Source organism: Triticum aestivum, chromosome 5D (genome assembly GCF_018294505.1).
Source record: "Triticum aestivum cultivar Chinese Spring chromosome 5D, IWGSC CS RefSeq v2.1, whole genome shotgun sequence".
In the NCBI taxonomy this organism is placed as follows: domain Eukaryota; kingdom Viridiplantae; phylum Streptophyta; class Magnoliopsida; order Poales; family Poaceae; genus Triticum; species Triticum aestivum.
Window position 1 is genome coordinate 8581089 of NC_057808.1, and position 72089 is coordinate 8653177.

Below are 72089 nucleotides of genomic sequence, written 5' to 3' on the forward strand. Positions count from 1 at the left end.
GAACAACCTTCGGTAACCACATACTATTTCCCATAACAACTCTAGCGTCACCGAACCTTAAGTGTGTAGACCCTACGGGTTCGGGAACCATGCAGACATGACCGAGACCTTCTCCGGCCAATAACCAATAGCGGGATCTGGATACCCATATTGGCTCCCACATGTTCCACGATGATCTCATCGGATGAACCACGATGTCGGGGATTCAATCAATCCCGTATACAATTCCCTTTGTCTATCGGTATGTTACTTGCCCGAGATTCGATCGTCGGTATCCCAATACCTCGTTCAATCTCGTTACCGGCAAGTCTCTTTACTCGTTCCGTAACGCATGATCCCGTGGCTAACTCATTAGTCACATTGAGCTCATTATGATGATGCATTACCGAGTGGGCCCAGAGATACCTCTCCGTCATACGGAGTGACAAATCCCAGTCTCGATTCGTGCCAACCCAACAGACACTTTCGGAGATACCTGTAGTGCACCTTTATAGCCACCCAGTTACGTTGTGACGTTTGGTACACCCAAAGCATTCCTACGGTATCCGGGAGTTGCACAATCTCATGGTCTAAGGAAATGATACTTGACATTAGAAAAGCTCTTAGCAAACGAACTACACGATCTTGTGCTATGCTTAGGATTGGGTCTTGTCCATCACATCATTCTCCTAATGATGTGATCCCGTTATCAATGACATCCAATGTCCATGGTCAGGAAACCATAACCATCTATTGATCAACGAGCTAGTCAACTAGAGGCTTACTAGGGACATGCTGTGGTCTATGTATTCACACATGTATTACGGTTTCCAGTTAATACAATTATAGCATGAACAATAGACAATTATCATGAACAAGGAAATACAATAATAACCATTTTATTATTGCCTCTAGGGCATATTTCCAACATGACTTACAAAGGATACGAGATAAATGGGAATACATTTTACACGATCGCCCAAGATCAAAAGAGCACCAACCAAAATAGCGGTGTCCGCTTTGATGCAGCAACCGAGAGGGGAAAGGACACATATTATGGTTACATAGTGGACATATGGGAACTTGACTATGGACATGATTTTAAGGTCCCTTTGTTTAAGTGCAAATGGATCAATCTGTCAGGAGGCGGGGTACAGGTAGACCCACAGTACGGAATGACAACAGTGGATCTGAAAAATCTTGGGTACACTGACGAACCGTTCGTCCTAGCCAATGATGTGGCACAGGTTATCTATGTGAAGGACATGTCTTCCAAACCGAGAAAAAGAAAAGATAAGGAAGCGAATACATCATACGATGAGCCAAAGCGCCACATAGTTCTTTCAGGAAAAAGGGACATCGTGGGAGTTGAAGGCAAGACAGACATGTCTGAAGATTATGAAAAGTTTCATGAAATTCCTCCCTTCAAAGTCAAGGATGACCCAAGCATCCTGATAAACGATGAAGATTATCCATGGTTACCGCGCAATAAGCAAATGACACAAGCGAAGAAAAAGTGAAGACTTTCTCCCGCAACTATTATGATGATACCATGCCAACTTTGTGACAGACGAGTATGATACCATTGTCCGTTTTGTACACGAAGTGCATCCAGTTTTTGCCGTAACCCTCTCAACTTTCTTGCACATGCTATGTGGATGAAATGATGATACCATGCCAACTTTCAACCTTTTCAGAGTTCATTTGAAATGCTTTTCAATTTCAGGGTCTTATAGCTCAAAATAATCAATAAATGCATGAAAAATAACAAATGAAGTCAGAAAGGGTTGAAAATTGATGATGTGGCTTTGAATGGTGCATTTTGAACACACAAAAAGTCAGGAGTTCAAATAAGTTTTAAAAAATGAAATCCCTTTGTAACAGACGAGTTTCCGTATGAAATCCTGATACTTCGAAAGAGATTGTCCGTTTTGTACACGAAGTGCATCCAGTTTTTGCCGTAACCCTCTCAACTTTCTTGCACATGCTATGTGGATGAAATGATGATACCATGCCAACTTTCAACCTTTTCAGAGTTCATTTGAAATGCTTTTCAATTTTAGGGTCTTATAGCTCAAAATAATCAGTAAATGCATGAAAATGGTGCATGAAAAATAACAAATAAAATAAATAAGTAATTAGAAACAAAATAATATAAACTTTAATAAAATATATAAGTAGAAACAAAATAAAATAAACTTTAATAACATAAATAAAATTTATGAAACTAAAATTATCAAAGTATTTTCTGTTCAAAACATTATAAGCAACCTCTAGTATTATTGAAACTAAAATTATATAAAATTGATGCAACTAAAATTATCGAAGTATTTTCTGTTCAAAATCATTGAAAGCAAAAAGAATTTTCATAAAGAACTTTTTTTTAGAAACTTTAATAGCAAAAGAATTATCATAAAGTAAAATAAATAAGTAATTAGAAACAAAATAAAATAAATAAGTTTTTTGTTGTAAGTAGAAACAAAACAAAATAAATAAAGCAAAAAAGAAAACAAAAAAAGGCAAAAAATAAAAAAAATATGCCACCTACTGGGCCACCACGGCCTGAATACGACTAGAAACCCATCGATGGGCCAGGATTCAGGCCTGCAGAAGGCCCAGTAGGCCCATCAGGCATAGCAGTGACAATTAGGCCCGTAAGCCTGCAATGGAGAGGAGCTCGAGAGGGGAGCGGCAGTGGGGCTTATAAACCACTGCGCGCCCCTCTCAACTAGCGAGGTGGGACTAAACTTTCGACGCGGGCGCAGCAGCACAAGGCCTTTGGTCCCGGTTGGTGGCACCAACCGATACTAAAGGGGTGCATTGGTACCGGTTCGTGGCACTAACGGGTACCAATGCCCCCCCCTTTAGTTCCGGTTGGTGCCACCAACCGGGACCAAAGGCCGCCGCTTCCCGCCCTTTGGGCTGCTGAAAAGAGGCCTTTGGTCCCGGTTGGTGACACCAACCGGGACTAAAGGTGGCATTGGTACCGGTTTGTGCCACCAACCGGTACCAATGGGTTTGCTATATAAGCCAGCACTTGTGAAAATTTCATCAGTTCTTCGATCCCTCCGACGACGCCGCCAGGCTGCCCGAGCTCGCCGTGCCTCTGCCGCGCCCCCGACCACACCGCCGTCGCCCCTGCCCCCGACCATGCCGCGCGCCCTCGTCGTGCCTCTGCCGCGCCCTGACCCGCCCCGCCGTCGCCGTCGCCCGCGCCCTCGCCCGACATCGTCACCGCGCGCCGTCCCTGCCCCGACGCGCGCCGCCCCTGCCCCGCCGCGCGCCGCTCCTGCCCTGACGTCGTCTCCGCGCCACTCCCCGCGCCCCTGCTTGCCCCGACGCCGCCCGCCGCGCGCTCCTCCCTCTGTGAGCACCGCGCCTCTGCCGGCCCCGCCGCCGTGCTATTTTTTACATGTTTTTAGATTTTCATATATGTATGTATGTATTTTTTAGATATATGTATTTTTTATGTATGTTCATATATGTATGTATGTATTTTTTTACATGTTTTTTGTATGTATGTATGTATTTTTTCAATTGTAATGATGTTTTAAAAATACATATATGCAAAAGTTAGATTTTTAGAAAAGTTTTATCTATATATGTTCTCTGATTTAGTACATTTTAGGTTAGTTTCATTTTTAGAAAAGTTTTATATATTTAGGAAGAAGGAATAGAAGGAAGAAGAAGGAAGAAGAAAAGTTTTATATATGCAAAAGTTACATTTTTAGAAAAGTTTTATATATCTAGCTAGGAAAGGAAGAAGAAGAAAAAGAATGAGAGGAAAAAGGAAAATAAGAAGAAGAAGAAAGGAGAAGAAGAGGAGAGGAAGAAGATGAGAAATAAATAAGAAGAAAAAAGAAGAAAAGAAGAGGAAATAATTCTATTTTCTCTTCTTCTCCTCTATTCCTTTCTTCTTCTCCTCTTTTTTTTCTTCTTTTTTTCTTCAATCTTCTCCTCTATTAATATCTTCTTCTCCTCTTTTTATTTCTTCTTCGTCTTCTTATTTTTTATCGGATATGTCGTTGTCGATATACCCCGTGTCCCGATAACTTCAACACGAGGGGGGGGGTTCGACCTACCCCCTCCCCGATAACATTATTTTCCCATGTATGTATGTCGTCGTTGTCGATATAACCCCCTCCCGGATAACTTCGACCGTGATAACTTATACCACGGGAGCACCCCCCGGCCCTCTCGCTCGACCAAAACTCTCGAGGACACCCAAACCCTAGAAAAAAACGATGTCGGTCTCCTACCCCCTCCCGCCGCGCCCCTACCCTTGAAGCGTTGCCGAGGCCACCCCAAACCCGGAATAAGCTAGGTCTACGTTTGCACTAATATATCCACCTGCTGTCATGTTTGTGTAATAATTGCCATGTTGTAATATTTGCAGAAACAATGGAGCACGGACGAGACGAGGAAGCAGAAGAGGTGTTGGGGGACATAATCTTAGCCGGAGGTGATGTCTTGTCGTATCTTAACGACAATGATGGTCTGGAAGAACAGGGTGAAGAAGCAGGCTACGGTGATCGAAGAGTGGAGGAGGAAAGACATGATTATGATGGCTCCGGTGACCCAATGCTGGTGCAAGAAGGAGCCCGTGGTGACGGCTCCGGTGACCGAACAGAGTCCGGCCAGGTAAATATATTAGTTAAGCCTGTGCTGACTAGCTAATTGATGCATTCATTGTTTTGGTATGTACACATATTAATTAACTCTCGTCTTTCTTCTTTTTTCTAGCCCTCCGGATCGAGCACAACTTCGGTAAAGAGACGAGGCCCGAAGAGAAAGTTGCGCTCGGATGAAAGGTTTGAGATCACAGCAATCGCGCGCGACGGCCAACCGATTGAACCCATCCGGACAAAGGAAGCATTTGCTGCTCAGTGCGGGGTTCTTGTTAGGGACAAGATCCCGATCAGCATCCACCAATGGTATAAGCCTAAGAAGGAAGACCCTGAGGTGTCTTATGTCAATGATATGCAGAAAGATGATCTTTGGACTGAGCTGAAGGCAAATTTCACCCTACCGCCAGAGGAGGATCCGGAGAAGCCAGTTAAAGAGCAATTAATCAAGTCTCATGCTCTTAAGAAGATGGCAGACCTATTCAGGAGGTGGAAGAATGAGCTGAAAACGTTTGTCGACAAAGAAGAGACACCAGAATTCATCGGCAAATATGAGAAGATCAGAGATCACTGGCCCGCATTTGTGGCCCACAAGACATCGGAAAAGAGTAAGAAGTTGTCAGCGACAAACAAGAAAAATGCTGCGAAGAAGAAGCTTCACCATCGCACGGGGTCAGGTGGCTACCTCAAAGCCCGGCCTAAGTGGGCCAAGGCTGAGAATGATCTGCTTGATAAAGGGATCGAACCAGAGACAATGAACTGGCCAGACCGTTGCCGGACTTGGTTCTTCGGGGCTGGCGGAACCTTGGACCCTGTATCAGGGAAGTGCGTTTGGACGGACGAGCTTTTGAGAATACCAGTCAAGAGGCTTCAGCACTATATCGATGCAGCGCAGCAAGGGACGTTCGTTCCAGACAGAGAGAACGACGAGCTCACAATGGCCCTCGGGAATCCTGAGCACCCTGGACGGACACGAGGCACGCCAGGCTCCGTTCCGTGGAAGGCTGGTTTTCCGGACGCAGGCGGTTACAAATGCCAGGAGAGGAGGAAAAAAGTGGAGCAGACCCAAATTCAGAAGCTGCACGAAAGGGTTCAAGCGCTAGAGGAACGAGACGTAGCTCGCAGCAAGCGACCTGCCGAAACTACCCCCGAAGCTACCCCGCCATCTCAGCGGAGAAGCAGCGTGGCTTCCACCGAGCTGCTTCAGCCGGAGCATGTCTTGACGGCTCCTGCTAGCTACCCCGTGGATGCTATCACGGAGTCTCAACATTGCCACCTTATGACGCAATGGCAGAACTTCAAAGTCAAGGCGGCTGTCGGCTCTGTTCGACCTCCTGAACCCGGCGCAACTTTTCACTGTCGTCCGATTCCAGAAGGATATGCTAGGGTGACGGTGGACGAAATAACGGAGGGATTTGAGGACCTCCAGCTTGACCACCCTACCGGTGAAGGGGAGACTCGGCTGGGTTCTGCTCTGAAGACTCCATGCCTATGGCGGAAGGAGCTCATCAACCTTCCGAACTGGACGCCTCCGCCTCCTCCTCCTCCGGCGAGTCAGGGCACTCCGCCTCCTCCTCCGCCTCCTCCTCTGGCGAGTGATCAGGGCACTCAGCCTCCTTCTCCGGCACGTGGCGGCACTCCGCCTCCTCCTCCGCCTCCTCCTCCGGCGAGTGATCAGGGCACTCAGCCTCCTTCTCCGGCGCGTGGCGGCACTCCGCCTCCTTCTCCGCCTGCGCCGGCGCGCCCGAGCAGCCAGCCTCCTCCTTCTCCGCCTCGTCAGCAAGGGCGGAAGAGACCCGCCGCCGCTCCGGCTGCTCCGGCGCGTCATAGTTCTTCTCCTCCGCCTCGTAAGCAAGGAAAGAAGACAGCCGCAGCCGCTCCGTCTGCTCTGCCGGCGTCTAGCAGTACAGCCAGAGGCGGGAGGCAATACAGATTCGGTCCTTCTCTGAAGACTCCAGAGAAGTTACCATACGAGAGGACCGAGGAGGAAACCACGAAGATCGTGCGAGCCGAAGTGACGAACTTCTTTGAAGGGGTGAAAGCAAAGAAACATCCACCTCCGGAGGAGAAGGTAGATCCGGTGAAAGCGAAGCGCACTCTGGCTGCCCTGACAAAACCACCAAAGTCTCCGCCGAAAGGCAACTATGAGCGCATTATTGCAAAGACATTTGTCGAAGCGGAGCGGTCGGGAAGTACTGTCAGTGATCAAAGGTTAAAAGAACGACGAGCTGGGAAAAAAATTGCCCAGCTCGGCGAACAAGCGAACCAATCGTGCCCCCCGCTCAAGGTGTCTAGCGACATCGTCGCTAATGATCCGAGGATGGTGCCCGGTTATAGCAATCTTGGAGATTACCTGCCCGACGATGTACATTATGATTTCTTGGAGGTGGACGAACACAAATACCATTACGGGAAGCCTCTCGTCAAAGATGAAAGATCTCTAACAACGATGATGCGAAGATTACATGATTGGTACATGAAAACCTGCAGAGAGTCTGGGGGGAGGAATACTTTGACGCTGAGAGTTAAAGAGGAGCATGACCTCGTTGGAATTGAAATGTTGAATGTTCCATTTGAGGAGTTCTTCCAGTTTTTCAATCAAAAGGCCCTCGATAAATCAACGATCACTTGCTACTGTCTGTAAGTAGTACTACTTCTGTCATTAAGTCTCTCTATATAGGTCAGCTCTTTCATTGCATGTATTTATAATTATCCTCACTATATTATGCAGATTGAAGATCGCCGAATTGAAGAAAAGACAAATCGGTGATATTGGATTCATTAACACAAATCTCATAGATGCAACTGAGGTTAAATATCATGCCGAAAATACCGAGGCCAACTTGCTACGATCGTTGGTAATAAATGAAAACAAAGATATAATACTCTTTCCTTACAACTTCAAGTGAGTGTTACTGTCTTGTGCATATTCGGTTTCCCTTATTAGTCCAGGTTATAGTAATGTAATTGATGACTTATGCATGCGTGCGCAGCTTCCACTATATTCTCCTAGAGATTAAGCTTGAGCAGGGACTAGTAACCGTCTTAGACTCGAGACGAAAAGATCCCCAGGACTATGCGGACATGACTCAAATGCTCGAGAAGTAAGTTAAATCGATCATTATCCACCATATCAGCAACTTTGTTCATTTCCTGATATCAAGTAATTGTTTTCTTTGTCTGGCAGGGTTTGGAGAAAATTCACCAAAAAAGCTCCGGGACTGCCGAAGAAGCTGCAATTTAGACACCCGAAAGTAAGTACTATAGTAGCATGTTCCGCGCATCTCCTAGTGATTCAAGCGCTAGTTTCATCAATACCATTTAGCATGCTTGCTTATCAGTTTGATTGACCTCTATTTCTTGTAAAGTGGTTGTGGCAGGAACAAGGGAATGATTTCTGTGGATACTACGTTTGCGAGTCCATCCGCTACACGACCTGTGAGCGGGGCTACTCTGACGAACAATATGAAGTGCGTAAGCAATAATATTCACAATTTTATTTTATTACCATCATTTGTGTTGAGTTTCATTTATTCATATATATATATGTATTGACCCCTTCTTCAAATTAGATCTTTCGGATGCGGGATGAACTCCTACCACCAGATCGTATGCGAGCAATTCAAGAGGAATTGGCGGCATTCTTCCTTGACCACGTGATCGCTGAAAACGGAGAATACTATGTGGACCCTGTGTACATATATAATTAGGAGATTATATTGTAAGAGATAATTATTGTATATATGTAGCCGGTAGTGTCGGATAGATATACGAGAACTTGTTGTTCGACCAATCTCTCGGAGAAGGAGAGGTGGTCGATATCACTTCTCTCTGTATGCATATATATGTTCATGACGATCTTCTGTTTCCTTCATTTGCTTACTAGCTAGCGTGTCTAGTCCTCTCTATACGTATATAGTACGTAGCGTCGACCAAGCACGGAGATAAGAGAGGACACTTCTCTCTATTAATTAGCTAGCTAACACAATATATGAAACACCTAAATTAACCCCCCCAAACCCCCCAACCCCCCCCCCCTTTCAAAAAAAACAAAAAACCCAGCCCCTGAAATGCTGACGCGTGGATGCCTATTGGTCCCGGTTAGTGCCACAAATCGGGACCAAAGGCCCTCCTGCCTGGGCTCGCCGCACCGGCCACATGGAGGCCCATCTGTCCCGGTTCGTGTAAGAACCGGGACTAAAGGGCTAGGGCATTAGTAACGACCCTTTAGTCCCGGTTCAACAACCGGGACAAAAGGCCCTTACCAACCGGGATAGATGGCCCTTTTTCTACTAGTGCTATTTCCCCCTTCTCCTAATCCAACAAGGAAGGGAGGGAGTCCTACTCCCAGTGGGAGTAGGACTCCTCCTAGCGCGCCCCTCTCCTGGCCGGTCGCCTCTCCCCCCCCCCCCTTGCTCCTTTATATACGGGGGCAGGGGGGCACCCCAGAGACACAACAATTGATCATTGATCTTTTAGCCGTGTGCGGTGCCCCCCTCCACCATAGTCCACCTCGATAATACTGTAGCGGTGCTTAGGCGAAGCCCTGCGTCGGTAGAACATCATCATCGTCACCACGCCGTCGTGCTGACGAAACTCTCCCTCAACACTCGGCTGGATCGGAGTTCGAGGGACGTCATCGGGCTGAACGTGTGCTGAACTCGGAGGTGCCGTGCGTTCGGTACTTGATCGGTCAGATCGTGAAGACGTACGACTACATCAACCGCGTTGTGCTAACGCTTCCGCTTTCGGTCTACGAGGGTACGTGGACAAAACTCACCCCTCTCGTTGCTATGCATCACCATGATCTTGCGTGTGCGTAGGAATTTTTTTGAAATTACTACGTTCCCCAACAGTGGCATCCGAGCCTGGTTTTATGTGTAGATGTCATATGCACGAGTAGAACACAAGTGAGTTGTGGGCGATATAAGTCATACTGCTTACCAGCATGTCATACTTTGGTTCGGCGGTATTGTTGGATGAAGTGGCACGGACCGACATTACGCGTACGCTTACGCGAGACTGGTTCTACCGACGTGCTTTGCACACAAGTGGCTGGCGGGTGTCAGTTTCTCCAACTTTAGTTGAACCGAGTGTGGCTATGCCCGATCCTTGCGAAGGTTAAAACAGCACCAACTTGACAAACTATCGTTGTGGTTTTGATGCGTAGGTAAGAACGGTTCTTGCTAAGCCCGTAGCAGCCACGTAAAATTTGCAACAACAAAGTAGAGGACGTCTAACTTGTTTTTGCAGGGCATGTTGTGATGTGATATGGTCAAGGCATGATGCTAAATTTTATTGTATGAGATGATCATGTTTTGTAACCGAGTTATCGGCAACTGGCAGGAGCCATATGGTTGTCGCTTTATTGTATGCAATGCAATTGCCCTGTAATGCTTTACTTTATCACTAAGCGGTAGCGATAGTCGTAGAAGCATAAGATTGGCGAGACGACAACGATGCTACGATGGAGATCAAGGTGTCGCGCCGGTGACGATGGTGGTCATGAGGGTGCTTCGGAGATGGAGATCACAAGCACAAGATGATGATGGCCATATCATATCACTTATATTGATTGCATGTGATGTTTATCTTTTATGCATCTTATCTTGCTTTGATTGACGGTAGCATTATAAGATGATCCCTCACTAAATTATCAAAGTATAAGTGTTCTCCCTGAGTATGCACCGTTGCGAAAGTTCTTCGTGCTGAGACACCACGTGATGATCGGGTGTGATAGGCTCTACGTTCAAATACAATGGGTGCAAAACAGTTGCACACGCGGAATACTCAGGTTAAACTTGACGAGCCTAGCATATAAAAGATATGGCCTCGGAACACGGAGACCGAAAGGTCGAGCGTGAATCATATAGAAGATATGATCAACATAGTGATGTTCACCATTGAAACTACTCCATCTCACGTGATGATCGGACATGGTTTAGTTGATTTGGATCACGTGATCACTTAGACGATTAGAGGGATGTCTATCTAAGTGGGAGTTCTTTAGTAATATGATTAATTGAACATAAATTTATCATGAACTTAGTACCTGATAGTATTTTGCTTGTCTATGTTGATTGTAGATAGATGGCCCGTGCTGTTGTTCCGTTGAATTTTAATGCGTTCCTTGAGAAACCAAAGTTGAAAGATGATGGTAGCAATTACACGGACTGGGTCTGTAACTTGAGGATTATCCTCATTGCTGCATAGAAGAATTATGTCCTGGAAGCACCGCTAGGTGCTAGACCTGCTGCAGGAGCAACACCAGATGTTATGAACGTCTGGCAGAGCAAAGCTGATGACTACTCGATAGTTCAGTGTGCCATGCTTTACGGATTAGAACCGGGTCTTCAACGACGTTTTGAACGTCATGGAGCATATGAGATGTTCCAAGAGTTGAAGTTAATATTTCAAGCAAATGCTCGGATTGAGAGATATGAAGTCTCCAATAAGTTCTACAGCTGCAAGATGGAGGAGAATAGTTCTGTCAGTGAGCATATACTCAAAATGTCTGGGTATAACAATCACTTGATTCAACTGGGAGTTAATCTTCCGGATGATAGCGTCATTGACAGAATTCTTCAATCACTGCCACCAAGCTACAAGAGCTTCGTGATGAACTATAACATGCAAGGGATGGATAAGACGATTCCCGAGCTCTTCGCAATGCTAAAAGCTGCGGAGGTAGAAATCAAGAAGGAGCATCAAGTGTTGATGGTCAATAAGACCACTAGTTTCAAGAAAAAGGGCAAAGGGAAGAAGAAGGGGAACTTCAAGAAGAACAGCAAGCAAGTTGCTGCTCAGGAGAAGAAACCCAAGTCTGGACCTAAGCCTGAGACTGAGTGCTTCTACTGCAAGCAGACTGGTCACTGGAAGCGGAACTGCCCCAAGTATTTGGCGGATAAGAAGGATGGCAAGGTGAACAAAGGTATATGCGATATACATGTTATTGATGTGTACCTTACTAGTGCTCGCAGTAGCACCTGGGTATTTGATACTGGTTCTGTTGCTAATATTTGCAACTCGAAACAGGGACTACGGATTAAGCGAAGATTGGCTAAGGACGAGGTGACGATGCGCGTGGGAAATGGTTCCAAAGTCGATGTGATCGCGGTCGGCACGCTACCTCTACATCTACCTTCGGGGTTAGTTTTAGACCTGAATAATTGTTATTTGGTGCCAGCGTTGAGCATGAACATTATATCTGGATCTTGTTTGATGCGAGACGGTTATTCATTTAAATCAGAGAATAATGGTTGTTCTATTTATATGAGTAATATCTTTTATGGTCATGCACCCTTGAAGAGTGGTCTATTTTTGTTGAATATCGATAGTAGTGATACACATATTCATAATATTGAAGCCAAAAGATGCAGAGTTGATAATGATAGTGCAACTTATTTGTGGCACTGCTGTTTAGGTCATATCGGTGTAAAGCGCATGAAGAAACTCCATACTGATGGACTTTTGGAACCACTTGATTATGAATCACTTGGTACTTGCGAACCGTGCCTCATGGGCAAAATGACTAAAACGCCGTTCTCCGGAACTATGGAGCGAGCAACAGATTTGTTGGAAATCATACATACAGATGTATGTGGTCCGATGAATATTGAGGCTCGCGGCGGGTATCGTTATTTTCTCACCTTCACAGATGATTTAAGCAGATATGGGTATATCTACTTAATGAAGCATAAGTCTGAAACATTTGAAAAGTTCAAAGAATTTCAGAGTGAAGTTGAAAATCATCGTAACAAGAAAATAAAGTTTCTATGATCTGATCGTGGAGGAGAATATTTGAGTTACGAGTTTGGTCTTCATTTGAAACAATGCGGAATAGTTTCGCATCTCACGCCACCCAGAACACCACAGCATAATGCCGTGTCCGAATGTCGTAATCGTACTTTACTAGATATGGTGCGATCTATGATGTCTCTTACTGAGTTACTGCTATCGTTTTGGGGTTATGCTTTAGAGACGGCTGCATTCACGTTAAATAGGACACCATCGAAATCCGTTGAGACGACGCCTTATGAACTGTGGTTTGGCAAGAAACAAAGTTGTCGTTTCTTAAAGTTTGGGGCTGCGATGCTTATGTGAAAAAGCTTCAACCTGATAAGCTCGAACCCAAATTGAAAAAATGTGTCTTCATAGGATACCCAAAAGAGACTGTTGGGTACACCTTCTATCACAGATCCGAAGGCAAGACTTTTGTTGCTAAATTCGGAATCTTTCTAGAGAAGGAGTTTCTCTCGAAAGAAGTGAGTGGGAGGAAAGTAGAACTTGATGAGGTAACTGTACCTGCTCCCTTATTGGAAAGTAGTTCATCACAGAAACCGGTTCCTCTGACACCTACACCAATTTGTGAGGAAGTTAATGATGATGATCACGAAACTTCAGATCAAGTTGTTACTGAACCTCGTAGGTCAACCAGAGTAAGATCCGCACCAGAGTGGTACGGTAATCCTGTTCTGGAAGTTATGTTACTAGACCATGATGAACCTACGAACTATGAAGAAGCGATGGTGAGCCCAGATTCCGCAAAATGGCTTGAAGCCATGAAATCTGAGATGGGATCCATGTATGAGAACAAAGTGTGGACTTTGGTTGACTTGCCCGATGATCGGCAAGCCATTGAGAATAAATGGATCTTCAAGAAGAAGACTGACGCTGACAGTAATGTTACTGTCTATAAAGCTCGACTTGTTGCGAAAGGTTTTCGACAAGTTCAAGGGATTGACTACGATGAGACCTTCTCACCCGTAGCGATGCTTAAGTCTGTCCGAATCATGTTAGCAATTGCCGCATGTTATGATTATGAAATTTGGCAAATGGATGTAAAAACTGCATTCCTGAATGGATTTCTAGAAGAAGAGTTGTATATGATGCAACCAGAAGGTTTTGTCGATCCAAAAGAGCTAACAAAGTGTGCAAGCTCCAGCGATCCATTTATGGACTGGTGCAAGCCTCTCGGAGTTACTTCCACCAAGAGAAATTTGATTCCCTCCTTCTAATCCCTTGTGGATCTTGTTACTCTTGGGTGTTTGAGCACCCTAGACGGTTGAGGTCACCGCAGATCCATATTCCATTGTGGTGAAGCTTCGTGGTGTTGTTGGGAGCCTCCAATTAAGTTGTGGAGATTGCCCCAACCTTGTTTGTAAAGGTTCGGTCGCCGCCTCCAAAGGCACCAATAGTGGAATCACGGCATCTCGCATTGTGTGAGGGCGTGAGGAGAATATGGTGGCCCTAGTGGCTTCTTGGGGAGCATTGTGCCTCCACACCGCTCCAACGGAGACGTACTTCCTCTCAAAGGGAAGGAACTTCGGTAAAATATCCTCGTCTTCACCGGCTCCACTCTTGGTTATCTCGTTCCTTTATTTGTGCAAGCTTATCTTGTTTTATATTCCTTGCGTGCTTGTGTGCTTGTTGTTGTTGCATCATATAGGTTGTTCACCTAGTCGCATATCAAGACAACCTACTTTGATGCAAAGTTTACATTGGTAAAGAAAAGCTAAAAATTGTTAGTTGCCTATTCACCCCCCCTCTAGTCAACTATATCGATCCTTTCAATTGGTATCAGAGCCTCGTCTCTTTATTAAGGACTTTGCCGTCCAAAGAGTATGGTTGACACCGTAGACGGTGAGGAGGAGCACCCCGGTGTGCTTCCGTCCTCATCTACGGCCGATGGGGGATCCTCGGTCTCACGTGAGGAGTTCAATGTGGCTTTGGACACATTGAAAAACTCAATGACAGCCGAGGTCAAAGGCATGTTCAAGAACTTTCTTGATGGTCTCAAATTATTCACCGCACCGTTGGAAGTGGCCGATCCCACTAACAAGGTGACGGATGCTAACTCTGACAAGGGGGAAGCTACTAGTGAGAAAGTTCCTTTGTCGAGTGGTAGAAATGGTAGTGGCATCTTTTCCCATGTGGAACCTCCTCCTATTTATGGAGGACCTATTCCCTCCACTCATTTAAATCATGCCGGCCCTCCTCCTAAGATTGTGAAAAATGAGGATTTTGATGCTTGGGTATATCGCTTTAAACGTCATTTAAATCATGTTAATACTAATCTTTGGAGAATCATTGAGCAAGGTTTTTATCCGCATGACCCAAGCAACTTCACCCCTAGAGAAGCCGCCGATCATTAATTCAACGAGAATGCTCTCTTCATCATCCAAGATGCTATTCCATCCGAAGATCTTGCACATCTCCGACCCTTCACCATGGCCAAGGAAGCATGGCACCATGTTGTCTCCCTCTACAAGGGAAGCGCAAGAATTCAATGCTCCAACTATGAAGTGGTGCAAGATGAAGCCGATGAGTTTGCAATGAATGAAGATGAAGAACCTCGTGAGCTTTACCGGAGATTAACCACTCTCGCCGTCTTGCTCCGAGATCATGGGAGCAAGGATACGGATGAAAATTGGATCAAGCGCAAGTTCCTCAAGGCCATGATGACTTACCACAAGGCCATGTCCTCCGTCATCCGTCAAAGGCCGGACTTCCACACCTTGTCCTCAAGTGAAGTGTTGGATGAGTTTGTGGCAATGAGGATCTTGGACAAGACCGCCGATAATGCGGTGTTGCGTTCTCAAAGAGCTAAGAAGCCCAACCTTGCTTTGAAGGCCAAGGTTAGCTAGTGTGAAAGAAGAGGATGAAGAGGAAGAAGAGGAGAGCAATCCCGAAGATACAAAATATGCTTATCATGAGCACATGGCTCTCGCTTCAAGGCAATTTTGGAGCAAGAAGAACACGAGGCCCAACTTCAACAAGAAAAACTCTAGTGGCGCAAAGGGCAAGCAACGAGTGAGGACTTGCTATAATTGTGGCAATGTGAGCCATTTTGTTGCGGAGTGCCCATATGAGAAGAGGGAAGACAATGGTGGCAAGCTTATCCGAAAAGACAAGGCCAAGTCCTTCCCTAACAAGAGCAACTTCACCAAGAAGACTCCTCCCAAGGGGTTGGTGGCACAAGAAGAGTACAATGATGATGATGATGAAGACGGTGAGTCGGTTGCCATGGCCTCCGTTTCCATTGCAACAACTCCACGGGTGTCTCTCTTCGACTCACCCAATGAGAACATCACCGCCAAGTGCCTCATGGCTAAAGCCAACAACAAGGTAACCCCCAACATCAAAACTACCATCATTAGTAATCCTTCTTTGACGGATTGCATTGATGAACATGAGGGTCTAATGAGGAGGAAAATGAATTTGAGTCTTTTATCAGTAAGCTCAAGGGTAAATCCAAGAAGCACTTTGTTGCTCTTTTGGAACAACTTGGTGAAGCCAATGACATGATCGAGGCTCACGAAGAGACCATCTCTAAGATGGAGGGGCATAGTCGAGACTATGCCGATGAGATATCGGATCTCTCTAATGCGCTTGAGGAAGAGCGCGGTCACCGTTTGGCTCTTGAGGAGTCACACAACGATGACCGTGCTAAATTAAAGAAAGATCTTGATCATGCTCTTGTTGTATCTCGTGTGCTAAATTCCGAGAAGGCCAAACTTGAGGTTGATCTTGCTAGACTCAAGGAGGTGTTTGATATACTTGACAAGGCTCACATGGCCTTGAAGGGTACTCATGCTAGTCTTAAGGAGTCGCATGATCAACTCCAAGTGAAGCTAACCAAGGAGAAAGCCACTTTTCCTCATATGGTTTTAATTGATAATGCAAATGCTACTAACTCGTGTTGTGAGCATGTGCATCTTGTTGAGGAGAATGCAAAGTTGAAGGAGCAACTTGATAAAGGCCTTGTGTCGTGCATACAAGGTGAGAAGAACCTCAACGACCTTTTGAGTAATCAAAAGGAAGTTGTGGCCAAGGAAGGGATTGGGTTCGCACCCAAGTCCAAGAACAAGAAGAAGAATGACAAGGCCAAACGACCTCCTCATCTCAAGAAAACCTTTGTGAAAGAGGGAGAGGGTGCTTCTAAGGAGAAGAAGAACAATGTGAAGGGTGGTGGTACCAAGAAAGGCAATGCCACCCCTTCCAACAAAGCCGGCGACTTTAACCCTTCCTATGTGTTATGCCATGCTAGTGATGGACATGTTTATGAAAAATTTGTTGGTTCTCCTTATGAGTACATTGAATGGTATATTTGGGTTCTAAGACCCTTGTCACTAACATCAAAGGACCCATTACAAAATGGGTACCTAAAACCAAGCATTGATCTCTTGTAGGTGTTTGCTTCCGGTGGGGGATCATGGCTGCTTGATAGTGGAGCTACTAATCATATGACTGGAAGCAAGGACTTGGTGGTGGACGTGCACAAGATTCCATCTATGCCCACCAATGTCGAGTGGGGTGATGCCTCGTCTTCCAAGGTATTGGGTCTTGGCAAGGTTGTCATTTCTCATGATCTCACGACCGAGAAGGTCATGCTTGTTGAGTCCCTTGCATACAATTTACTTTCCGTTCGTCAACTTGCACTTATGGGCTTTGCCACTTTCTTTGATATTGATACCGTGGCCCTCTTGTGGAGCAAGACTCTTAAAGTAGCCTTTGTTGGGCATGTCGAGAACGGTCTCTATGTGATTAACTTCTCGGAGCGACCCACTAAGACCGCAACATGCCTAATGGCTAAAGTTGATGTGGGATGGCTTTGGCATCGCCGTTTAGCCCATGTCAATATGAGATCTTTGCAAAGTCTTCTCAAGGGGGACCATGTCCATGGACTAACACATGTTAGTTTTGCCAAAGGTCGTGCTTGCAGTGCTTGTATTGAAGGAAAGCTACATGAGAAGGCTCACCCTCCCACAACTATCATTTACTCGACGAGGCCTTTGGAGCTCCTTCACTTGTATCTCTTTGGGCCTCCATCCTTTGATAGTCGTGGGGGGAGAAAGTATTGCTTGGTGATTGTGGATGATTACTCAAGATACACTTGGGTATATTTCTTCAAGAGGAAGAGTGAGACCCAACAAACCGTCATTGACTTTGCAAATGAAGCTCAACACCAACACAATGCAAAGATCTTGACGATAAGAAGTGACAACGGCACCGAGTTCAAGAACTACACCTTGGATGAGTTCCTTAGTGATGAGGGGATCAAGCATCAATATTCCGCACCTTACACCCCTCAACAAAATGGTGTAGCGGAGAGGAAGAACCGAACGTTGATGGATGCGGCAAGGACCATGATGGCGGAGTTCAAGTCTCCATACAACTTTTGGGCCGAAGCCATCAACACCGCGTGTCATGCATCCAATCGGCTCTATCTCCGCAAAGGCTTGAACAAAACTCCATATGAGATCCTCACCGGTAACAAGCCCAACCTCAAGTACTTTCGGGTGTTCGGGTGTAAGTGTTTCATTCTCAAGAAAGGTGTTCGTTTGTCTAAATTTGAGGCTAGAGCTCATGAGGGCATATTTGTTGGTTATGCTACAAACTCTCATGATTACCGTGTCCTCAATAAGTCCACGGGACTTATTGAGGAGACGTTTAACATGGAGTTTGATGAGAATAATGGCTCCCAAGTGGAGCAAAGTGGTACTTGTGATGTAGGTGATGAAATTCCTCCCCAAGCCATAAGAAGAATGGGTGTTGGTCATATCCTACCCACTTAGGAACCCCTTGTGGCCAAAGGAGAAGGACAATGTTCCACTCAAGTGGAACCATCACCAACCCAAGACCCACACGCTTCCGAAGAACAAAGTGAAGGCCCTCAACCAAATGAACAAGATCAAGGGCAAGATCAACCTCAAGATGGTGGTGAACCGCCAAGTGATGCCCAAGGTCAAGTTCGCTCCTCCGAGCAAGTTCAAGATTGAAAGAACATGCGGTGCCCCCATGTTTGGTTTTGGTAATTGATGACAATCTCTATGGACTAATGGTTGCCTTGAGTTATATTTGAAGGATTTGTCCATAGGCATTTCTTGAAGTCCATGTGTTGGTTTCAAGGAGTTTATGTGGTGACCAAGGTGTTATTAAGGAATTATCCAAAGATTGGTCATGTGAGAGTTGAGCTTATTGCAAGCATGTCTTGAAGAAGAAGATTGTGTGATCATTCATGTTTACCTTCAAGACATCATCCAAATGAAGAGAGTTGGAAAGAGTCAAGGTTGATCAAGACTAAGTCAAGAGTGAATCAAGTTGATCAACACACAAAGCGCACAAGATGTACCGAGAGGGATCAAGCGATCCCATGGTGTGGTGAGCATTGTCAATTACTTTGTGTACTAACCCATGATCTTCGTGAGAGTTCTTTGTGGGGTTAGGTTGCGGTGTGCAAGTTCAAGTGAAGCATCATGAAGAGATCAAATGCTTGAAGCTTGCCGTCCATTGTGGTGACAATGGACTTGTGAAGATGTTGTGGTGTGCAAGTTCAAGTGAAGCATCATGAAGAGATCAAATGCTTGAAGCTTGCCGTCCATTGTGGTGACAATGGACTTGTGAAGATGTGCGGAAGAGTGGCTCACCCATAGTGGAGCATGGGGGAGCAATCAACTAGTCTTCATCGAGCCAACGCAACCAAGAAAGGTGGTCCAACTTGAGGGAGTCAAGATCGTCATCATCTAGCTCAAGTGGACCATGTGCAAGGAAAAGGTTTGCTCTTGATAGGTTTTCTATTTTACCAGTCTCATGATGGTAGGTGGGAGACCGGGTTATAGGATCGATTGCCGTACTATCAAGGGGGGCTCTCGATGAGTAGCTTGATCGTATCGTTCATAGAGAGCTCAAACCATTGCATCCTTGCATCATCTTTATTAGTTCTTGTTTGGTTCTTCTCTTTGTGAGTTTTGGAGCTTATGGTCATCTTGATGACAAGCTCGAGTTCATCGAAAACGGAGTTCACTCGCATCTTCTATGATGTTTTCGATGTTGGAGGTTATGCCGGTTCTTCTCGGTTGGAGGTTTCACTCCTCTTCTCGGTTGATGCTGCTCGTCTTCCTCTATCCAACAAGCTTGAGTTTGCTCAATTCGGAGCTCATATGCAGAAGTTATGGCAGTTTTGGTTTCCTAGCGGTAGTACCGCGGGCCGGAGCGGTAGTACCGCTTGGGTGCTACAAGCGATAGTACCGCTCCTGAGTGGTAGTACCGCTGGTAGCCCCCAGTCGTAGTACCGCTGCGGTCTCGTGCTAGTACCGCCTCGATTAGAGGGGTCTTTTTCGTGTCGGGTTTTACGGTACTAGCCACAGCAGTGGGGGCCGTTGTACCGCTCGTATGCGGTAGTACCGCCCTGCCACCGCGGTAGTACCGCTCTGGGCCCAGCGGCAGTACCGCGAGGGGGAGCGGTAGTACCGCTTATAGGGGCAAGCGGTAGTACCGCTCTCTGCGGGGCTGAAGTGGGGGTAACGGTTGGATTGTTCCCCCCACTATATAAGGGGGTCTTCTTCCCCATTCTACTTTATCCTTTGAGCTCGTGTTCTTCCCCCATTGTTGACCTTCTTCGAGCTTGGTAACTCTCAATCCCTCCATGGATTCTTGCTAGTTTTGAGGGAAAAGAGAGAGGAGATCTAGATCCACATTTCCACCAATCACTTGCTCCTCTATGTGAGGGGAACCCATTGGATCTAGATCTTGGAGTTCTTGGTGTTCTCCTTCTTGTTCTTCCTCTCATTTTCCTCCCTAGCATTAGTTGCTTCGATGGGATTTGAGAGAGAAGGACTTGGGCACTCCGTGTGCCCTTGCCATTGCATTTGGTGCATCGGTTTGAGTTCTCCACGGTGATACGTGGAAGTTACAAGTTGAGAAGCTTATTACTCTTGGGTGCTTGGTGCCCTTGAGCTTGCTCCTCTTGGGTGCTTGGGCGCCCTAGACGGTTGGTGGTGTTCGGAGCTCAATCATTGTGGTGTAAAGCTCCGGGCAAGCGTCGGGGTCTCCAATTAGGTTGTGGAGATCGCCCCGAGCAATTTGACGGGTTCCGGTGACCGCCCCCAAGGGTTGCCAAAGTGTACGGGTTCGGTGATCGCCCCCAAGGGTTGCCATTTGTACGGGTTCGGTGACCGCCCTCAAGGGTCCCTTAGTGGAATCACGGCATCTTGCATTGTGCGAGGGCATGAGGATATTACGGTGGCCCTAGTGGCTTCTTGGGAGCATTGTGCCTCCACACCGCTCCAAACGGAGATTAGCATCCGCAAGGGTGTGAACTTCGGGATACATCGTCGTCTCCGCGTGTCTCGGTTATCTCTTACCCGAACCCTTTACTTATGCACTTTACTTTGTGATAGCCATATTGTTTCTTGTCATATATCTTGCTATCACTTAGTTGTTTATCTTGCTTAGCATAAGTTGTTGGTGCACATAGGTGAGCCTAGTTGTTGTAGGTTTTGTGCTTGTCAAATTAACCGCTAGGTTTATTCCGTATTTGTTCAAGCCTAAACCGTAATTATTTTAAAGCGCCTATTCACCCCCCCTCTAGGCGACATCCACGATCTTTCAAAGATCAAGAGCAACCTCAAGATCAAGAACAAGCTCTCGACGACGCTCAAGATGATCAAGTTCTGCTCCTCAACTCACCCATGAGGAGGAATTGGAGCGTCGTGCCGCCAAGATTGCTTCTAAGCTCTCCACCAAGGGTCATCTCATGACGAATGTGCTTGGAAGCATTCGAAAGGGGGTAAGCACTCGTAGAAAATTGGCAAACTATTGTGAACATCACACGTTTGTCTCTTGTGTTGAACCCCAAAAGGTCTATGAGGCACTCGAAGATCCGGATTGGCTTAATGCCATGCATGAAGAACTCAACAAATTCGAGTACAACAAGGTGTGGAGATTGGTGCCTAGGCCAACGGGGAATCATAATGTCATTGGAACCAAGTGGATATTCAAGAACAAGCAAGATGCTCATGGGATTATCATTCGCTACAAGGCAAGATTGGTAGCACAAGGCTACTCCCAAGTCGAGGGTATAGACTACGGTGAAACCTTTGCTCCCGTTGCCCGCCTTGAATCCATTCGTTTGTTGATTGCTTATGCTTCTCATCATAACTTTAAGTTGCAACAAATGGATGTGAAGAGTGCTTTTCTTAATGGTCCTATTAATGAGTTGGTATATGTCAAACAACCCCCCCCCCCGGTTCGAGGATCCCTACTTCCCCGATCATGTGTATCAACTCGATAAGGCACTCTATGGCCTTAAACAAGCCCACGTGCGTGGTATAACCACCTTACCGAGTTGTTGCAAGATCGTGGATTTGAAGTTGGGAAAATCGACCCCACTCTTTTTACTAAGAAGGTCAAAGGGGAGTTGTTTGTGTGCCAACTATATGTTGATGATATTATCTTTGGTTCCCCTAACAAAGCTTTCAATGAGGAATTTGCCGCTCTCATGACCTCAAAGTTCAAGATGTCTTCGATGGGAGAGTTGAAGTTCTTTCTCGGATTCGAAGTCAAACAAAGAAGAGAAGGAACCTTCATCAACCAAGCCAAATACACTCAAGACATGCTCAAGAGATTCAAGCTAAGTGATGTCAAGCCAGCTTCCACTCCAATGCCTGTCAAATGCCAACTTGACATAGATCCCAATGGTAAAGCGGTGGATCAAAAGGTATATCGCTCCATGATTGGCTCCTTGCTTTACCTTTGTGCATCTAGACCGGTTATCATGTTGAGTGTGGGAATTTGTGCACGGTTTCAAGCCGCACCTAAGGAAAGCCACTTTGTGGCGGTCAAGCGAATCTTTCGATATTTAGCTCATACCCCAAACTTTGGCTTATGGTACCCAAGAGGAGCAAACTTCAAGCTTGTAGGCTATTCGGACTCAGATTGGGCGGGAGATAAAGTGGATAGGAAGTCCACTTCCGGAGGGTGTCAATTCCTTGGTTGCTCTTTGGTGAGTTGGTCTTCTAAGAAGCAAAGTTGTGTGTCTCTCTCGTCCACCGAAGCGGAATATGTGGCGGCCGGCAGTTGTTGTGCACAACTTCTATGGATGAGGCAAACTTTAAAGGATTACGGTGTCATTTGTGACAAAGTGCCTCTTTGGTGTGATAATGAAAGTGCCATCAAGATTTCTCTCAACCCGGTGCAACACTTCAAGATGAAGCATATTGAGATTCGGTATCACTTCATCCGGGATCATATTAGGCGAGGGGAGATTGAGCTCAACTATGTCAACACTCATGATAACCTTGCAGATATCTTCACGAAGCCCTTGGATGAAGCAAGATTTCGCGAGTTAAGGCATGAGCTAGATATCATTGATTCAAGCAATGTGACTTGAACCCTTGCACACCCCACCTTACTCAACTTGTTATCTTGTTTAGATGTAGGCATGGACGTAGGGGGAGTGTTGTTCTCTCAATGAACTCTCCCTCCCCCCATTATGCATAAATTGATCAAATCTTTCACATTAGCCATTGTTGATGGTACTTGTGCTTCAAAGACGAGTTTTGGTCATGGGCCCAAGGATAATTCTTCGCGGTGCCATACCAATTGACTCAAACATAGGTGGCTCCGGCCACCGCCCTCTCTTTGGAGAGGTTGTGTCGCGTGTTTGGTCCTTGTTGTCTCTTGCGTTTCTTTCTTTGTGTCGTGTCTGTGTTTGAGTTCCCTCGCGTGCGAGTCCTTTGGTGTGTCCGTTTGTGTGTAGGTTGCATTGCAAAGGCTGTTTTCCTCTTATTTTTGCGAAACTTGCATTTTCTTGGGTCTACGGTACTACCGTAGCTTGCCACGGTACTACCGCAGGAGCTGCGCACGGTACTATCACAACCAGCACGGCAGTAATTTTTTACTGCCGTTGGACGAGCGGTACTACCGCCCAGAGTGCGGTACTTCCACCCTAGGCGGTACTACCGCGATGACCCGTGGAACTACCGCGTTGTCGTGAGCGCGTGGAGGTTAAGAGCGGGCAGGGGGAGTTCTGACTCCCACATACCCATTCAACTCCTTTTCCCCACGTCGTCTCTCTCTCTCTCCTGCCCAAGAACGGCGACGGAGGACCTCGCCAGATCTCCGTCTCCGGCCGCTCTCCTCGCATTCCGACCAGTGGGATCGTTCCCCACCTTGCTCTCTTGCCATGGAACAAGGTTTCTCCCCAAATCCCTCTCTTTTCGTCTCGTTGTTTTGTCTCTAGGTTTTTGGGGAGATGCATGTTGTTCTTGAGATTTTAGGCCAAATCTGTGCACGAGTAGGATGTAGGAGAGTTGTAGTGCTGTAGAGATGCTATTTGGTGTGTTGCTACTAGGTAGTTTTGATCAACCGTAGTACCGCTCCATCATCACGGTTGTTCCCAGATCTGATTCATTTCGAATCTAATCCGAGCGGTACTATGCAACTCCCGTACGGTACTACCGCTCTGGCCGCTTTTGCCTCGTACGGTACTACCGCCTCCTCGGAGCGGTACTACTGCGCGCGGCACAGAAGTAAAATTTTACTTCCGCTCTAATCGCGGTACTACCGTGCCATCTCGGCGCGGTACTAAAATGTTAGTTCCGCTTGATGGAGCCGTACTACCGTTGCAATCGAACCTTCCCTATGGCAACTTCCTGATGTTCTCTCTACTTGTTTCATTTGTTTTGTTGTAGTCTTTGCATTGATCCTTCTCGCTTCTCTTGCGTGTTCTTGTGTTGTGTGTCATAGGTGGTGGCTCCGGTTCCAATGTCCGTTGGTCGAACCCTGTTCGCGACACGGGCTTGAAGCACCTGCGCAACCAAGATGAAGCTCTAGAGGGCTCCAATGCCCCCCAACGCAGATCCAAGACCACCACCACCAAGAACAAGGAGCCATCAATGGGCATGGATGAGATACCACTGGCTGAGTTTGTCACTCGGAGGAAGATCAACCCCTATGTGAATCCCCGTGCAAACTTCAGAGGGAATGACATGTTCTGGACCAAGCAGCAGAATCTTATCTATCTGGATGTGATCAAGGACAAGCAGAACCTCTACATGGACATGCACTGGATTGACATGAATCATATGAGGCAAGATAAGCACCGTGACTATTTTGGTGAGGCTTTGGACCTAGTGGAGCAGTTTGGCATTGAGGATGTGATCTCTTTCCACCTGGACTTTGACCCTGAGGTTGTAGCACAGTTCTTTGCTTCGGTCCATTTTCATCCTGATGAGGAATGGAACATGACCTGGATGACCAATGGACAACGGATGACTGCTAAGTGGAAGGACTTCATGGATTTGCTTCAGGTTCCTGATGAGGGGCTCAACACGCCCGTTGGTGTTCGCCCTCATGCCAATCCCGAGTCAGCCAGCAAGAACAAACTTCAGCCCTACTATGTTGAGAAGAAGCTTCCCAGTGGCAAGAAGGCGTGGGTGCTGAACTCATTTCTTGACATCATGCATCGAATCTTCCGCAACTCCCTCTTTCCGCGCATTGGTGACAAGGATAAGGTGCATGCCTATCTCGTGGATATGATGCTCATTTGTGAGGAGGCGCGTCATGCTCAGACGCAACCACTTGATGTCTCACATATCATGTGGTGCGAGCTTCGGTTTGCGGTGTTCAACCGTAAGGTACCCATCTATGGACCTTACCTGTATCTCTTGATCACGAAGACTTGGGAGAAGCTCTATCCCCGGGATGAGTTTGATGCCCCCGACTGGATGATTCGTCATGAGCCCATCAGGCTCCAGATCAAGCCTCAGTGGGCTAACACCACTACCAGTGCTGAGGCAGCGGCTGCTCAGATGGATGTGGATGAGGATGAGATCGAGGTGGAGGACGCTGATGAGGGACAGCTCTGCCGGTTACTCGCCTTCATCTTCTGAGCCTTCTTGGGCTAAGAAGCTGAAGAACAAGATGAAGGCTTTGTTCTGCATGCAGGCCAAGGGCCAGTACAGGTCTCATGTTGCTCAGAAGGAGAGTCGCCGTCGCGACAAGAGGATCTTCAGGATGTTTGGTGAGGAGATATCAAGCGGGTCCGAGAAGCACATCACCCCAGAGGCGGATTGGATGGCGAAGCAGGGCTACAAGTGGATTGATTCTGAGGAGGAGACCATCCCCGCTGCCGAGACCGACGAGGAGCGCGACGCGTGATCGCTTCAGCCTGAGCTACCACCTGTGTCATAGGTGACCTCTCTGCCTTTTTGGTGTCTCGATGCCAAAGGGGGAGAGAGTGTAGGATTTGCGAGTCTTGTGTCGAGTCTTGTGTCGTGTTGTTCGCTTTGTCGCCTTGCTTTCGTTCTATTGGACCTTGTTTGCTTTGGTTTGTTTTGTGCTCCTAAGACCAAGTTCCCCATCATATGGTGTAAGACATATGCACTCTAGCGTATCTTATTGTCTTTCATGCTTAGTAACCCGTGAGCGTATGCTATCTTGTGCCAGTTACTTTATGCTCATAGTTTTATCTTGCCTGCTTGCTTAGTGTTAGGTTCTTTATTGCAAGACATGCCTTGTCTATAAAATATAGGGGGAGTGTTGATCCTAGTATGTGTGCCGTGCAGTCCAAAGCACTTCTCTAGAGTGCACACATCTAGGGGGAGCCCGTCTATATGTTATAGATAGTGGGTTTGCCTATGTTTCATTTCATATCCCTTTGTTCAAATCCCATATTTTCATCAATCCACCAAAAAGGGGGAGATTGTAAGGGCATATTTATCCCTTAGTAGTTTTGGTGATTGATGACAATGCTTTTGCAAACTAATCGTGTGCAGTGAGCATTTCAGATATACCATGTCTAAGCACAGGACGATTTGGTGCCCCTCGGAGCTTATTGAAGACGGCGTTTCTCTACGTTTCTTTCCGGTGGATTTGAGTCGTAGGAAAGCCGTACTATTAAGAGGGGGTCCGCGTTGGAAAGGTTTGGGTGGAATCAACACGTACACGTCTGTTCCTTTTTGCACCACCTTTCCTTTGGCTCTTTGGAGCATCCTCTGTCTCTCCATGTCTCTGCAAAATGAAGGACTCCTAGTGTTGTTGAACTGAGGCATGCGGTAGTACTGCTCCTAGGAGCGGTAGTACCGCAGGCCCTTGCGGTAGTACCGCAGGTGCTCACGGTAGTACCGCTCCCTAGGAGCGGTAGTACCATGGCCTCAGGCCAGGCGTAGCTGCTCGTGCGGCTGTAGGGGCGGATGTAATTTTTTACATCTGCGCCCTACGCGGTAGTACTGCTCCGTTGGCGCGGTAGTACCGTGTGCTCTGGCCAGGCGCAGCAGCATGAGCGAAAGTAGGGGCGGATGTAATTTTCTACATCCGCGCCCTACGCGGTAGTACCGCTCCAGGCTTGCGGTAGTACCATGTCGGATTTTTGCTTAGATCAAAACTCGGCGGAAGTTGTCACTGATGTATTTTTATATGTTTGTGCCTTCCCAGCCTAGACTAGTCCTGCCTTGGGGGCGCGGTAGTACCGCGCTAGCGGTTCTACCGCTTCCTGCCTTAGCGCATCTGGGCTGGTTCTAGCCCCTGCCGTGCCAGCGGTAGTACCGCAGTCCTTCGCGGTAGTACCGCGGGCCCGTGCGGTAGTACCGCATGTTCTGGCCAGGTGCAGCAGCATGAGCGGAAGTAGGGGTGGATGTAATTTTTTACATTCGCGCCCTACGCGGTAGTACCGCTCCAGGCTTGCGGTAGTACCATGTCGGATTTTTGCTTAGATCAAAACTCAGCGGAAGTTGTCACGGATGTATTTTTATATGTCGTGCCTTCCCAGCCTAGACTAGTCCTGCCTTGCGGTAGTACCGCAAGGGGGCGCGGTAGTACCGCGCCAGCAGTTCTACCGCTTCCTGCCTTAGCGCATCTGGGCTGGTTCTAGCCCCTGCCGTGCCAGCGGTAGTACCGCAGTCCTTCGTGGTAGTACCGCGGGCCCGTGCGGTAGTACCGCTTGTATGGTGCGGTAGTACCGCGTGTCGCAGGCTGAGTTGGTGGATAACGGTTGGATTTGTTCTTTCACTATATAAGGGGAGTCTTCTTCTCCAAGTTGACTACCTCTTCCACCCCAAGCTCCATTGTTACTCCAAGCTCCATTCTCGCTCGATCTCTCTCCCTAGCCAATCAAACTTGTTGATTTTCTAGGGATTGGTTGAGGAGGCCATGATCTACACTTCCACCAAGAGAAATCTGATTCCCTCCTTCTAATCCCTTGCGGATCTTGTTACTCTTGGGTGTTTGAGCACCCTAGACGGTTGAGGTCACCGTGGAGCCATATTCCATTGTGGTGAAGCTTCGTGGTGTTGTTGGGAGCCTCCAATTAAGTTGTGGAGATTGCCCCAACCTTGTTTGTAAAGGTTCGGTCGCCGCCTCCAAAGGCACCAATAGTGGAATCACGGCATCTCGCATTGTGTGAGGGCGTGAGGAGAATACGGTGGCCCTAGTGGCTTCTTGGGGAGCATTGTGCTTCCACACCGCTCCAACGGAGACGTACTTCCTCTCAAAGGGAAGGAACTTCGGTAACACATCCTCGTCTTCACCGGCTCCACTCTTGGTTATCTCGTTCCTTTACTTGTGCAAGCTTATCTTGTTTTACATTCCTTGCTTGCTTGTGTGCTTGTTGTTGTTGCATCATATAGGTTGTTCACCTAGTCGCATATCTAGACAACCTACTTTGATGCAAAGTTTAAATTGGTAAAGAAAAACTAAAAATTGTTAGTTGCCTATTCAACCCCCCCCCTCTAGTCAACTATATCGAACCTTTCAGCGTGGTTCAGCAACTCTCCGCTTCAAACCAGCTCACCGAGGAGCGGTGAGTTGCTCCAGGGCGGCACGCGGTGGAGCACGACGGCATGGGCAAAGTTGCTGGTGTGGACGAGGCAGTGTCGTACCGCTCCTTTCGCGCCATCAGCCATCAACGTGCGCAGAACCACGCCCTACCGGCGGAGAAATAAGTCGGCTTCGCGGAGATCAACAATGCGGCCAGCACCTTCGTGGCCGTCATCACTTGGGTCCCACGAAGGCCACTGCCGGCGCGTTGCCGACGTGCATAGCCGGTGTCCTGCACGCTTTGCAGGCCACCATTGTCCCCCGCCCCAAAAACCAACTCTGATTCGTGCTTCACGGAAGCGGAGGCCACTCTATGAGCGACACAGCCAAACATCGGGGAAGCGGAGGCTATTCTTCCCCTCCCGCTGAAGCATATCCCTCTAGGGCATCCGACAGTCCGACGAGCGGGCTGTCGGACATGGGAAAGACATGTCAGCGGAGGGGGCGGGGCTTCATTTTCCGGGGCTCATGGCCGGTTGGAGATGGGGAACGGGCGCTGATGGTCATTTTAGTCTAGGTTTAGAGTCCGGTCTAGTTGTAATATGTCTAAATATAATGAATTTGCTCTGATTTAGATGAAAAGCATCTGGTTTTATGTAAAACTCATCCGGGATGTGAATAAATATTGTCTGGTTTGTTTGAGTTTGAATCAAATTTGTTCATTTTCGTTAAATATTTGAAAAAAATGTAACCTGCCATATACGGCTAGCTTTGGATGGCCGGCTCCAGCATCAGTGTTCACGGACTGAACCCCTGTACGCGGACGGATGCGGGAACAAATTTGCAGGTCAATGTTGGAGATGCCCTAAGACGGTTTTGTCAAGGGTGATCGACTCAGGGCCCGTTGTTTTGAAAGGAAATTTATGAGCAATTAGATCAACCTTGTGAAAACAAAACAGTGAGATGAACAATATAATGTCATTAACAATTATCTGCTCTTTTACAGTTGTAAGGATTTGAGTTTGGAGTCTGTTTCTTCTGGTGTGTGTAGCCTAGAGTCTACGATAATGGCCAACGTTTTCCGCCAAGGCTGAACTAGCTTGAGCGATGAAATTTCATGGTTTTTTGTATTTTCTAAGAACGAATTACTCTATCCATTTTTATTTACTCAACATGTTAGGTTTGACCTAAATCAAACTGTATAAAGTTTGACCAAGTTTATGCAAAACAATCTAGAATTTCACAAAAAAATGGTATGAAAATGTGTATTGAATGATGATTTTAATAGTATTGATTTGGTATAGCAGATGTTGTTGTTTTTATATAAACTTGGTCAAAATTTAGAAAGTTTGACCCGAGACAAAGCTAATATGAAAAGTAAATAAAAAAAAGGAAGTACAAGGGTACATTTGTTACTAGGCCCGGGGTCATGGCCATAGCTGCCCTAGGCCCGTCTCCGCGACATTGTCTTGGAGGGTTTCCTGGCCGATGACCGGGCCTCCCTTGCTGATCTTGCATGATCACTTTTGCGTTGCGGATCGTCGTTCTTGAGGCGATGTAACATGGGGTTCGTTAGAAATTATGCAAGAAACCGACCAATATTTGGAAACTGACATGATTGTGCCTCCTAAAGTAAAGAATTTCTGGTAAACTTAAGATGCTCAAGCTATTTGAAAATTGTGGGAGAACTGGTACATTGTTCTTCTTCGGATCAGGGAGCCAAGTGCTCATTTTCAGGTTTTTTAAGCTGAAATTCGTACCATTACTGCTACTGTATTACTCCGTGAACTTCAAATTTGTCCTGGAGGTTGCTGGCTCCTGGCTGAAAACAAGAACAGATCCTTCTGATGCTGGCCCAGACTCCAGAGGTCTCCCAACCATGAACCAGATAACCTATCCTTCCAATTCCAAAGCATCATGGCTTGCAGTATACACCATCTACCTTCACATCATACAAGTGGCACCGAGCAGGCTAACTGAGTATCTATCAGGCCTCCCAGGCAATGCAACAGGACTCGCAACATCGACGACAGATCCCCATATGTTCAGACTACTGGAAGATGCACCTGAACCGCGTCAACATGACTGATTCGGCCCGGAATCATAAACCATCGACTGTAAAATCAAACCTCTTTATCAGCAGAGAGAGAAGAATGTGCCAGTTCTCCTTCTAACACGGGCACCAACATGGTTGTTGGTTTCCAGACAAGATGCAGTTAGCAAGTTACTGACATCACCTTATATAGATTGACTCTAAATGGCAGCACACCCCCACTCATTTTGACAGTCAAACCAAAATTATACTCCAAATAGATAAAGAAGGTAAGAATCCATCAGTATTCTAACATGAACACTGACATGACGGAGTTACAGCCATCGTCGCAAAGCATGTTAACATAGGGTACAGAAGAGGAAGAAAAGACATGGACTCCAAATAGCTGCACACACACCCCACTCACTTGGGACAGTCGAATCAAAATTACACATGATATATAATTGGTCTGGTACATCCACTCCAAACAGAGGTTTCCCAAATCATCCGCGAATCAGCGCGAAACTACTACGGTACACATGCGCCCCCCCACAGGACCGCGTCTAAATAGCACATATATACAGGAGTTCTATGAACACTTTCGCTCAAAACGCACCACTCGGATTTAGACCGGGGCTTTGTATGGGGGGGCCAAGGTAATGCACACAACATCTGAGAAGTATCACGACAATCGTTGTTTCTCTTATTATGACGGTGACAAATGACAATGGTGGGAACCGACGAACCTAGAATGTGATGAGGCTTGCGATCACGAGAAAGCCAACCAGGATGAGCAGCGCCTTGAGGTACACGTCCGCCTGCTGCTGCTGCTGCTGCTGCCCGGGCGGCGCGTGCCGGGGGGCGGCGGCGTGGGCGTGCCCGCCATGGAAAGCATGCCCGTGGCCATGGCCATGGCCGTACCCATAGGGAAACCCGGCAGGCTGCCCGTACGCGGCCGCGTCCGGGAATCCATGCACCTGGAAGCTCAGCAGCGGGAACAGGCCGCCGAACGCGGCCGAGAAGGTGTAGTTCCCCCACCGCGCGTTGGCCAGAGGGACGCCCCCTCCCCCCATGAACCAGGGGTTAGGGTTCGCATTAGGGAAGTGGTTGTTGGGATCTGCCTGCGGGGCCGTGGCAGGCCGCTGCCCGGTCGGCCGGTTGGGGATCTCGGCCCCGGCCGGCACGCCCTTGGACCTGGGGTCGACGCGGTCCTTGCCGCGGCCGTAGAGCGGGACGAGCTTGTCCTCCTCGACGACGGCCTTGCAGACGGGGCACTCGGGCGAGTGCGAGTGGATGTGCAGCCACTTGTAGAGGCAGGGCCAGCAGAAGAGGTGGCCGCAGAGCGTGACGATGGGCTCCTGCGGCAGCTCGAAGCATATGTTGCACTCGAAGCTGCCCCCGCCGTCGCCAGCCACGCTGCTGCCGCTGCCGCTCGTGGACTCCCCCACGTTGGCCGCCATGCTGGCTGGGCTTCAGTCGCTCGCCAGGAACCACCCTCGACGAGCTGCAACGGATCAAATGGCTATGATCATCAGCAACTCAACAACACAGAGCAACCAAACAGCTTGTAAATTGCAGCGCATCTCAAAGGCGAAACGCACATTAAAAGTAAGACTAGCCAGATGTGCAGCTATCTTGTCAAGCAAGGATCGAATCGCTGACAAATCTATCTATGTATGTACCAAAGTAAGGCTAGCCAGATGTGGAGCTATCTTGTGAAGCAATGATGGAATCCCTAACAAATCTATCCACGGGTAGAGGTTTACAAGTCAGATTTCTGTGTAGATTCGTGACAGCAATAAGCAACCAGGTTTGTCATAATAAGGATGCTCAAACAAGGAATGAATGAGAGCGACTAGCAGAAGTAGCAACTTGAATCTAGTCGACGCATTGGGGGAAAAGAAAAACAACCCCAACCCTCCCCTTTCGGGCAGGGACACGGCAGCTACGAGATCTGGAGCTCGGCCACCCGCCAGCACGCGCAGGCAGGACTTGGGAGAAAACTAGGCTAGACTAAACCGTCAGCGGCGGCGGCGGCGGCACGGGCAGGCAGACAGGCTAGGCGGGCGAGAACTAGGGCCAGAAGCTCTGTCCCCCGAGCCCGGCGACGGGGACGGGCCCCGCGCAAGGAGGCGCCCGGCGAGCCGCGACGAGCGAGGCCGAGGAACCGGGCAGATCCGAATCGGGAGGCACGCCGAGGCGGCCGCGATCTGGCGCGGAGACGAGGGCCGCGAGGAGGCGCGGGGGGCGGATCAGGGGGAGAGGGTGGGACTGCTTACCGGCGGCGAGGAGACGGCGAGGCGCCTCCCTCCGGCGGTGCGAGAGGAGCGGACGAGAAGCTTCGGGGAACAAGTGGGGGAAGGAAGATGAAGATGACAAGGAGAGTATGAATATGAATAGGCGACTAGTCGCTCCCTCTCCCTCTCGCTGCCTGCGATGCGAGTTATTAATTGTTTCTGACTTTGGTCAAAGCCGAGTTAATTAGTCCTAACGGCGACCAATTGCTTTTGCTCGAACCAGCAATTGCTTTTGCTGGAATCGGCCAAGGATTTTGCTTCATCCAATGGATGGTGCTGCAATAAATTTTTGCTGCCTTGATTTTTTTGCTGGAACCGGCCGGGTGCGATGAGCAGCACATGTTTCAGAGAATACTGACGCGAGGAGGAAGAAAAAAAGGCGCCCGCGAGGGTGAATCATGCGGTATGGGATGCGCGTATCAGGCGGCTGGGGCGCGACCGGCCGAAACTTCGGGCCGGCGCGCCGGCGCCTATCAGCGCCCTAAAAAACGTGAGAGATCAAAACTCCATGCAAGAAACAAAAAAGGTGAATAATCAGAATTTCTGTGGAGAGAAAACTGAATGAAAAGAACAGGCGGCAAGCATGCATGTGCGCCCGAAACGTGTTTTGTGTGGAAACAAAGCTACGTACTACGTAGGGATGTCAACCGGATCCCGTTTAATCCCGTTTAAAGTCCACTTATGATATGATAGTTCGAAAAGGTTTTTTGTTTGTTTGAGGAAAATGAACTATCAAGCTAGCAAAAACTAACTAAACAGGAATGCGGACGCCATTTATTTGCCACTTACATCCAGAGTACCACGTACACGGAAGAACAGTGGCCGTCTGATCTGCTCCTCCACCAAACCTCGCATACACACCTAGTAGTAGTAGGTTAGTTAATGGTTAGTCCCTATCACTAATCAATTTGCCAACTCAAGCCCTTGCTTTCTGACCGCAAACCCTGCCAACCCAATTATCGTTCATCCCCTAACCACCACTTCCCCTTCATCCCAACGTAAGCCATAACAATTCCAAGAAGAAAATAAATGGGTGATGTGACTGATGTAGAAAAGAAAGTCAAATGTGCGCTCAGCAGAGTAGTACACACAAAATTCAAACATTATTAAACCACTGTCTCGAGATATCAGCAACAGAGGATTGATTATTCACCTCTCAATGCGAAATACTTTGATCCTTTCTTTCTTTCTTTCTTTCAGGGGAAAGAACAAACAAGCACCAAGTCACATCATTCGACGTCGAACCCCTTCTCCTGGAGCTCCTGCACCACCTCGTTCCGCATCCGGAACCACAGCTTCCGCGCCTCCTGGTCAAACTTCTTGGACTGCAGCTGCTTCTGCATGTTGTCCGAGTCCATGTTGGCGTCCGCGAACCCCTTGGGCCCGATCGTCGTGCCCAGGGCGCCCCCGCTCTTTATGAACTCCTCCACCGCCTCCTCGTCGCCCGGGTACGGGAACTCCCTGCGCTCGTACAGATGCGCCATCTCCTACTCTTCCTGGGGAAATGATTTGGAAATAGAATTTTAGAAACAAGAAATATAAAACTCAACATTCAGTGAAAAGGAAGACAAGCATTGGCGAAAACGAGTGCTCAGGGCTGTTTTCAACAACCTTGCAGAAGAGAGATTCACCTCCTCTGAGTGATCACTATGGATGATCATATGTCACCAAGCGTGCCACATTTGGTGACGCATCATATAACCCGATAGAATTTAAGTTCCTTTTCATATTAGTCTCATGTTTTCAGTGCTCAACGTGACATGTAAGAAGTCCTTACTAGAAGTTGATATTGGACGACCGAAAATGTGAACTATTTCAGAAAAACCTAACGAGGCATATGAAATATTTGCAGACAAAATATAATCCCCGCATAAAGGTTGTCTGAACTGCATCTCATAAACATAATACAAGCGTCTAATATGCTGCTGCCTATGCTTTAATCAGCAACCAGTTATGGCAGTTCACGGATGCAAATCAGTTCTAGTCTATGTATGCTGCTCCAGTCAATTGTGTGAGCGTCTCATACAATGAAATTGTAGAATGGGTGCTGCTGGATCAATTCATGTCTTAGGTCACAGTATGCACTGTATGGACATTATCTGTTGCAAGTTCTGAACCAAAACACCAAAAACTAAACATACAGCAGGATGAACTTATTTGTACTGAACACATATCTTGCAGCAAAACAAAAGGCCTCAGCAATTCATGTCTGCCCCATCCAAGAAATAAATTAAAGGTCACCACCGCCCATACCTTGGGCCGTGGCTTGAGCGTCCACCAGCCAAGCGGCGATGTCTCATTCCAGAACCACGCGGCGCCAAAAAGCGCGTATGTGCATAGCATGCCCTTGCCCATCTGCTTAAAGAAGTAGGCATCCCCCTTCTCAAAACCCAGCCTCCTGAACCCCACAAATCAACAAGAACAGAGACATCATCAAGAATCAATCGGTTCACAAACCAATGAGAACTGTAGAGAGGACGAGCCAGCTATGGAAGGCTAGTCGAACTCGCTTACTTCAGAAGCCGATCGGCCTGGGGGAAGCTGCGCAGCATCGTGCTCACCTGCAGGAAAGGGCAAAAGTGAAGGGGTTTTCAATGCAGCATTTCCGTCAAACAGGTATGCTAATATAACGTAGGAACATGTTTGATACTCAGAGACTTCAAAGATTTACACCTGAACTGAGCATTGTAAAAAAAGAAAACAATCAATACCAATTACAAAATATAATTCACCCAAGAGTTGCAGAAGTGGTTATGGTTTTGGACATATATATGATTAGGCCTGTGCATTCTGCTAATTCAGTTAGTTCGTTTAGGAAGATATATTATCAAAACTTTGGCAAATGCGATATAATATGAAAATACAGTTCAGTTTCAGTATGTACTACCTCTGTAACTAAAATATAAGACATTTTTGCAATTCAACTTGAACTGCAAAAATGTCTTATATTTAGTTACAGAGGTCCCCGGTTCGAATTCCACAGAAACAAAACCACCCGACTTTCTGCGGCAGGCTCGGTACAAGAAAACATAGCTGTATTTGAGAGCAGAGCATGCCGCCGGGTTCAAGGCACGCATCACAGGATGCAAAAACGAAGCCTTCAAACGCTCATCGTGGAGAAGGCGCCTGCCATGCCACATTCCGACATTCGCCTCAACACGATCGCCGCACCCATGACGCATAACAGCACAATCTGTTTCAAGTTTCATTTCTCAGTGGTCTTTGAGGCATAACCGCAAACAGGACATGTGCATGGCAGCCACACAGGCGGAGCTAGGCAACAATTGTCTGTCGCTGGTTGTTGAAACAACAGCCGCATTTCTCACAGAACAGAACTAGACAGGCAGAATTGCACAATAACAGCAACGAAGCTACGGGTTTGGTGAGATATTTCATATTAGCCGCAGGTCGAGAAATGCCCCCAAAACTCCACGCATCCGCGGAAGCCAAGCGAAATCGTTAGCAAGCGCATCGACGTCGATCGAGGTATGCTGGAGCACCAGCAGTGAGCGGTGAAATGATTAAGGTTAGTGGTGATGGACTCGTTACCTGTGTAGCGGCTTTGCCAGAAGGGGCAGGGAGCGGCGAGCGGGGAGCGCCGGCGGCCGTTGGGCGTCGGGGAGCCGGGGGCGGGCGAGCGCCAGATGGCCGGGCGAAGCCGGAGGCGAGGCAGCGACGGAGTGACGGCAAGGCCAGTGAGCGTGCCGCCGCCGGCGAGGTCGTGACGGGGTCGTGGGTCGTGGGCCGGTTGGGGCTCGCTGTTGCTGGGCTGCTGGGCCGCTTGCACAACAAAATGGAAGGCCGAGTTCGTTTTGTTCACCGAAATCACTGGTTAGAGTGCACTCCCCCTCAAAAAAAAGAAAAAAAGAGAGAGAGTGCACTCTTGCAAAAAAAAAAGCACTCTTGCAAAGGTGAAAAAAAGCCTACCCTTGTTGTGATAAGTGGGGTTGAGCGACATTGGTTGCAACCTAAGAGTTTTGCGGTTTTTTTAGATTTATTTTTCCAAGACGTTTTATCTCTTGAACCGTGCATCCACCACTCATCGTTGGGTTTCTCAAGTCGAGATTTTCGAAACTAGATCACATGTGAATAAGCTTCAGACGGATTTTTTTCAAAAAAGGGAACAACTAAAAACCTGGGAAAAAAGAAGAAGAAAAAAACAAAAAACCAGAAATAAAACCTTAAAAACAAAAACTAGAAGCGCAGTTGTGCTTTTTCACCTTTTCTGGAAGCAGATGTGCGCTTCACGCGGAAACACAATTGTGCTTTTCCATCTTTTCGGGGAGCAAAGGTGTGCTTCACGCAATCACGCGGAAGCCCAGCTGTGTGTTTCACTTTTTGAGAAGCACAACTATGTTTCCCACGAAAGCGTAGTTGTGTTCTTCACTTTTCCGGAAGCACAACAGCGCTTCACAAAAGAGCACAACTGTAAATTTAGGAAAACCCAAGCAAAATCCAAAAAATCGAGAAAAACCAAAAAAAAAACCTTATGAAAAAAAACTGATCCCACAGGTGCGCGCAACGTGACACATGGCGCGCTAGGGTGCTTCCCACGATGTGCGCTGGAGCTGCCCCCGAATGGCCAGGTACCCCTAAGTTAGTTACTCCCCCTTTTCCCCTTTTGGTTTAAGCTAACTACTGAATATTTTTGTTTTTTTACTGAGTAAGAGAAAAAGGGTTTCTTCCGCTTTGTATTACAAAGCAACCATCCGATACAACCAACGATAGGGGCTGGGGCGGAAACAACACAAACACGCCCAAAAGAAAGGAAAGAGAAAAAAGAAAAGAAACAAATGCCGATAACGGCGGATCGACAAAAACGACGAAGCCTCGTGACCGTTGCGTCCACCGGAAATCGCCCACCAAGCTCCGAGACTCCGAAGTGCCGGTACCAATCAACACCTCCAAGAAGGGACGCGACGATGACGACACTGCTGCCAAGGGTTTCCCCCGGTACGCGGCGAGGAGAGACGAAGGGTAGCCCCGACGCCCTCCAGGAAGGTCCGGCGGCACCCTCAGGCGCCACCGCGTCGGTGTCAGCCAAGCCAACAGGGATTTCTCCCGATCCCAGCCTCTACCTCAGGCACTACGGAGCTCGCCACCAAATCGACCACCACCATGCGCCAACACAGACACGAAGCTTCCCACGCTGTCTCACCACGGCACCGCGGAGATGGTCTGCACAACGAAGAAGAGGAGCCGGGACTAAGGCAGCATCACCGTCGGCATACGGGAGGGCCCCACCTCCACCGTCCACGACGGTAGCCGACCGGACGCCATAGCAGGAGCCTACCGGGCCCGTGGCCCCACAGGCCTGGCCGGGCCCTCCAAGGCCCGGACAACTCCCGCCTCCGCGCAGCAGCTGGCACGCCGTCGGCGCCGCTGTCCCAGTCCAAGCCGCTCCCCTGCCTCCCCATACAGAGAGCATGGCGGTCGCGCCGGAGCCGACCCGCAAGGACCTAGAAGGGACCCTACGGGCCCAGATCTGGGCCGGGGACGAGCCACCGGCCAGCCAGCACCACCGGACCGCCCCGCCGCCAAGAGGCGGCACCACCACGGCGAGCGCCGCCGGCCTCCACACCAGGACGCCGGACCGCCACCGGACGAGGCGCACCGTCGCCGGCCATCACCGCCCGAGCAGGGGAGGGCCGCGTGCGGGGAAGGGCATGCCCACTGCCGCCAACATTGAAAAGATGAAGCTTATGAGGCACCCTTAATTCCATTTTTTGTAGTTTTCTTTTATAAACTAAACTAGTGATAAAACAAGAAACAAAAAGATTCGATTGCAAGATCTAAAGATATACCTTCAAGCACTAACCTCCCCGGCAACGGCGCCAGAAAAGAGCTTGATGTCTACTACGCAACCTTCTTCTTGTAGACGTTGTTGGGCCTCCAAGTGCAGAGGTTTGTAGGACAGTAGCAAATTTCCCTCAAGTGGATGACCTAAGGTTTATCAATCCGTGGGAGGCGTAGGATGAAGATGGTCTCTCTCAAGCAACCCTGCAACCAAATAACAAAGAGTCTCTTGTGTCCCCAACACACCCAATACAATGGTAAATTGTATAGGTGCACTAGTTCGGCGAAGAGATGGTGATACAAGTGCAATATGGATGGTAGATATAGGTTTTTGTAATCTGAAATTATAAAAACAACAAGGTAACTAATGATAAATGTGAGCGTAAACGGTATTGCAATGCTAGGAAACAAGGCCTAGGGTTCATACTTTCACTAGTGCAAGTTCTCTCAACAATAATAACATAATTGGATCATATAAATATCCCTCAGCATGCAACAAAGAGTCACTCCAAAGTTACTAATAGCGGAGAACAACCGAAGAGATTATGGTAGGGTGCGAAACCACCTCAAAGTTATTCTTTCTGATCGATCTATTCAAGAGTCCGTAGTAAAATAACATGAAGCTATTCTTTCTGTTCGATCTATCATAGAGTTCATACTAGAATAACACCTTAAGACACAAATCAACCAAAACCCTAATGTCACCTAGATACTCCAATGTCACCTCAAGTATCCGTGGGTATGATTATACGATATGCATCACACAATCTCAAAATCATCTATTCAACCAACACAAAGAACTTCAAAGAGTGCCCCAAAGTTTCTACCGGAGAGTCAAGACGAAAACGTGTGCCAACCCCTATGCATAGGTTCATGGGCGGAACCCGCAAGTTGATCACCAAAACATAGATCAAGTGGATCACGTGATATCCCATTGTCACCACAGATAAGCACGGCAAGACATACATCAAGTGTTCTCAAATCCTTAAAGACTCAATCCGACAAGATAACTTCAAAGGGAAAACTCAATCCATTACAAGAGAGTAGAGGGGGAGAAACATCATAAGATCCAACTATAATAGCAAAGCTCGCGATACATCAAGATCGTATCACCTCAAGAACACGAGAGAGAGAGAGAGAGAGAGAGATCAAACACATAGCTACTGGTACATACCCTCAGCCCCGAGGGTGAACTACTCCCTCCTCGTCATGGAGAGCGCCGGGATGATGAAGATGGCCACCGGTGAGGGATCCCCCCTCCGGCAGGGTGCCGGAACAGGGTCCCGATTGGTTTTTGGTGGCTACAGAGGCTTGCGGCGGCGGAACTCTCGATATATTCTGTTCCCCGATGGTTTTAGGGTATATGGATATATATAGGCGAAAGAAGTCGGTCAGGGGAGCCACGAGGGGCCCATGAGGGTGGAGGGCGCGCCCAGGGGGCGGCGCGCCCCCTGCCTCGTGCCTTCCTCGTTGCTTCCCTTATGTACACTCCAAGTCTTCTGGATTGCTTACGTTCCAAAAATAACTCTCCCGAAGGTTTCATTCCGTTTGGACTCCGTTTGATATTCCTTTTCTGCGAAACACTGAAACAAGGAAAAAAAATAGAAACCGGCACTGGGCTCTGGGTTAATAGGTTAGTCCCAAAAATAACATAAAAGTTTTTAGTAAAGCCCATAAACATCCAAAACAGATAATATAATTGCATGAATACTTCATAAATTATAGATACGTTGGAGACGTATCAAGCATCACGCGACCGAGGACCGGCGGCGGGAGGAGAGAGGGACGCGGGGGGAGCTGGAGGAGCATCGTGGAAGGGCCCCCGGCCGCCTTGCTCAGGGAGGCGGCGCGGGGGTATGGGGGAGAGGAGGGGGTGGGGGTAGGAGAAGGGGAACGGGAGGGGGAAGGGGCGGGCGGCTTCGGCGGGGGAACCCTAGGGGCGGGGGAGCGGGGAGCCTTTTTACTGAGTAAACCGGGTTAGTATTGATACATTTCTCTCGTTTGGCTTAGATCAAGTGCATATCTACTCATCTAGTAAATCCGAGCTATGTGTTGTTTTGGATTTCCATGACATGGCTCAAAACCCCATATGAGCCGATTACCTAGATTCTGTTTCTCGGTCCAATATCATTACGGGACACACTCTCTTATAGATGATAGGGCTATACCTTACTTTAATTGGTGTAAATTTCACGTGCTCAAACCCAACAATCCAAGCGGGATAAAGGGAGAGGAAGGTTTCACCAATCCCTGCCGATAGATCGACAATTCCCAATGCAACATGTTCATGCGGCATGTTGGATGAGATTTCAATAGTAGGAGAAGTGTTATTTTTAGAAGTTTCTTATGTCTCAGTAGCACATATATCCGGCTATTTTTTCACACTGACATATCGAAAACGACAATAGAGAGACGCACGTCGCCCCTACAAAAGACCATTGATGCAAGGAGAAAGGTATCAACGATGATGAGGATGTGTTGAGCAAGGCGGTGAAACATGTGGATGCGTGAAATTTGGATGGCTCGGTGCAGGGGAGTGATGATCCACAAGTATAGGCGATCAATTGTAGACCTTTCGATAAGAGTGTTGAATCCAACGAGAAACAAAAGGAAATGACAAGCGGTTTTCAACAAGATGTTGTCTGCAAGCACTGAAATTATTGGGTAACAGATAGTTTGGTACCAAGGTAATTCGTAACGAGTAACAAATAGCAAAAGTAATAATATGTGCAGCAAGATAGCCCTATCCTTCTTATGGAAAATAATAGGCCGGAACATTCTCTTATATTAAGCAAAGCGTTCTTGAGGACACATGGAAATCTATACACTTTTATCATGTTTGTTTGGTTCGCGTTCGCTACTTTGATAATTTGATATGTGGGTGGACCGGTGCTTGGGTGTTGTTTTTATTTAAACAAGCCTCCCACTTATGATTACCCCCTCTCGCAAGCATCGCAACTACTAAAGAAGAATTAAGATAAATCTAATCATATAATGAAACATATGGATCCAAATCAGCCTCTTACGGACTAGCGCATAAACTAGGGTTTAAGCTTCTGTCACTCTAGCAACCCATTGTCTAATTACTACTCCACAATGCCTTCCCTTAGGCCCAAAGATAGTGAAGAATCTGTTGGGTAACGTAGCATGTAATTTCAAAATATTTCCTACGATCATGCAAGATCTATCTAGGAGATGCATAGCAACGAGAGGGGGGAGAGTGTGTCCACGTACCCTCATAGACGGAAAGCGGAAGCGTTTGACAACGCGGTTGATGTAGTCGAACTTCTTCACGTTCCGACCGATCAAGCACCGAACGTACGGCACCTCCGAGTTCTGCACACGTTCAGGCCGATGACGTCCCTCGAACTCTTGATCCAGTAGAGCGTCGAGGAAGTAGATGAGTTCCGTCAGCACGACGGCGTGGCGACGGTGATGATGAAGTTATTCACGCAGGGCTTCGCCTAAGCACTGCGAGAATATGACCGGAGGCGTAAACTGTGGAGGGGGCACCGCACACGGCTAAGAAACAATGTTGTGTGTTCTAGCGGTGCCCCCCCCCCCACATATATATAGGTGGGAGGGGGAGGGAGCAGCAGGAGGCGCGCCCCAAGTAGGAGGAATCCTACTTGGGGCCTAATCCTATTCAGCCTCCCCCTTTCCATGTTTTCCGGAGGGAGAAGGAAAGAGGAGGGGGAGAGAAGGAAATGGGACTCCGAACAACATTCGGTCATCAAATCACATAACTCATGCAATATAAAATCGTTATCAAACGTTAAGCGTGCGGACCCTACGGGTTGGAGAACTATGTAGACATGACCGAGACACCTCTCCGGTCAATAACCAATAGCGGAACATGGATGCTCATATTGGCTCCCACATATTCTACGAAGATATTTATCTGTCAAACCATAATGACAACATACATTGTTCCCTTTGTCATCGGTATGTTACTTGCCCGAGATTCGATCCTCGGTATCTTCATACCTAGTTCAATCTCGTTACCGGCAAGTCTCTTTACTCGTTCAGTAATGCATCATCCCGCAACTAACTCATTAGTCACTTTGCTTGCAAGGCTTCTTATGATGTGCATTACTGAGAGGGCCCAGAGATACCTCTCCGATACTCGGAGTGACAAATCCTAATCTTGATCTATGCCAACCCAACAGACACCTTTGGAGATGCCTGTAGAGCATCTTTATAATCACCCAGTTACATTGTGACATTTGATAGCACACAAGGCATTCCTCCGGTATCCGGGAGTTGCATAATCTCATAGTCAGAGAAACATGTATTTGACATGAAGAAAGCAGCAGCAATAAAACTGAACGATCAATATGCTAAGCTAACGAATGGTTCATGTCCATCACATCATTCTCCTAATGATGTGATCCCGTTTATCAAATGACAACACATGTCTATGGATAGGAAACTTAACCATCTTTGATTAACGAGCTAGTCTAGTAGAGGCTTACTAGGGACACAGTGTTTTGTCTATGTATCCACACATGTATCAAGTTTCCGGTTAATACAATTCTAGCATGAATAATAAACATTTATCATGATATAAGGAAATAAAATAATAAATTTATTATTGCCTCTAGGGCATATTTCCTTCAGTCTCCCACTTGCAGTAAAGTCAATAATCTAGTTCACATCGCCATGTGATTTAACACCAATAGCTCACATCTTTATGTGATTAACACCCATAGTTCACATCGCCATGTGACCAATACTCAAAGGGTTTACTAGAGTCAATAATCTAGTTCACATCGCTATGTGATTAACACCCAAGAGTAATAAGGTGTGATCATGTTTTGCTTGTGAGAGAAGTTTTAGTCTACGGGTCTGCCACATTCAGATCCGTATGTATTTTGCAAATTTCTATGTCTACAATGCTCTGCACGGAGCTACTCTAGCTAATTGCTCCCACTTTCAATATGTATCTAGATCGAGACTCAGAGTCATCCAGATCGGTGTCAAAGGTTGCATCGACGTAACTCTTTACGACGAACTCTTTATCACCTCCATAACCGAGAAATATTTCCTTAGTCCTTTAAGGATAATTTTGACCGTTGTCCAGTGATCTACTCCTGGATTACTATTGTACCCCCTTGCCAAACTCATGGTAAGGTACACAATAGGTATGGTATACAGCAAGGCATACTTTATAGAACCTATGGCTAAGGCATAGGGAATGACTTTCATTATTTCTCTATCTTCTGCCATGGTCGGGTTTTTAGTCTTACTCAACTTCATACCTTACAATTCAGGCAAGAACTCCTTCTTTGACTGATCCATTTTGAAATACTTTCAAAATCTTATCAAGGTATGTACTCATCGAAAGTCTTATCAAGCGTCTTGATTTATCTCTATAGATCTTGATGCCCAATATGTAAGCAGCTTCACTGAGGTCTTTCTTTTGAAAAACTCCTTTCAAATACTCCTTTATGCTTTCCAGAAAATTCTACATCATTTCTGATCAACAATATGTCATTCACATATACTTATCAGAAAGGCTCTAGTGCTCCCACTCACTTTCTTGTAAATACAGTCTTCACCGGAAGTCTACTATGAAACTATATACTTTGAACAACTCATCAAAGTGTATATTCCAACTCCGAGATGCTTGCACCAGTCCATAGATGGATCGCTGGAGCTTGCATGTTTTGTTAGCACCTTTAGGATTGACAAAACCTTCTGGTTGCATCATATACCACTCTTCTTTAATAAATCCATTAAGGAATGTAGTTTTGATATCCATTTGCCAGATTTCATAAAATGCGGCAATTTCTAACACGATTCAGACAGACTTAAGCATCGATACGAGTGAGAAAATCTCATTGTAGTCAACACCTTGAACTTGTCGAAAACCTTTTGCGACAATTCGAGCTTTGTAGATAGTAACACTACCATCAATGTCCGTCTTCCTCTTGAAGATCCATTTATTCTCAATGGCTTGTCGATCATTGGGCAAGTCCATCAAAGTCCACACTTTGTTCTCATACATGGATCCTATCTCAGATTTCATGGCCTCAAGCCATTTCGCGGAATCTGGGCTCATCATCGCTTCCTCATAGTTCGTAGATTCGTCATGGTCTAGTAACATGACTTCCAGAACAGGATTACCATACCACTCTGGTGCGGAATGTACTCTGGTTGACCTACGAGGTTCGGTAGTAACTTGATCTGAAGTTTCATGATCATCATCATTAACTTCCTCGCTAATTGGTGTAGGCATCACTGGACCTAATTTCTGTGATGAACTACTTTCCAACTTGAGAGAAGGTACAACTACCTCATCAAGTTCTACTTTCCTCCCACTCACGTCTTTCGAGAGAAACTCCTTCTCTAGAAAGGATCCATTCTTAGCAACAAAGATCTTGCCTTCGGATCTGTGATAGAAGGTGTACCCAACAGTTTCTTTTGGGTATCCTATGAAGACGCACTTCTCCGATTTGGGGTCGAGCTTATCAGGCTGAAGCTTTTTCACATAAGCATCGGAATCCCAAACTTTAAGAAATGACAGCTTAGGTTTCTTGCCAAACCACAGTTCATACGGTGTCATCTCAACGGATTTAGATGGTGCCCTATTTAGCGTGAATGCAGCTGTCTCTAATGCATAACCCCAAAACGATAGTGGTAAATCGGTAAGAGACATCACAGATCGCACCATATCTAATAAAGTACAGTTACGACGTTCGGACACACCATTACGCTGTGGTGTTCCAGGTGGCATGAGTTGTGAAACTATTCCATATTGTTTTAAATGAAGGCCAAACTCGTAACTCAAATATTCGCCTCTGCGATCAGATCATAGAAACTTTATTTTCTTGTTTACGATGATTCTCACTTCACTCAAAATTCTTTGAACTTTTCAAATGTTTCAGACTTGTGTTTCATTAAGTAGATATACCCATATCTACTCAAATCATCTGTGAAGGTCAGAAAATAACGATACCCGCCGCGAGCCTCAACACACATCGGACCGCATACATTGGTATGTATTATTTCCAATAAGTTAGTAGCTCGCTCCATTGTTCCGGAGAACGGAGTTTTAGTCATCTTGCCCATGAGGCATGGTTCACAAGCATCAAATGATTCATAATCAAGTGATTCCAAAAGTCCATCTGCATGGAGTTTCTTCATGCGCTTTACACCAATATGACCTAAACGGCAGTGCCGCAAATATGTTGCACTATCATTATCAAGTTTGCATCTTTTGGCATCAATATTATAAATATGTGTATCACTATGATCGAAATTCAATAAACCATTCACATTGGGTGTATGACCATTGAAGGTTTTATTCATGTAAACAGAATAACAATTATTCTTTGACTTAAATGAATAACCGTATTGCAATAAAGATGATCTAATCATATTCATGCTCAACGCAAACACCAAATAACATTTATTTAGGTTCAACACTAATCCCGAAGGTAGAGGGAGTGTGCGATGGTGATCGTATCAACCTTGGAATCACTTCCAACACACATCGTCACTTCGCCCATAACTAGTCTATGTTCATTCTGCAACTCATGTTTTTAGTTAGTAATCTTAGCAAGTGAACCGGTATCAAATACCCAAGTGTTACTATGAACACTAGTAAAATACACATCAATAACATGTATATCACATATACCTTTGTTCACTTTGCCATCCTTCTTATCCGCCACGTTTTGGGGTAGTTCCACTTCCAGTGACCATTTCCTTTGCAGTAGAAGCACTCAATTTCAGGCTTGGGTTTAGCTTTGGGCTTCTTCACGGGAGTGGCAACTTGCTTGCCATTCTTCTTGAAGTTCCCTTTCTTTCCATTTGCCTTTTTTTGAAACTAGTGGTCTTGTTAACCATCAACACTTGATGCTCTTTCTTGATTTCTACCTTCGCCAATTTCAACATCGCGAAGAGCTCGGGAATTGTTCCATCATCCCTTGCATATTATAGTTCATCACGAAGTTCCAGTAACTTGGTGATAGTGACTAGAGAACTCTGTCAATCACTATCTTATCTGGAAGATTAACTCCCACTTGATTCAAGCGATTGTAGTACTCAGACATTCTGAGCACATGCTCACTAGTTGAGCTTTTCTCCTACATCTTGTAGGCAAAGTACTTGTCAGAGGTCTCATACCTCTCGACACGGGCATGAGACTGAAATACCAATTTCATCTCTTGGAACATCTCATATGCTCCGTGGCGTTCAAAACGTTTTTGAAGTCCCGGTTCTAAGCCGTAAAGCATGATGCACTAAACTATCAAGTAGTCATCATACCGAGCTTTGCCAAACGTTCATAACGTCTGCATCTGCTCCTGCAATAGGTTTGTCACCTAGCGGTGCATCAAGGACATTATTCTTGTGTGCAGCAATGAGGATAATCCTGAGATCACGGACCAAGTCTGCATCATTGCTACTTTCATCTTTCAACTTATTTTTCTCTAGGAACAAATCAAAAATAAACGGGGAGCTACATCGCGAGCTATTGATCTACAACATAATTTGCAAATACTATCAAGACTAAGTTCATGATAAATTAAAGTTCAATTAATCATATTACTTAAGAACTCCCACTTAGATAGTCATCCCTCGAGTCATCTAAATGATCACGTGATCCAAATTAATTAAACCATGTCCGATCATCACGTGAGATGGAGTAGTCTTCAATGGTGAACATCTCTATGTTGATCATATCTACTATATGATTCATGTTCGACCTTTCGTTCTCCAGTGTTCCAAGGCCATGTCTGTACATGCTAGGCTCGTCAAGTTTAACCCGAGTATTCCGCACGTGCAAAACTGTCTTGCACCCGTTGTATGTGAACGTAGAGCTTATCACACCCGATCATCACGTGGTGTCTTGGCACGACGAACTATCGCAACGGTGCATACTCAGGGAGAACACTTATACCTTGAAATTTAGTGAGGGATCATCTTATAATGCTACCGCCGTACTAAGAAAAATAAGATACATAAAGGATAAACATCACATGCAATCAAAATATGTGACATGATATGGTCATCATCATCTTGTGCCTTTGATCTCCATCTCCAAAGCACCGTCATGATCTCCATCGTCACCGGCACACCTTGATCTCCATCGTAGCGTCGTGGTCGTCTCGCCAACTATTGCTTCTACGACTATCGCTAACGCATAGCGATAAAGTAAAGCAATTACATGGTGTTTGCAATTCATACAATAATGCGACAGCCATAAGGCTCCTGCCAGTTGCCGATAACTTTTACAAAACATGATCATCTCATACAACAACGTATATCACATCATGTCTTGACCATATCACATCATAACATGCCCTGCAAAAACAAGTTAGATGTCCTCTACTTTGTTGTTGCAAGTTTTGCGTGGCTGCTACGGGCTTCTAGCAAGAACCGTTCTTACCTACGCATCAAAACCACAACGAATTTTCGTCAAGTGTGTTGTTTTAACCTTCAACAAGGACCGGCCGTAGCCAAACTCGATTCAACTAAAGTTGGAGAAACAGACACCCGCTAGCCACCTGTGTGTGAAGCACGTCGCTAGAACCAGTCTCATGGACGCGGCCATGTAATGTCGGTCCGGGCCGCTTCATCCAACAATACCGCCGAATCAAAGTAAGAAGTTGGTGGTAAGCAGTATGACTATTATCGCCCACAACTCATTGTGTTCTACTCGTGCATATAACATCTACGCATAGACCTTGCTCGGATGCCACTGTTGGGTAACGTAGCATGTAATTTCAAAAAAAATCCTACGATCACGCAAGATCTATCTAGGAGATGCATAGCAACGAGAGGGGGAGAGTGTGTCCACGTACCCTCGTAGAGCGAAAGCGGAAGCGTTTGACAACGCGGTTGATGTAGTCGAACTTCTTCACGTTCCGACCGATCAAGCACCGAACTTACGACACCTCCTAGTTCTGCATACGTCCAGCCCGATGACGTCCCTCGAACTCTTGATCCAGTAGAGCGTCGAGGAAGTAGATGAGTTCCGTCAGCACGACGGTGTTAATGAAGTTATCCACGCAAGGCTTCGCCTAAGCACTGCGAGAATATGACCGGAGGCGTAAACTGTGGAGGGGGGCACCGCACACGGCTAAGAAACAATGTTGTGTGTTCTAGCGGTGCCCCTATATATATATATATATAGGTGGGAGGGGGAGGGAGCAGCAGGAGGCACGCCCCAAGTAGGAGGAATCCTACTTGGGGCCTAATCCTATTCGGCCTCCCCCCTTTCCATGTTTTCCTGAGGGAGAAGGTAAGAGGAGGGGGGAGAGAAGGAAAGGGGAGACCGAATTGCCCCCCTTCCTTTCTCTCCTCTCCCTTTCTCCCCCCCCTATTCGGCCATGTATGGGGCGCACCAGCCCACTAGGGGCTGGTCTGTTCCGCCCTAGGCCCAATAAGGCCCATATCTTGGCCGGGGGTGCCCGGAACCCATTTCCGGTGACCCGATACGTACCCGGTACCCCCGGAACACTTCCGGTCTCCAAATACTATCGTCCTATATATGAATCCTTACCTCTCAACCATTTCGAGACTCCTCGTCATGTCTGTGATCTCATCCGGGACTCCGAACAACATTCGGTCATCAAATCACATAACTCATACAATATAAAATCATCATCGAACGTTAAGCGTGCGGACCCTACGGGTTCGAGAACTATGTAGACATGACCGAGACACCTCTCCGGTCAATAACCAATAGCGGAACCTGGATGCTCATATTGGCTCCCACATATTCTATGAAGATCTTTATCAGTCAAACCGTAATGACAACATACGTTGTTCCCTTTGTCATCGGTATGTTACTTGCCCGAGATTCGATCGTCGGTATCTTCATACCTAGTTCAATCTCGTTACCAACAAGTCTCTTTACTCGTTCCGTAATGCATCATCCCTCAACTAACTAATTAGTCACTTTGCTTGAAAGGCTTCTTATGATGTGCATTACCGAGAGGGCCCCGAGATACCTATCAGATACTCGGAATGACAAATCCTAATCTTGATCTATGCCAAACCAACAGACACCTTTGGAGATACCTGTAGAGCATCTTTATAATCACTCAGTTACGTTGTGACGTTTGATAGCACACAAGGCATTCCTCCGGTATCCGGGAGTTGCATAATCTCATAGTCAAAGGAACATGTATTTGACATGAAGAAAGCAGCAGCAATAAAACTGAACGACCGATATGCTAAGCTAACGAATGGGTCATGTCCATCACATCATTCTCTTAATGATGTGATCCCGTTTATCAAATGACAACACATGTCTATGGATAGGAAACTTAACCATCTTTGATTAACGAGCTAGTCTAGTAGAGGCTTACTAGGGACACAGTGTTTTGTCTATGTATCCACACATGTATCAAGTTTCCGGTTAATACAATTCTAGCATGAATAATAAACATTTATCATGATATAAGGAAATAAAATAATAACTTTATTATTGCCTCTAGGTCATATTTCCTTCAGTGTCATGTAGTCGACCTTCACATGACAGCACTAAGAGAAGCAACAACATACATATCATCGAAATATCGAACGAATATCAAATTCACATGATTACTTATAAATAGACTTCTCCCTTGTCCTCAAGAAAAAAAGTAACTACTCACAAACCATATTCATGTTCAAGATCAAAGAGGTGTTGAATAGCATTAAGGATCTGAACATATAATCTTCCATCAAATAAACCAACTAGTATCAACTACAAGATGTAATCAACATTACTAGCAACCCACAGGTACCAATCTGAGGTTTTGAGACAAAGATTGAATAATACAAGAGATGAGCTAGGGTTTGAGATGAGATGGTGCTGGTGAAGATGTTGATGAAGATTGGTCCTCCCACGATGAGAGGATCATTGGTGATGTCAATGGCTTCGATTTCCCCATCCCGGAGGGAAGTTTCCCGGCGGGACCTCTTCGCCGGAGAGCAAACGTGCTCCTGCCCAGGTTCCGCCTCGAGATGGCGGCGCTTCATCCCGAAATTTCTCTCTTGATTTTTTCTACGGCAAATGGCTTCATATAGGAGAAGATGGACCTCGGAGGCCAGCCAGGGGCCCCACAAGCCACATGGGCGCGACCAAGGGGTGGCCGCGCCCATGTGCCTCATGGGCACCTGGTGGGTCCCCTCTGGTATAAAAATCGTCTTAATCCGAGGTCGTATAAGAGGCATAAGAGGCATCTGGAAGTTCTAAAGTACTGAAAGATTGTTTCTCTAAAAAACAGAACGTGATGGTAGCTCTCGAAAACTGTGCATCTTCCATCCTTTTTTAGCCGTAGATAGTGATGCCATCTGATTCAGCAAATCCCCGTCTACCATCGAGGGGGAGCAGCCGCACTCTAAACCCCAAAACCCACAGGAACCCATGTCTCTATGGGAGCACGCCGTGCTCGGAGGAAAACAGGGGATTGGCTGATTCAAACAATGATGATGGGTATGGGCGGGAGCACACCGTGCTCAGAGGAAAGCATGGGATTAGCTGATTCAGGCGATGATGATGTGGACAAGGAGAAGGAAACGAAAACGAGGAATCATGATCTTCCCCATTTGTTCTATTCCCAGTCAACAAATCTGCCATGGCTTCGGAGCTCATTGTCTTGTCAATCCCATTGGGGAGCCAAACAATTTTGCTTATGTATACTAAAAAGATTTTCCATTTAATCTCTAAGGTTTTATTAGAGAAAACAAATATATTATGTTGTTTCATATTTTCACATGTGAATGGGATTCTATATGAGTTATTTGATCCAACTTTCTAAGATTTCTTTAAGAAACACCGATGCAAATTACCCCAGCCATATATAGTGGAAAAATCAGTTTACACTAGAGTTAGCTACCATCAATGTATCGGTGATATATTTGCCCGCCTCTCAGCCTCAGATGTTCAAGTTACAGACAAATTGACACAATCACAACAAAGTTCGACGTACAAGTAAACTTGCAATAGAAACAATTCAGTTCTCCAAATATTTGTTATTGGCAAGCAAAACCTCATACAAAATTGAATCACATTGAATTTTGAAACATCCTACAAAAGCAAATCGATCTTTGATTTACCGACATTCTACAAACAAACAAAATAAATTGTAGATATCCTATAGTTAATATCCCTAGGGTTCTCAGTATCGCACAAACTAGAGAATGTTCTCAAGTTCTTGCTGAAAGTGCTAGTTATCGACTAAAGGGGGGGGGGTGAATAGGCGATTTTTATGAAAGTCTTCAAAACATGAGAGTTTCGAAGACAAATAATAGAAATGAACCTATTGATATGCAGCGGAAGGTAAACTACACTAAGCAAGCCATAGTCAAGTATGCAATGAAGTGAAAGCACGAAGACTAATAGCAGCTAGGTAATAAGGATCAGGATGGAAGATGGTATGAAGCCAAACAACGATAGTAGTCACACAGTGAAGACAAATAGGTAAAGCAAACAGGTAATGACTTCATGAAGACAAACTGTAAGTAACAAGAGGGAGAGGATAGAACCAGTCACTTGTTGAGGACACATGATTTGTTGGACCAGTTCTAGTTGCTGTGACAACTGTACGTCTGGTTAGGGAGGCTGAAATTCAACTCAGAAGACCGCGTCTTCACCTTATTCCCCTTGAGCAAAGGACACCCAGTCCTCGCCCAATTACTCTGGTAAGTCTTCAAGGTAGACTTCCAAACCTTCACAGACTTCGTTCACCGGCGATCCACAATGACTCTTGGATGCTCAGAATGCGACGCCTAACTGGCTGGAGGATTCACAGTCCTCAAGTGTAACAAGTCTTCAGGTCACGCGGACAGAAAGACTTCAGTGATGCCTAACACTCTTTGGCTCTGGGTGTTTGGGCTTTGTCCTCGCAAGTATTTCTCTCTCTCAAAAGCTTCGGAGGTGGGTTGCTCTCAAACGACAAAAGCCATGCACTAACTCTGAGCAGCCACCAATTTATGGTGTAGTGGGTGGGCTATTTATAGCCACTAGGCAACCCAACCTGATTTGTCCGAAATGACCCTGGGTCACTAAGGAACTGACACGTGTTCCAACGGTCAGATTTCAAACACACGCGGCAGCTTGACTTGGGCTACAAGTAAAGCTGACTCATCCAGCTCTCGATAAGATTTGCTCTCATTATCTTCACTCGAAGACATTGGATTTGGTTGAGCATCACTTCAGTCACTCTGACTTTGTTCACTGGGACCCCACTTAACAGTACAGTGGTTCCTATGACTCAACAAAGAAGAAAAGGAAACAACGAAACAACTAAGTCTTCGCGCTCCATAGTCTTCATGCAATGTCTTCTCTTGTCATAGTCTTCAATGTGAATATCTTCGCATACCACCATTGCCTCCAATGTCTTCATACATTTTTAGGGGTCATCTCCGGTAGGTAAACCGAATCAATGAGGGACTATTACCTGTGTTATCCTGCAATTCTCACAAACACATTAGTCCCTCAACCAGGTTTGTCGTCAATACTCCAAAACCAATTAGGGGTGGCACTAGATGCACTTACAATCTCCCCCTTTTTGGTGATTGATGACAAACTGGTTGAAGTTTTCAACGGGGATAAAAGTATGTGAAATTGTAAAGGATTTAGGTATTGTCTTCATAAGTAGCAAAAGGCTCCCCCTGAAGATGTGCATATAAGTAATTTGCTTTTGGAATGCAAATGCAGATGGCAGGTTGTACTTGTGGAGATCCTCTTCAACTTATGAAGACAATTCATCATGCATGATTTGATATAACGAAGATAATGATATGCATAATGAAAAATGGACGTCTGCAATATGACTTCGTGTGGGATTTATCATCGCAGATGCGGAATTTATCATCGCATCACAGAATAGCAAACAAGTAGCAGACGACCATCAAGTTTAAGTGTTACAACTCAAAGAATCAAATGTATCAAAAGCGAGAGTTGTAAACACTAGGCAAAAATATAAAGCAACCGCCCATTTGGACCCGCTTGAAGACTATCAACTCATATGCTTCTCCCCCTTTTGTCAGTAAGGACCAAAAAGGTTTGAAGACATAGAGCCTCTACTCGTTCCCAGAAGGAGTAGGAGAAGATGCAGGGTCGGCGTCGGGGTTTGGCGGTGCAGAAGAACTTGGAGCTGTGTCGATACACGCTGAAGTTGGAGGTGGTGAAGTAGCATCATCTTGATCATCTATCACTCTGGCATTCACCGTTGCGGCGGAGGAGGAATAATCAGAGTCTCAAGAGACGGAGTTCGACGCAAGACAGCATTCCTGGGAGGAGTGGAGTCAAACTTGAATCTTTCAGTGAAGCCATCGTCTTGAAGATCCGCTTCAGCACTCAGCAATGTCAAACTCTTCCATGACCTCCGACAGGTTTCATGTGTAACAAAGGCATTCTTGGTGGCAAGATTGTGAATGCGATTGACGTCCACCAAGAGGCTTTGCATCTGCCGCTTCAGCCAGTAGTGATGCTTATTCTGTTTCTGATGCAGGGCAACGAGAAGTTCTCGGTCATTGAGAACTTGAGATCGCTTCCGAGGCCTTTGAGCAATAGTGCTTTCAGTGGCTTCAGTTTGAGCACGGTGAGGTAAGCGTGTATTGCCAGCCAAAGGATAAACACGAGTGACTGCCTGGACTCCTTCAATGGGTTGCGTGAAGCTTTGGTGGTCAGGGTTGTGAAGATAAATGGGCTCCTTGGCAGGCTCTGGGTATATGGCTTCAACTGACATATCAACCTCTGGCAAAATATCAGATGGTTTCGAGCAGAAGGTTGGTAGTTGACGGCAGAGTGAAGCTTGATAAGACGCATAACCCATGGAGCGTAGAATTTCAGTCCAAAGAGATCAGAGCCTGATGCAGCCAACTGCCTGATAAAGAAGTCTTGAGCATTGAAGCTGATGCCATTGAAGATATAAAAGACCAAAGTCTTCATTGCTCCTTCAAGTTTTGCTGCTGAAGAATGTCCTTTGACAGGCCATAGAGTTCGCCTGATAATATGATAAATAGTGCGGGGCAGATACTCGAGGTATTTGACAAAGAACTCCTTTGGGTAATCAGCGTCATGTGGCAGAAGCTTCATCATGCTCAGCATTTGGCTCATGTTGGGCTCTGGCTTCTGAAAGATGCTCTCCAAAGCATTGCGGTGAAGCTGACAACCAGGTTCATATAGTTCACCTGGAGTGGGCAGACCAGTAAGCTCAATAATGTCAAGAGCTTTAGCTTCATGGTGTACGTTGCCTGACATCCACTCAAGGACCCATGTCTTCGGATCCCTGTTGTAGCCGCGAATGTGGAGGGTGGCATAGAATTGCAGCAGAAGCTCTTCATTCCAATGCTCCTTATCAGTCACAAAATTCAGCAATCCAGCATCACGGAAGCAGTCAAGGGCTTCTTCAAGGCATGGCAGTCCAGCAATGGCTTCACAGTCAAGACGCACATGAGGGAAGATGCGCCCTTGATCACAAGAATAATAACTGCGCTGCTGATAGCTCCAGAACCGATCTGATGAAATCATTGGCATGGAATAGGGGTTCTTGGCGCTATCAAAGAAAGTGTTGTGCGCAATGAAGCCATTTGCATTGAAGGACCCTGGTGAAGTGGCAGTACCTGGAAACCTGGGCAATCTTGGCTTTGGCTTCTGGACCTGAGGCCTGTGCTCGACATGGTAATCAAATTGCGGACCAGCAGCAGGTGGAGGAACCAGAATAGGCCATCTGACAGTGACCAGCTGACCATAGTTGTATGCTTGCTTAATATTATGTGGCCTGGGAGGCGGTACAGGAACAGTGGCAGTGGCAGTGGCAGTGACTTCAGGCCGCAGATTTGCATCAGGTGCAACATTGACTTCAGGTGCTATCACTTCGGGCACCACATTGACTTCAGGCGCCACATTAGCTTCAGCCATGACAACGTCATTGGCTTCAGTGTTGGTGTTGGTGGTTGCCTCAATGTTGTTAACCTCCACTTGAGTAGCTGGAGGGTCAGACACGTTCTCCTCGAGAACAACTTGGTTGGTTGGGGGTGTAGCAACACGTTCTTCTTCTTCTCTTGGTTATTCTTGGTCATCGGCTGATGCGGTCGGAATATCTTCAGCCATGTTGGCTTCAGTCTCGGGGTTGTTCACAGTTGGAGAGGCTTCAGGAAAGACTTGGCGTGAAACGGATTGGCGCTCTTCTCCTTCTGGAACACTTGATAGAGTGACCTGTGGCATTGGTCCTTTGCGAAGCCTGCAGAACGCTGGCGACGCTTGTGGAGATTGAGTTGGTTGGGCCACAAAGTCTTCATCTTCAATCACCGGAGTGGTGACTTGAGTTGGGGGAGTAACTGGTGTTTCTGCTTGACGGGGGGATTCTTGTGGGTGATCAGCCCATGAGTCATCCTGGGCAATTGGCGTCAAAGGACGACCAATGCTGATGAGTTCATTGTTCGTAAGAACAGGCGATGATACCACATTGTGCTCAATCTGAGGAAGGACTTCATCATCGTCAACATTGTCTTGATGACCAATGTCTTCAGCTGCGGTGGGGTCAACAGCTGGAATGTCTTCAGCTTCAGGAGCCTCTGGGGAAGCAGGCTCGTGAACTATCAAACGGCGTTCTTGTTGTGCAGATGGAGGACGAGCAACAGAAATTGGCTCGACGACAAGGGGCTCTGTGGGAGCGGCCCGATCTCTCTTCTTGGTCTTGCGCTTCTTGGTGGGTGGAGCATCGTCAGTGGTGTTCTTGGTCTTGCACTTTCTGGCTTTGGCTTCAGCTGCCCTTGTCTTCTGAAGCTCTGAAGCCACTGTGGGGACCTTAGGCTTCACGCCTGTCATGCTAGCGGGGAAGACAATGCGAGGTTCTTCCCGCCTGGATGGTTCAGCTTGGTCCACAGCAGGCTTCTTCTTCTGCTTGGCAGCCATCTTAGGGTCGATGCCAGGACGCCCAAGTGCCTTGCGCTTCTCAGCTTCATTGTAAGCTTGAACACACTTGGCAGCGAGAATCTTCATGCGCTCACGAGAACCTTTGGCTTCTTCACGTTTCTTGTGAAACGCTTCCCTGAGCTCATGCAGCATGACCTTGAAGTTTTGGACGTCTGCCATGCTGAGCTTGGCCATGTGCTTCTTGAACTGAGCCTTTTCATAATCGATCTTATGCTTCAGCTCAACAATTTTCTGAGCAAGAGCCAGCTCGGGAACAATGGCTCCATGGAAGGAGACGCTTAGGCCAATGGGAAGTTGCAGATCGTCAAAGCTGAGATTAGGGGTGTCAAACCACTCATCAATGAAGTTGTTCAATACTTCCACATCAAAGAGAGGCAAATCATTGAAGATTTCTGCCTCTTGCTTGCTCTTTATCAGCTGCTCAAGAGCGTCATCAGCAAGATCGTCGTCACTTGACAGATCAATGGCGTCATTCTCATTCCTCAGAACAGCAACAGGGGTCAGAGTTGGACCAGTGGTGTGCATAGGCTTCTTTTTCTTCTTCTCAGACTTGGAGATGCGTGAGAGATCTTCAGACTGCACACTTGGTGCAAGAGGAGCAGTGGCCAGAGGCTTCGCTCGCGGGCTTTTGATGCAGTGGAAGGCTTCGAAGCCTTGGGTTTCTTCAGCTTCTTTGGCTTCGGTGGTGCAGGCGCTCCGTCAGAATCAGCGTCGTCTGCAGGTTCATCCACGGCTATCCCTTGAACCATAATATGAGTGATGAGACCTTCTAGTTTGTAGAAGGGCCCAACAAGATTGGGTTCAGCTTCGCGTGTGCCATCGGCACGAGGAGCAGAGGGACCGGGGTTGAAGTCTAAACCCCGCGACTTCTTGTTTTCTTTGGCCGAGTTGTTGGCAAACTGGAAGTTGCGCTTGAACAGATTGTCGTCACAACACCATAGCAATGAAGATGGGTCGGCATCTGCAGGCTGTGGTCCACGGACCATGCAGGGGTAGAAGCCTTGTTCAATGGCTTCAGCTCTGGACCTGGGTGGAAGATTTTTGTACAAGATGTCTCCCCAGGGTCGCTTGATGGCATTCTTCTCAGCATATTCCTGGGTCACGAACCTGTACTTGTACCATTGTTCTGCCCAATATCTCCGAATCCATTGGATTCGGGTTTTTCGCTGATTGTAGTCCTCCTCTGGGTCTATCTTGTACAGCTCATAGAGGTCAGGAGGCAAATCTCTTGATGTATTCCCACGGCGCTGTCTGCCACCCTTCCTTGCAGACTTCTCTGTTGCCATGAGGTTCAGACTGAATGGCTTCAACACTGTCAAAGGCTTCCGTCTGCTGGTCAGACAGGAACTGGCTTCGGGAGAGTTGATGTGATGCTGTAAGAATTCTGCAAATGAATGCAGACTATGAGAACCAAGGGATTCTCCCACGGACATGTACCTGTGACAGCATTAGAGATGCGAGGGAAGGGGAAGAGGTCATACGCATTCTCAGAATATTTTGAAGATAAATCAGTTTAGAAGACATTGACCTCATAGCGCGAAGACATTCACTTATATGTTGAGAGTTGGTTCCAGATTTGTACAAATCCAAGAATAAGTACAAGTGAGGAATCTAACTACATGTGAAGCATAAGTGAATATACTAGGCATCATATGAGATCCAGACAGGATAGATCCAAATTTGTGGAGGCAGAAACCACTTTTGGTAGAAAGGATGAATCTATAGGATCAAAAAGACGGTAAAAAGAGGGTTTTAATTTACCACACGATGAACTGCTAGACGGAGTAGAAGATGAGGCCGAGCAGTTCGATCTTCCGTGCCCTAACTTGGCGACGGAGGACACCTACGGTGGCGGCGGAGAAGACGATGTCCGCGGCCGGCGTGAAGACGGCGTCGGAGAGGTCGCGGTAGCTAAGCGCTTCGTCGCCGGCGTCGTCGTGAGCTAGCGGTGGCGCTAGGGTTTGTCGAGGCGGAGAGGTGGAAGAAAGATTTTGACCGCGATTGGATGTGTATTTATAGGGAAAGGGACGGCACAACGCAATTACGCAGGTGCCCCTGGCGGTTCACATCTAAGGGACACGTGGCAAACATGCAACACATTGGGAGTTATCCCACGTTCCCACGCCCGCCTGGACTGTCGGACGGTCGTTCCGGCTTCTCCGGGTTTCAGGCAATAAGATTTGAACATTTAAAACAGATTTAATGTTTGTCTCTGTTTCTTCTGCTGACAAGGACGCAGAGAAGACATTCGACAGTTTCAATAGAATGCATATGATTTGGATAGATAGAGTTTGAGGTAGAAAGCATAGAGAGGTTAGGGTCCGATCACATTCACTTAGTTCAAAAGATTCAAACGAGAAGACATAGCTATAAGTGAATGCTGTAGAGGACAGAACACAAATATATGTATATACCAGAATACAACCAAATCAACATAGTGAAGATAATCATGAAGACATGTTGAAACTGAAGACAAACCAAATGCGAAGACATAGCAAATGTAACGCCATAAGAAAAACACTTCAAACAGAAGAATTTGGTGGTGGCGTTACCCACCGTATAGGAAGTATTAGACCCAGACACAGCGCACAATTATCGTGGCACTCCGAAGTCAAATTCCGCGTTAATGTATTCACACTTAGAATGTAAGTCTTCATTGATTGAAGATATACTTTACTTCATGTGTTGCACATCTAAGTCATCAACATGCATAAGTGTTAGGATGTGTGCCTGATCACATGACATTTGAGGATTCCAAGATATTTAGCTCAGACCGCAACTTGCAAAACCTTTTCACATCCAAGGGCTTTGTGAAGATATCTGCCAGTTGCTCTTCAGTGTCGACGTGTATGATATCAGTATCTTCCTTCATGACATGATCTCTGAGAAAGTGATGACGAATTTCAATGTGCTTTGTCTTCGAGTGAAGAATTGGGTTGTTGGCAATCTTGATGGCGCTTTCGTTGTCGCAGTAGAGTGGTACTTGTTTCAGATGGATGCCATAGTCCTTGAGTGTTTGCTTCATCCATAGAAGCTGAGCGCGGCAAGATCCAGCAGCAATGTATTCAGATTCAGCAGTGGAGAGTGATACACAGTTCTGCTTCTTTGAAGACCAACAAACAAGTGATCGTCCCAGAAAGTGACATGTGCCTGATGTAGACTTGCGATCCACCTTGTCACCAGCATAATCAGCATCCGAGAATCCAACTAGATCAAATTCTGAGCCCTTTGGATACAATAATCCTAATGTTGGGGTGTAAGCCAAATATCGAAGAATTCGCTTCATAGCTAAGTGATGCGATTCCTTTGGTGCCGCTTGGAATAGAGCACACATGCAAACACTAAGCATAATATCCGGCCTAGATGCACATAAATAAATTAAAGAACCAATCATGGAGCGGTATACCTTTTGATCAAACTCTTTATCATTGGCGTCAGGACCCAAATGACTCTTGGTTGGCATTGGCGTCGTGTAACCTTTGCAGTCTTGCATTCCAAACTTCTTCAGGCAATCTTTGAGGTATTTCTCTTGAGATATGAAGATGCCATTTCTTTGCTGACGAATTTGAAGACCAAGGAAGAACTTCATCTCACCCATCATGGACATCTGATATTGCTCTTGCATCATGTGTCCAAACTCATCACTGTATTTCTGGTTGGTGCGGCCGAAGATAATGTCATCCACATATATTTGGCACACAAACAGTTCACCATCATATATCTTCGTGAAGAGTGTGGGATCCAGGGAACCAGGTTTGAAGCCTTTGCTCTTCAGGAAGTCTTTAAGTGTGTCATACCAAGCACGAGGGGCTTGTTTGAGGCATACAGTGCCTTGTTCAGCTTGTACACCATATCAGGATGTTTTGGATCTTCAAAGCCGGGAGGTTGTGCAACATACACTTCTTCTTCAATCTTGCCGTTGAGAAATGCACTCTTCACATCCATTTGATACAGCAAGATGTTGTGATGGTTTGCATAGGCTAGCAATATGTGAATAGCTTCAAGCCTAGCCACAGGAGCAAATGTTTCATCGAAGTCGATCCCTTCAACTTGAGTGTATCCTTGAGCAACCAGACGAGCCTTGTTTCTGACAACTTGACCATGCTCATCTTGTTTGTTGTGATATATCCATTTTGTGCCTATTATGTTGTGCTTGCGGGGGTCAGGACGCTTGACAAGTTCCCAGACATTGTTCAGCTTGAACTGTTGAAGCTCTTCTTGCATAGCTTGAATCCATTCAGGTTCCATGAAGGCTTCAGCAACTTTCTTGGGTTCAGATATTGAGACAAAAGCAAAGTGCCCACAGAAATTTGCTAGCTGTGTTGCTCTTGAACGAGTGAGTGGACTAGGCGCATTGATGCTATCAATTATCTTCTCAATCTGTACTCCATTTGCAACACGGGGATGAACTGGACGAAGATTTTGCTCTTGCTGAACATTTTCATCGTTGGGAGGATTGTCTTCGGGCTGAGCATTGTCTTCAGGTTGATTAGGTGCAGAAATGATAAGTTCCTCTTCAAGCTGTGCTTCAGATGGGATGATTTCTCCAGTTCCCATTAGCTTGATGGATTCACTGGGTGGAGCTTCATCTAGCACATTTGGCAGGTGCTCTCTTTGCGAGCCGTTAGTCTCATCGAACCGCACATCCACAGTTTCAACCACTTTATAGTGAAAGAGGTTGAAGACTCTGTAGGAGTGCGAATCCTTTCCGTAACCGAGCATAAAACCTTCATGTGCTTTTGGTGCAAATTTTGAAGTGTGATGTGGATCCTTGATCCAGCACCTAGCACCAAATACTCTAAAGTAACTGACATTTGGCTTCTTACCAGTGAGGAGTTCATAGGATGTTTTCTTCAGAATCTTATGAAGATAAACACGGTTGATGACATGGAATGCAGTATCAATAGCTTTCAGGCCAGAACTTTCTTGGTGTCTTGTATTCATCGAGCATCGTCCGAGCCATCTCAATGAGTGTTCTGTTCTTGCGCTCCACGATGCCATTCTGCTGAGGTGTGTATGGAGCTGAGAACTCATGAGTGATGCCTAATGTATCCAGGTAAAGATCGAGGCCGGTGTTCTTGAACTCTGTGCTGTTGTCACTCCTGATATGCTTGATCTTGACGCCATAGTTGTTCATGGCACGGTTGGCGAAGCGTCTGAAGACATCCTGCACTTCAGTCTTGTAGAGAATTATGTGCACCCATGTATATCTTGAATAATCATCAACAATGACGAAGCCATAGAGACAAGCAATAGTAGTGAGAGTAGAGTAGTGAGTAGGGCCAAATAAGTCCATGTCTAGCAGCTCGAAGGGTTGAGATGTCATCATGATTGTCTTCGAGGGATGCTTGGCCCTAGTCATCTTTCCAGCTTCGCAGGCACCGCACAAGTGATCCTTCTTGAACTTGACGCCCTCGATGCCTATGACATGCTTCTTCTTTGCGAGAGTGTGTAAGTTCCTCATGCCAGCATGCCCTAGTCTCCGATGCCAGAGCCAGCACTCTGAAGCTTTTGCAAGAAGACATACGGCAAGCTGTGGCCCTGCTGAGAAATCTACCATGTACAGATCATCTTTGTCAGATTCCATTAGTACAAGGCAACGATATTTTCCAAATATCACAATCATGTTCAAGTCACAAAGCATTGAGACAGACATTAAGTTGAAACCAAGGGATTCAACAAGCATCACTTTATCCATGTGCTGATCCTTTGAGATTGCAACTCTACCTAGACCCAATACCTTGCTTTTACCAGTGTCAGCAAATGTGATGTGACTCTTGTCAGATGGACGTAAGGTTGAGTCCATGAGAAGACTTCGATCACCAGTCATATGATTAGTGCATCCGCTGTCCATAATCCATTCTGAAGCATGAGGTGTCATACCCTACAGTACAGTTAGGGGGATAGGCTTCACCAAGAGTATTGTGAAGCATAAACATTTGACGGGCAAGAGGATTATCAAAGCTCAGATCAAGATTAGGACTGATAGGATGATTGGCAAACGATTCAGGAACAAAATACATAGTGAGACCATTTGGGCATTTGATCTTGCGCCCTACAAGATGTTTTAGGTCCCCAGCAATAGCATCTGACGCTTTTGATTTCCGGCTGGAGACCTTTCCCTGCAAAAGAAAGTTAATTCTTCTTAATGACCCACATCTTCAGGGGTGGCTTAGAAGCAATGAGTCTAAGTGCAGCATCTGAGAACTTCGGCTTTGGAGCCCTAGCAAATAGCCTTGCAGGAGATGAACGATACTCATATGAATAAGCAGAAAAGTTCTTAGTTTTATGAACATAGCGGTTTGAAGAAACACGCTCATATTCATAAGTTTGAGTATGATTTCCCTGCAAAACATTGGCGTTAGGGTGACTCAGGTGAGTCCTCTGTCTGTATGAAGCCTTTGGACCATATGAAGCCTTTGGTCTGGGATTTGTCTTCTTCCCAGGTGGTGTCATGATGAAATTCACACGAAGATTCTCAAGGCAACTTTTGGGAACCCAGATCTTCTTCATAGGTGGCCCATTCCTGCAGGTAGTACCAATATACTTGGCAAACACTTCACCATTCTAATTCTTAAACAGTTTATAGTTTGCATCAAAGGATTCATCAATGATAATAGGGTTAGCACAAGTAAAGCCAGATAAGGTGGATGGATCCACTAAAGGTCCCTTTGCAGCAACCCATGTGGTTTTGGGGTACTGCTCAGGCTTCCAGTAGGAGCCATCAACATTCATTTTCCTCTCGAACCCAACACCCTCTTTCCTAGGGTTTCGGTTCAGAATCTGCTTTTTGAGGACATCGCACAGTGTCTGATGCCCTTTGAGACTTTTGACATTCCTGTTTCAAGCAATGTCTTCGACCTAGCATTTTCATCAGCAATAGTAGTGGTATCCTCAGCAGAGGGGTTAGTTACCACATCAGCATTTGAAGATATTGCAACAGTAGCAGCAGTAGGACATTCAGCAACAGAAGTAGTGTTATCACGCCCAAGGCATTTTAGACATGGTGGTTCAAATCCTTCCTGAGCGGAACTGATCTGTTGAGCGCGAAGTGACTCATTCTCTTTTTGAAGATCTTCATGAGCCGCTCTCAATTTCTCAAGCTCTTGCTTCCTTTGAAGATAATCATAGGAGAGCTTTTCATGAGTGGTTGAGAGCGTTTCATGATGACTTTCAAGTTCCTGGTACTTAACATGAAGATTTTTTATGTCTTCAATTAAGGACTGAGAACGGGTCATTTCAGCGTCCAACAGGTCATCGCTTTTGTCTAACAGTTTTTGAGTATGTTCCATAGCTTTCTGTTGTTCAGTTGCAATTTTAGCAAGTGTTTTGTAGCTGGGTTTGGATTCACAATCAGAGTCATCTTCACTTGATGTTTGAAAGTAAGCATCGCGTGATTTTACCTTGGCACCACGTGCCATGAAGCAGTAGGTGGGAGCAGAGTCGTCCTTGTCATTAGCTTCAGCGTTGGTGACGGGGCCATTGTCTTCAATGTTGAAGATGGAATTGGCAATGTAGGATGTAGTTAGAGCCAGACTTGCAACGCCAGGGTCAGACTCCTCCTCAGACTCCACCTCTGCCTCCTCAGAAGCAGACTCCTCCTCTGAATCCATCTCCTTGCCAACAAAAGCACGAGCCTTGCCAGATGAGCTCTTCTTGTGTGATGAAGACTTGGAGGAAGACTTGGAAGAAGACTTTGAAGATTTCTTCTTCTTCTTGTCATCAGAATCATATTCCTTGCTCTTCTTCTTCTTGTTCTCATTGTCCCACTGTGGACATTCTGAGATATAGTGTCCAGGTTTCTTGCACTTGTGACATGTTCTCTTCTTGTAATCATGAGTGGAAGCTTCATCATTTCTTGAGCTGGATCGTGAAGACTTTCTGAAGCCCTTCTTCTTGGTGAACTTCTGGAACTTCTTCACAAGCATAGCAAGTTCCTTTCCAATGTCTTCACGATCATCAGAACTGCAGTCAGATTCTTCTTCAGATGAGGAAACAGCTTGTGCCTTCAAAGCACGAGTTCGGCCGTAGTTGGGACCATAGATATCTCTTTTCTCAGATAGCTGGAACTCATGTGTGTTGAGCCTCTCAAGTATATCAGACGGATCGAGTGTCTTGAAGTCAGGGCGTTCTTGTATCATCAGGGCAAGGGTGTCGAACAAGCTGTCAAGTGATCTCAGTAGTGTCTTGACGATTTCATGCTTGGTGATCTCAGTGGCACCGAGAGCACGAAGCTCATTTGTGATGTCAGTGAGGCGATCAAACGTGAGCTGGACATTCTCATTGTCGTTTCTCTTGAAGCGGTTGAAGAGGTTGTGAAGAACACTGATCCTTTGATCTCTCTGGGTTGAGACGCCTTCGTTGACCTTGGAGAGCTAGTCCCAGACTAGCTTTGACGTTTCCAGAGCACTCACACGGCCATACTGTCCTTTGGTCAGATGACCACAGATGATGTTCTTGGCAGTAGAACCCAGTTGAATGAACTTCTTGACATCCGCAGGGGTGACACCTTCACCAGTCTTGGGAACGCCATTCTTGACGACATACCAGAGGTCGACATCAATGGCTTCAAGATGCATGCGCATCTTATTCTTCCAGTAGGGATATTCAGTTCCATCGAAGACGGGGCAAGCAGCGGAGACTTTGATTATCCCTGCAGTCGACATAGCTAAAACTCCAGGTGGTTAAACCGAATCACACAGAACAAGGGAGTACCTTGCTCTGATACCAATTGAAAGTGCTAGTTATCGACTAAGGGAGGGTGAATAGGCGATTTTTATGAAAGTCTTCAAAACATGAGAGTTTCGAAGACAAACAATAGAAATGAACCTATTGATATGCAGCGAAAGGTAAACTACACTAAGCAAGCCATAGTCAAGTATGCAATGAAGTGAAAGCACGAAGACTAATAGCAGCTAGGTAATAAGGATCGGGATGGAAGATGGTATGAAGCCAAACAACGATAGTAGTCACACAGTGAAGACAAATAGGTAAAGCAAACAGGTAATGACTTCACGAAGACAAACTGTAAGTAACGAGAGGGAGAGGATAGAACCAGTCACTTGTTGAGGACACATGATTTGTTGGACCAGTTCTAGTTGCTGTGACAACTGTACGTCTGGTTAGGGAGGCTGAGATTCAACTCAGAAGACCGCGTCTTCACCTTATTCCCCTTGAGCTAAGGACACCCAGTCCTCGCCCAATTACTCTGGTAAGTCTTCAAGGTAGACTTCCAAACCTTCACAGACTTCGTTCACCGGCGATCCACAATGACTCTTGGATGCTCAGAACACGACGCCTAACCGGCTGGAGGATTCACAGTCCTCAAGTGTAACAAGTCTTCAGGTCACGCGGACAGAAAGACTTCAGTGATGCCTAACACTCTTTGGCTCTGGGTGTTTGGGCTTTGTCCTTGCAAGGATTTCTCTCTCTCAAAAGCTTCGGAGTTGGGTTGTTCTCAAACGACAAAAGCCGTGCAGTAACTCTGAGCAGCCACCAATTTATGGTGTAGGGGGTGGGCTATTTATAGCCACTAGGCAACCCGACCTGATTTGTCCGAAATGACCCTGGGTCACTAAGGAACTAACACGTGTTCCAACGGTCAGATTCCAAACACACGCGGCAGCTTGACTTGGGCTACAAGTAAAGCTGACTCATCCAGCTCTGGATAAGATTTGCTCTCATTGTCTTCACTCGAAGACATAGGATTTGGTTGAGCATCACTTCAGTCACTCTGACTTTGTTCACTGGGACCCCACTTAACAGTACGGTGGTTCCTATGACTCAACAAAGAAGAAAAGGAAACAACGAAACAACTAAGTCTTCGCGCTCCATAGTCTTCATGCAATGTCTTCTCTTGTCATAGTCTTCAATGTGAATATCTTCACATACCACCATTGCCTTCAATGTCTTCATACATTTTTAGGGGTCATCTCCGGTAGGTAAACCGAATCAATGAGGGACTATTACCTGTGTTATCCTGCAACTCTCACAAACACATTAGTCCCTCAACCAGGTTTGTTGTCAATACTCCAAAACCAACTAGGGGTGGCACTAGATGCACTTACACTTGCGGGTTCTAGTTGGGGTATCATGGTGCACTTCATTGTTGTAGTTATCCTACCACACCGACACCCATGAATAATAGTTTACAACAAATGATGTAATCAAAGGGGATCAATGCCACATGGCGCCTGACGTGTGGGTCATGTCTGTTGGGTATGCCATCAAATATGAGATGAGATTTTGGGCGTGTGCTGATCATTGTACTGGAATGTGTGGTTTTACACGATCCTAAAAGCGGTGGTCCGTGCAGTTCACTCAACTCAAAGTTCCGGTCAAACACGTGATTGATTAATATAGACACGTGCCACATCACAAAACCATAATTACGCCTCTATTGACAAATGTTATTATCCTTTACAAGAACTAAAACTCTAGATATAAGGTGAGGCATACATATTTTTCTTGAAGAGTCCCCTGCACCTTATTCCTAAGCTAGCGTAACTAGGTACTCCCTCCGTCCCAAATTACTTATCACATAAATGAAGGACAATGCTAACACCCACACGTGTGGTGGGAGTCAAACCGCCCACACGCCCTATAACACACAGACAACGCAATGTCACCGCATGCATGCATGTGGAAATCTTTTTGGATTTTCAGTTTTTAAAATGTTTTATCTCTTAAATAAAAAATCCGATTAAAGATCCGTTCTCACCATTAAATCCCTCGCGACTAGATCTCATATCAATATATTTCGACGAATTTTTTTTTGATTAAAAGTTGCCATGTCTATTGCACATGAATTGCCATGATGTTTACACTGAAGTTGCCATGATATGTTTTAACTTTTTTCTTCTACATTTAGAAGTAAATTTTGACATATTATAAAACGGGGAATTAAGAAACTAGACTTACCATGCACCATAAACTAAAATTGTCATGGTACATGCACTTAAAATTGCCATGGTTCATACAAAAAAACATTTTCATGGTCAAAGTACTGTAATTGCCATCATCAAAAAACTAAAATTGCCATGATCTACAAACTAAAATTGCCACATGGCAACTTTAGTTTAAGCACTATGGCAACTACAGTGTAAACATCATGGCAACGTTTGGGCAAAAAAAATTTCGTCGAAACATACCAACATGGGGTCTAGTTTTGAAAATCTCGTCGAGACGGATTTAATGACGAAAATAGATTTCTAATTCGCTTTTTTAATTAGGAGACAAAACATTTTTAAGCCGAAAACCAAAAAAAATTCTGCTGATGTCATCTGTTCATACGTGGCAAAATGAGTGATGATGAAAGCGTGTGGGCGATGTGCAAACGGCCACACGTGTGGGCGTTAGTTTTTCCGTAAATGAATGTATCTAAACGTATACTTAGCTCTAGATACATCCATTTTCGCGACAAGTGATTCGGGACGGAGGGAGTACCATTCACCATCGGTAGCTCTATTTATTCATCGTACCTTTCATAGAGTCATCAGTCGCCTATCTACCATACAACCAAGTTACAAGAGACAATACAAACCTTGACCCCGCATGTATTACATATACTTCCTCCCATGCGACTAGCGATGGTTTGGCTTTGTTTTCACCCAAATACCATGCCTTATCATCTTCGTCCGCTTGGATCCCCTAGTATTCATGGGCATAAGAGGCATCTGGAAGCTCTCAAAAACCAAGAAATCGGATGGATCTTCCATCATTTTTAGGCCTACATTGTGATGCTGAAGGTAGACGGCGATGAGGAGGACAAGGAGAGGAAACCAGGACGACCGCCACCATCTTCCCAATAGGTTCATCTCCTGTTAACAGATCGTATCGCTGCCCAGTCATGAGTTTCCAGCTCTTTTGACTTGTTATTAATCCCATTGTAAAACCAGGGAATCCGGCCTGGCTATGCTAAGTAGATTTTCATTTGACCTTTAAGGTTTTACTAGAGCAAACAAAAATATTAAAGTTTTGAATGTTCACATGTGAATGGGATTCAAGACATTTATTTGCTCAACTTTCAAAGACTACTAATGGGCCATAGCAGAAAAACATTATAATACTATAAATTGAATACCACCAATGTGACACTGAAATATTGGCCCACCTCTTAGCCTCAGATGTTGTTCAAATTAAGTGCAACATACAAGTGAACTTGTAACTGTAAAAAAATCAGTGCTCAAAATATTTGTCAGTAAAGAAAACCTCGTACAAAATTCAGCACTTGATCCTTCACAGATTTCATACACGCATCCACAAACTGTAACTGGCAGCATCAAAAGTGTGGCAATCAGATTGAATTTTCAAACATCCTACAAAAGCAAATGGATCTTCGATTTACCGACATTCTACAAACAAAAAAAGTAAAGAAAGAAATACTATAGTTAATATCCCCAGGGTCCTCAACTTGTATCGCACAAACAGAACGTTCTCAAGTTCTTGTGGGTTTTGGTTGTGGTATATCGTGCTGCACTGCACTGCACTGCACTGCTGTAGTTATCGCCTACCACACCGACACAAAGGAATAATACTAGTTTACAACACCAATATGTACCAACCGTGAATCACTTCATGATGGCATGTACAACCTATAAATAGGTAAATGAAACATTAGAAAAAGTATTCATTATGCACAAGAAGAAAGAACATGCACTACACTGAAGAATGCAAGCATTCGGACACAAAAATATGACCTGCTGAATTTGTGTATGCATCATGCACCAACAAAATAAAAATGTTCCTACAATAAAAGTAATAGAGCAGATTCAACAAAATAAAAATGTTCCTACTTGGTTAATTTGTGTACAATGGAAGTAGATAGGGAGTTAGACAGTAGAGGAAATGGGGGGGAAGAAAGCAAAGAGGAATAAAGAGGGTGGATGGTTTAAGAAGAGGCAGCCCATGCTTGCATTGTTCTCATTTTCAATCTGTTCTGGCTAAAAACCTCTAAACGCTCATGACAGTAGAAACCGGTGAAATACAGTACTTAAACTTGGTGCAAGTCACCAAAAATAGGCTTCGAACAAATGACTGCTTATAATATATAACAATTAAAATGCCAGGTTGTCATATACTCACACCTTGTATATATCATACTGCCGAGAGACTGCCGATCTTTCCCATCTCATAGGTATCAGCGTAGTAGTACAGCTTGACCTTATTTGACAAAGACAATCCAGAAGCCAGAGGAAGATTCCGCAAGCTTAAGCCATCAATCTCAGCAATATCATCAACAAAGGCAGTGACATCTCCAAGTAATCTAAAGATAACACAACGGGCATCTTGCTGCAAATCCGAAAAATCAAAATACAGTGGTGTGTTTGCTTTAACTTCCGGCAGACGGTATTCCTCTACAACCAGCTTGCCAGACTCCTGCAGAAAAAACATAAGTACTGAATGCACACAACATACAAAATTGGCAAAGGCAAAACTATATATCTATCTAGAGAGTTCAGCCACAGGCTTCTCAAACCCTCAAAGGAACAATTTCATGCCGCAAAAACTGGTTACTTTTAGGAACAAACTTGAAAAGAGCAGCAGCACATAGACGAACTGACAACTACGATATTATGTTTCCCAGTCAAACCAAAATATATCTATATCTACACCTCTATATAGCATACGAAAAACTTTGTATATCGGCAGTTGGATGAAGCTGATCCGATGGTACAGAGGTGGCAAACCCGATTTGTGCAGGCCATTGGATTTTCTCTTCACTACATCCAATTCTACCATGTGTAGTGTCCATAAGGTTCTATGATTGGGCTTAGATGTTATGCACAAACCTCAGAAAACACACTTCTACATTGTTCTAGACTCCCAGCTTTTTTCGAACAGAATTTTTACTTTGTGTTCAAGGCTATGGATGTCCCTTCAAAAATCTCATTTACTTTGCAGATGCAGCACTAGATGTTCTCATTATTTTCTAATAAAAATTGCAGTACAAGAGACACCTCATGGGTAACGTGCTTGATGTATTCTACCCGAGCTTTGTGTTTTGATTGAATGGACTGGGAGAATTAAACCTGCATCTTATACTTCATGCATGTGCCTCAAAATTTTCAATCTTTGGTCATACTTTGATTATCTGAGCTCTCACGTGCAATGCCCATATAACTTACTAGTATGATATTATGTTCAATCAGGGTATAGCTATATCAGGGTTCCAAGAAACATGAGGTTATTGGCTGAGAAACTGGAACTGGCCAAGCTCCAGTTGCTAGTGTTACCCTTCTTTGGATTGCAGGAATGAAAAACGCAGGAGTTTGGGGCAGGAATCCAAGTGCAAAGGATTGCAAAACACGGGAAAATTAGATGATAGTCGCATGGACAGAACACAGGTAAATGACCTCGATCCTAGGCAACCTAGTGTGTATAAAAGAGGTTGGAGTGGTGTTAAAGTTCCTGTGGAAAAGGCATAGGAAACAAATCCATAGGAATTTGGTAGCACCATTACATTGATCCAAAAGACATTTGTATGAAAGACTCCTATGAATTGCAGTGCTATGAAAATCCTACAATCCAAAATGGCCCTAATTAAATCTCGAATTCAATTTTTAACAACATCAAAATTTGACTTCCTTAACCTTTTCGCCCCCAAAAAAGTTTCCAAGAACGATGAGAATGCTGTAAAGACAGAATAGGAAGTGATAAATTACACAAGCATGAAAGTTCCCATGGTTCAAAAACAAAAATACAAAGAGCGCAAAGGAACCAGGTAAGTGTCAATTTTAGTCGCTAAATCAAGTGAGCTTGACCACATAGCCAGTGCCTTATTACCTTAACAACTGTGACTTGTATATGAAGAATTGCAGGATTTAAGTGTCTATCTTCCATACGTATCAATGAACACTCCTTCATATCTAACTCTGATGGCAGAGGTGAATGGGTTACTCGAGGTCTTATAACACCAAAGGAATCAAGGCGAAATCCAGCTATTCCAGGCGAATTAGGCAAGAGATATTGCTCAAGAACAAGATCGTGGTCTCTCAACCTCTCAGCCTCAACCGGAATCTGAAAAATAGGAGGGGAAAATCTTAGCCATAGTTTGAAATAGAGCTGAAAAGTGCTCAGTAAAAAGACAGGGTTTACCCTAAATCTGCCAAACGATGGTGACCCATCTACGTAACTTCTCATCCTCATTATTGCCACAGATGTGTCAGGACCCATCTCCTTGGGCAAAGAGCTACCGAAAACAACAATCCTTTTTGCATGGATAAATGAGTTATGTGAATTGTTTGCCTTGGAATCAATAAATGAGCTTTCATCCAATGATAAAAGATCACTAAAGTCTTCATTAAACTTGGTTGAGCTAGAACCAATTTGGGGAAGTGTCATTTTTATTGAAATTATGCGACAGCGAATAGGATTTGGGAAGTGTAGTTTAAAGTGTCTTGGTGCCTCATCCAAGCTACCCGAATTTTCTGGTCCATAAAGCTGTGGAGATGACACTATCATACTTTGCACGTCCCACTTTCCTATGAATGTGCGGTCATCTCGCTGTATTTTATTACTAGCCCATATCTCCACCTGCACAGGCAGCACAATTATCAGCATATGAGGTCAATATTGCGCTATATGAAACAGGGGAAATGAAATTAGCCAGTTGGCTAGTTCAAATACTCTTGTTTACATAGGTAGCTAACTCTGCCACATATGAAAAAGATGTTACAGCACTAGGACACTTTGTTAATTTCAGACCAGGATATCGTCAACAAACTAGATAATTTGCATCAGTGTTAATTCTACAAACACACATGCCATTGTCATAAAATTATGGTGGTGTCCACACAGCCACGAAAACAAATTTGCAGAGATTGCGACTGTTGTTACAAAGAACTGATAGTAAGAGCATAAGAGCAAATTATGGTGTTGTCAAACGTTAAAGTGCTTAAAGAGCAATTATGAAGTACGCACGGAACAAACTCAAC

The 72089-nt window shown here is 45.9% G+C and overlaps 3 protein-coding genes across 4 annotated transcripts in view; all 3 read right to left on the reverse strand.

Moving 5' to 3' along the window:
- Nucleotides 1-30613: 30613 nt before the first annotated feature.
- Nucleotides 30614-32688, reverse strand: LOC123119092 (E3 ubiquitin-protein ligase RNF5). Its single transcript, XM_044538764.1, has 2 exons — nt 32454-32688; nt 30614-31678 (listed from the first exon to the last, which is right to left on the reverse strand). Exon 2 carries the CDS (start codon nt 31632-31634, stop codon nt 30921-30923), a length of 714 nt encoding a protein of 237 aa, XP_044394699.1. The 5' UTR covers nt 31635-31678; nt 32454-32688; the 3' UTR covers nt 30614-30920.
- Nucleotides 32689-33493: 805 nt separating this feature from the next.
- LOC123125417 (translation initiation factor IF-2-like) lies at nt 33494-37899 on the reverse strand. The gene is made up of 5 exons (XM_044545913.1): nt 37765-37899; nt 36021-36251; nt 34986-35032; nt 34725-34869; nt 33494-33967 (listed from the first exon to the last, which is right to left on the reverse strand). The coding sequence occupies exons 1-5, from the start codon at nt 37897-37899 to the stop codon at nt 33959-33961; spliced, it is 567 nt and encodes a 188-aa protein (XP_044401848.1). The 3' UTR covers nt 33494-33958.
- Nucleotides 37900-68346: 30447 nt separating this feature from the next.
- LOC123119093 (probable phosphoinositide phosphatase SAC9) overlaps nt 68347-72089 on the reverse strand; it is a 13934-nt gene continuing 10191 nt past the window's right edge. For both annotated transcript variants that reach the window (XM_044538767.1, XM_044538765.1), the window contains exons 9-12: nt 71251-71688; nt 70939-71172; nt 69240-69531; nt 68347-68747 (exon numbers count right to left, since the gene is read on the reverse strand). In XM_044538767.1, coding sequence (XP_044394702.1) covers nt 69250-69531; nt 70939-71172; nt 71251-71688 — 954 coding nt within the window. In that variant the 3' untranslated portion in view covers nt 68347-68747; nt 69240-69249. The remainder of the gene's footprint in view (nt 68748-69239; nt 69532-70938; nt 71173-71250; nt 71689-72089) is intronic.

Coding starts and splice junctions, on each gene's coding strand:
- LOC123119092 (XM_044538764.1), bottom strand. CDS start 31,634: ATGGCGGCCAACGTGGGGGAGTCCACGAGCGGCAGCGGCAGCAGCGTG.
- LOC123125417 (XM_044545913.1), bottom strand. CDS start 37,899: ATGCTCTCTGTATGGGGAGGCAGGGGAGCGGCTTGGACTGGGACAGCG. Junction 36,252..37,764: donor CCTGTGGGGCCACGGGCCCG/GTAGGCTCCTGC, acceptor TTGTTGTGCAAG/CGGCCCAGCAGCCCAGCAAC. Junction 34,870..34,985: donor CAGGCCGATCGGCTTCTGAA/GTAAGCGAGTTC, acceptor TGTGGGGTTCAG/GAGGCTGGGTTTTGAGAAGG.